This window comes from Camelus dromedarius, chromosome 5, assembly GCF_036321535.1.
Source record: "Camelus dromedarius isolate mCamDro1 chromosome 5, mCamDro1.pat, whole genome shotgun sequence".
In the NCBI taxonomy this organism is placed as follows: Eukaryota; Metazoa; Chordata; class Mammalia; order Artiodactyla; family Camelidae; genus Camelus; species Camelus dromedarius.
The window spans coordinates 2,835,402-2,904,020 of NC_087440.1; the positions used below are offsets into that span (position 1 = coordinate 2,835,402).

The 68,619-nt window shown below is 48.6% G+C and overlaps 1 non-coding gene across 1 annotated transcript; it reads left to right on the forward strand.

Annotated features, from left to right (window-relative positions):
* Window positions 1-23,812: 23,812 nt before the first annotated feature.
* On the forward strand, window positions 23,813-23,885 carry TRNAA-AGC (transfer RNA alanine (anticodon AGC)). Its single transcript has one exon. It is a non-coding gene; the product is annotated as a tRNA-Ala (tRNA).
* Window positions 23,886-68,619: the final 44,734 nt, after the last annotated feature.

A 68,619-nucleotide genomic window follows, 5' to 3' on the forward strand; every position in this document is an offset into this window, starting at 1 on the left:
AACTCCGGGGGCTCCAAGTCCAGCCCTGCCTCCAGCTAAGTGACCTTGGGGAAGTTACTTAAGGTCTCTGAGCCTCCGTTTCCTCTCTTTAGACTGGATACCTCCTAGGATGGTTAGACGATGAAATTAAATGGGCTTATATTTGTGAAGCAGTTACAATCGGGCCTGAGCATAGTAACATTGAGCCTGTGTTGAATTTTTAAAATACTATGTTTATTGCCAGCTTTTTGGGGTCAGCTTTGTTTGAACCAGCAAATTAATTAGAAACGTTTCTTTGTAATAGTTTCGCTTTCTATTTCTCTTCTTTGAGCAATGAACAAAATGGAGTTTCAGGAATGCCTAGAAAAACACACACATAAACACCACTGCCTACAAGTGTGCTGTCCGAGATGTGCTTTCCTTAACGTTTTAATGGAAACACGTCAGTTCACGAGTTCTTGTAGGGGAGGGGACAGACATCTCCTCCATAGGCCATAAAATGTTAGCCAAGTTCCTTAAATTGTCTAAAATGGGCAGCCTTTTGGTGCTCTCTAAGCATGTGTGTTGGAAGCAGACCCTTTAGAAATGGTGACCCCACCCCTAGCCCTGCCTCCTCTTCCCTTTCCTTGTCCACCCAGGGAGTGAGGATGGTTGCCGTTTCTGGCCCTGACGACAACTATTTTGACACTTGAAGAATCCCCTGCTTTGTGCTGCCCAAAATATAATGTCAATAACCGTCGAAAACCACATCAGATCCCCAGAAAACCGAGTGGCGCCTTGGTGACAGGCCTTGGCTGGCTCCTGGGCTCTCTTCACTCTGGGGCTCCAGGGGGCTGAGGTCTGACCCTTGGGGCCCCTTGGCCCCATCCAGGCCCACAGCCAGGGGGGGCTGCCAGGCCTGGCTCTGCTGAGGGGTGTCCCTGCCCCAGCTCGCAGGGAAGAGGAACCAGCTCAAGCCACACAAGTTTCTAAAATTGAGCAATTGTCAGTCTGCATATTTGGATCCCGTTCTGTCTGAGTCTGAGGCTGGAGATCCCCAGGGGTGCTCCGCGAGGGGAGGGCGCCGGCTGGGCCTGGCCCCAGCCCAAGCAGGCGAAGTCATCAGAATCTTATGCGACAGTTTCTGGACTTCGAGGGTGGCCTCCCAAGTGACCAGGAGAAGCCAAAGGCCTTTGAGGTGAGTCTGTTCTTGAATTTGCCATGGCTGGGGAGAGAAGAGCCACGGAGCCGCTGAAAACCGTGTCTGAACAGAGATTTCGCCACCCTCTCCATCCAGCCTTACGCCTGAGTTGCTGCTGCTGAAGACGGAGGGGCCGGCTTTGGAGAGAAGTGAAAGTCTGTGGATGTAGGTTTGAACCCTGGCTCCACCATTGTCCGATCTCTGTGAACTTGGACTTTTCTCATGTTCCCTCCGGGCCATGGTTTTCTCATATGTAAAATGAGGCTGATGTCCTCTTCCACAAAGGGCCAAGTGAGAAAGCTTGTAGTCTTGGGAGATAATCCTCCATGGGTTGCTCTGAAAGCCTTGGAAGCGAAGGCACAGACGTCCTCTGCTCTAGACTCTCTTCAAGGATATACAACAGCCAGCAGCCTTGGAAGGCAGAGATCGGGTCTCCCTCTGGTGCAAGGGGCAGGCATGTTTACTGCCCGTCATAGAAGCTTTGGGTTCCCCAAGCTCAGGATTCCTCTCCTATAACGCACCCTACTGAGTGTGCAGGAGTCCCTTGCCTCTCTTTGCACCAAAAGAAGACCAAAGCAGACCTGATGCTCATGCCGCCAGCTGGGCCATGAGTCGTAGAAGTCTGTTGTCTCTGACCCAGAAGTCTTGTGTCTTCTGCCTGCATCCAGGAAACGGGGCAACCTAACTTCTTGTCTTACAAATAGGGTGAAATCTCAGATCCTTCCGAGTTCCTGACAGTGATGAGAATGAGATACTGGCAGAGACATGGTTTTCTCGAAGAAGAAAGAGGAGGGCCTCCCAAGGCAATGAATATTGATTTTGAGGGAAGTTCATGGAAATCAGTAGCGAATATATTGACCAAATTGTATGGCCATGTGGGCAATAAATGGCCCTCTACTTTATTGCCTTTTAAGGAGGAAGAATTGGGGAGGTGGTGGTTGCAGGCTGAGTACTAGGAAGTACATTCAAAGACAGCTGTCAAAATGGTGCCCTGGTTGTGGGTAACTCTCCTGCGGGTGGTGAGATGTCCTCATCATTCAGCCTCATTTCCTCCCCGCTGAAACCAACCACCTCTAGGATTGCTCCTGCGTGGGCTGAGGTGCTGCTGCCTTTCAGATAGCAGTTAGGGAAATGGGCACTTACACTGAGAAACAGAGGCAGTTCATGCTGCTGTGGGCAGATGCCGGAGGAATCCTCAGACCTTAGAGCTGGTCCAAGGAGACAAGAGGGTGGGACACATGATACTCGCTAGGGACCAGTGATGACTCAGCCCCTCACGCAGTCTGTCGTACCAACTTTAGATCCATGCAGACACGACAATCAGAGGTCTTTAAGTGGGTCCTGGCTGCTGTGACGGAATTTTGACCTTTGTCTGGGAAATCTCCCCAAGCCAGACAAACTCAAAGAGGAAACCATAGGTGAAGATCAGACTAGTATTAGAGCTCTTATGGCTGCAGGTTGGGTTTGTTCAAGGTGTCCACCAGACAGCTGCAACTACTCTACCTCAATGCCAGCTCTGCAGACCAAAAACAGGCACGTAACTCTGCTCAGTGGGCAGAACTCATGCCTCTCTCGCAGCCACAGCCAACACTCCCCTTGATGGAACTTGTTATGTTTTTACTGTCTCTTGGACGTAGCCGATGACCTGGCTGTTTCATCTGCTGCTTGGAAAGCTGCAGATTAAGGACATCCCTCTATGGGGGTCACAAACTGTGGGGACAAGTTGAGGCTGCTGATTGAACTCTGTGGGTCACAACTGCAGATGCAGACCCACGGGAAGGGTCTGTTCTCTGATGGGACTGACTGGCGTGCCTGCCCTGGCCAGCCTGTCCCCATTGCTGCCTGGACCTGCCATCCTAGCAGACGTGGCTACGCTCAGAGACCTGTGAAAGCAAAGGATGCCGTGTTTCTACACTTCACACCATGCTGCGACTTTTGCCCAAAGCTGACCTGGCTGTCTCGCAGCGGGCATGGTCCCTGCCTGCTTATGGTGGAATGACTGCCTCGGCCCTTTGACCCAGTCTTGGGGCTCTGGGTGGGTGCCTTCCTGCTGTCGACACGTTTATGGGTTATGCCAGTCTGATCAGCCGATTCCAGCCATGACGTCATGGCCCCTGAAACTGACCAGGGTCATGTTTTCTGATTTCGGGACCATTTGCAGTCCACAGTGAAGGCACTCCACAGTGGGCTGGTGGTCAAGGTGTTTGTGACCTTCCCTGATCCCTGCCGTCCACAGGGATGGTCTTGTCCAGTCAACGTTCCCAACCCTGACTCCTCTTGGTCCATACACCTGAGTAGGGCAGTTTGGTCATTGACTGTGGCCGTCCCCTGAAAGGGGTCCTCCACTCTGGGCCACCTCCTGGGTAATGACCAGGATGAAAAGGCTGAAAACAGCGAGTCCGCCCTAACCATGCCTGTGAGCGTACTTCTTAATTTCCCTAAACGGCCAGCCTAGTTACTGCAACCTGTGTTTGGTAGTCTGACCAAAAGGGGGTTCAAATGGTTAAATTTTATTAAAATGCCCTGTCACTTGTGTACCTGGCCCTTCGGGGAGAAAGGTCTGGGTACCAGTAGCGGATGACTGGGAAAAAGATGAAATTACAGGCACTGGGAGAGAACACACAGCTTCCGTGATGGTGGAGGTAGAGAAACAACCGGGCCCCTGGGAAGGGAAAGCCTGAGACATGAGCATCTTCCTCACAGTGGACAGTGCCCCAGGCACCCCTCTCACACTGGCACGTGTGCCTTACATTCACTGACTGCGTGGTTAGCCACCCCTTGCCAGACACCTCTGACCATGATCTGATCGCCATTTCCCTTAACCTTCCACCTACACCGGAAAGGTATGAGAAACACGTGAGATAGCCCCACCTCCCCCACCTCCCACGCAGAACACCTGCCAGCACCGCTGGATGGCTGCCCCACCTCACTCCCGTTGCTCAGGCATCTGGCGAGGCTGATTGACGCCATCTAACTGGTGGTGTTGACAAACAGGGCAGGTTGGACTGCCCAGTATGGGGAGGCAGTCTCTCTAAAAACAAGGTAGTGTGTTACTCAGAAAGAATAATACACCTGCTCTCTCGTTTCATGCTCAGAGCGATGCTTCACATCTGTGGGATGATACCTGATTTGTGGATGAGAAGCAAAAGCTCTGAGAGGTCAAGTGATTGCCTAAAGGTCACACAGCCAAGTGGTGGTGCTGGGTTGGAAGCAGGTCTCTCTGACTCCCGTTCCTGTGCTCACGAGCTTTCCCTCATCCAAGGTGCTGGGATTCTTTCTTGTGCCTCACAGACCCTGGCCAGAGCATCTCATGTCTCTCAGCCTGTGCCCTGGCTCTGGACACTGTAGCTGGGATGCTAAGGAGGCCGAGAAGGGGAACATGGAGCAGCCAGTGGGCTCCCTACCCCCTCTTCCCTATATTGGGAGGGTCTCCATTTCTTCATCTGTGAAATGGGTCTAAGACCTGTTTCAACAGAGTTGACTGCAAGGAACAAATGAACCCAAGAGCAGGAAAGTGCTTTGGTACCTATGGGAACGTTGATGTCGTCTGAGACGTGACCTTGGAGAGAATAAAGACTGGAGAGAAGGCCTGGGATGGAAAGAAAGCAGAGGGGACAGGGCCGGTCAGACACAGAGCCCGGGCCAGCGTCCTTTTATAAGCTGTTGTTTGTCGGCTGCAATGCCGCCTGCCTTCCTGTGCCTGAAATCCTGGACATTCCTTTGGGTTAAGCAGGGCCTTTTCTGGACTCTTCTTTTAAAACACACCCTTTTTCAGGCAGTGGTATCAAACGGACATACACTGAGCCCCTGCCACGTGCAGGGAACATACATACATTATCTAATGGACAACTCACGCCGGACTCTCACACGAACGCATGTTACAGATGTGGCTGTCCCATTTTACAGATACGGCAGAATGAGATGCTCAGTAATTTGCTTAAGGTCTCAGCGGTGGTAAGGGCTGGACTGAGATCGTTCTTGCTTCAGAATCTGGTGACCTTTGGGCTCCTTGGTTTTTATACCCTTGACTTTCACCTCGAGAGAAGCCAAGCACGCTGAGGCTGGGGCCTGGGCAGAGGGGGCCCCGAATCCTCCCTTTTGGGTAGCATCCTGAGTGACGGGAGGCCAGGTGTGCACAGGCTGAGCTTCTTCAAGGACAGCCTTCCAGGCAGGAAGGGGCAGCCCCAAACCACCGTGGCTCTGGGCACATTGTGATCTTTCTGGGACATCTCACAGCTGCCTTGTGATGGGTCCCTCCCCAGGCCTCCAGGAGTTCCTTGTGGTCTCGCTACACAGCGGCCAGATGGAGCATTCTAAAAACGCAGCCTTGGCAAGTCATGCTCCTGCATAAAGTCATCTGCTGGCTGCGCATCAAAGTCCAGGCCCCTTATGGGGCATATAAGGCCGTCCTTGGTCTGCAGCCCTCACCCTCCCGAGGCTGAACCAACAATGTTCCCGCAATAGGCCAAACTGATTTGTGACTCTAAGCCTTCGCTTATGCTGTTCCCTCTTCCTCGATGCCCTTCCCTCACTCCAGTGCTTCATTGTTAAACTTTCCTTTCATTTAAAGTAGTAACCTTATGAATATTCAAAGTATGTGTTCGGAGATACATGGGCGTGGTGCTAATGGCATGGTGAGAATTGTCTTCATCCACCCAGGTCCCTGGGGTCCTCTGTTTGTTGGCTGCCTTTGTGTCCTTTAACATGTTCACTCCTCAACGCCTCAGCTCAGCTGCCTGTTCCTTGGGGTCCCCATCCCTTAACGACCATCCCTTCACCTGGCCCAGGTAAACCCTGTCCACTGAGACCCACAGAGCACCCAGACGCCCTTCCTTCTCTGTTGATCGGTCTACTTTCTTTCTAGCTTGGAAGCTGCTTGAGGGTGGCAACAGTGCTATGTTGGTTTCTGTGTCCCCAGCGCGGGGACAGAGGGCCCTGGTGCCTGGTGTGTGTAAGTGAAAGGTATTGCTGGAGGACCTGGGGTGTCATCAGGTGGTGACGGCACAGTGCCCGGGGCTGCTGCACTTCACAAAGTCCCCTGGAATGGAAGGTTTGCTTAATGAGAGGTGCTGGGGAAACCCGGGAGCTGGAGGAGGGCAGTGGGGAGGAGAGAGAATGGCTACATCTCCACCTCATACTATAGAGCAGAATAAATTCCAGATGGATGAGGCTGCAAAATGTGAAAACAATGAAACCATGAAATAACTAGAATAAAATGTTCATGATTTTGATCTCTGGTTGGGAAGGGCCTCTCTAAGCACAGCAGTAATGGAAGAAATTATAAAGAAAAAGATGTATATGTTTGTATGCTTAAAATTGGAAACTTCTGTACATCCAGCCAGCCCATAGCTAGAATTAAAATAATAACAAATATGTAAAGAGCACTTGCAAATTAAAAAGAAAAAAAAATCTAAGAACCCTGAAAGAAAAACTGGGCAGCGGACGTGAAAAGAAAATTAACGAAAGGACAAAACGTGATTGTTTATGTTTACGAGGAAGTGACTAAGGGTATGTTCAACCTCGTTAGAAAACAAAATCTCAGTTAAAGCAGCTAGGTATTATTTCGCACTTACCTCTGGCCAGACTGGATTAAAAAAAAAAAAATGTAGTGCTCAATGGGGCTGAGGGGACGTGAAATAAATAAGATAGAAAGAGAGATGTTATTGCCTTCTATGCTGATGGGCCTTCAGACCCAGGCGGCTTTCAGGAAATCAGTTTCTTAGTAAGGATCAAAGGCCTTAACAATGTTTATGCCCTCTGTTCTGGTAGTTCTGCCTCTGGGGATCGTTCCTGAGAAAGTCGCTTTTTATGACAGCAAAAGTTCTAAAACAGCCTAAATGTCCAATAATAAGGAATTGCAGAAATGGTGGCACGGCTAGGTGGCAGAATATTATGCAGCCTTCAAAAAGTGTGTTTAATTGATGGCAATTACGCCTGGGAGAAGGGGAGGAAGGGGAGGTCATGGGGTGATTTTTCTTTCCACTTTCTGTTTTTCCAAACTATTTACCTGGTGTTATTTTTATAAAGAAAAATGTCATGTTTTAGAATATTTTCAATTATTTGGAAAAGTTATGATATAAGGCCAAATGGAATAAAGGCATATATGTAAAATACTTCATTTTATATGTAAAATACTTCATTTACATATACACACAGATAATGCAGTAAGCACCGAACTCAGTCCCTGGTACATACGAAGTGCTGACTACACACATACTTACCAGTATTGGAATATTAATGCATATACATGTATGCAAAATGTAACCAGTGAATATTTCTGGACTGTGGAGTTAGAGGTGGTTTTGGCATTCTTTTTTAATACTTTCCCACAGTTGTCAAATTTTCTACAGTGAGCATTCGTTATCATTATTCTATTATATTAAATTTTATTATAAATTATAATTATAAAAATGACTCTCTACAATAAACATTGAACCAAAAGGGATTTGGTGTTCAGTCTTAGTTAAATATTTGTATCTGCCAGTGTTCTGCTTAATTGGAGTTTGACTGTATTAAATGATAATAAATGAACCTCACATTTGTGGAGAGCATGTCCAGGCTTAACTGCCCATCTTGACCCCAGCAGCACCCCTGCAAGGGAACTCAACAAGACATAATGGGGAATGTGTGTACACACACACACAAACAGACACACACATGGTGGGACCTTGGGTGAGTCACAGTGTCCAGGGCTCCGATCTCATTTAAGCCCCACGTTGTGGCTTTAGATGACCAGGCCATAGCATGGCTTTCTAATGGGGCTTCCTGGCCCCTCAGGGGTCTGGCAGGCACAGGGGGGAGTTGCAGGGCAGGAGAGGAGGAGAGGAGGATGCCCACAGTCCCCGAGAAGTGACGGGGTGAATCTCCCCTCTCTTTTTGCTTTCAAGAAGACCCCCCAGATGCTGTCCCTGGAAGACCCCACCCTGACAAAGGAGGTTCCATCCCCCCCACCCTTCTCTGCCCAACAGTGAGTTTGGCAAAGAGGGGATGTTTCCTTGGAAGAGCGGAAGACCACGTCCTGCAGATGCTTCCCGGGTAACTGCTTCCAATTCTTCCAGTCACTGGGTTCCTATATGATGTGTTTCTGGGGTGCTCGGAGCCTCCGTGCAGAAATCCCATGTCATAAATACACTAAGAAATCTTCGGGGGAGAGGGGACACAGCACAAGCACGATTACGGGGCTTTACCACACTAAACATGTGGGTCCACATGCTGGAGGCCACGCCACAAAAGAGAGTTTAGAAAGAGAATAATGATGACGGTGATGATGATAATGATGATGGAATAACAACTATCATTTACTGAGCACCTATTATGTGCTGTCATCTCGTTTAATTATCCCATCATCCCTCTGAAATAATCAATGTTATGTCCAATGGATGTTGAAACTGAGACTCAGGGAGGTGGAATAATCTGCCCAGATACTCAGTAAGCAAATGCCAGAGTTGGAATTCAAATCTAGGTAGTTCTCCTCCTAAACTAATGTCCAGCACTTACCTGGCTCATGGTATTCTCAGTGGGAGTTGTTTGAAACAGACGAATTTAAGGCATGCCTCCTGAATGCCAAGCCCTGGCTGAGGTGGTTTTTACATGGTATCTCATTGAATCTCCAGAACAGCCTTTGTGGGGCATGTGTTATTATTCTCAGCTTACAAATGAGAAAACTGAGGCTCAGAGGTTCGTCCAAGGTCACAAGTAAAGGCCTTTTTAGGGAAGCACCCCTAGGGAGAAGGAATCAGGAGCAAGTTGGACCAAGGGTCAGAGCCCAGGAGCCAGAAAGCACTAGGGAAGGGGTAGGGCTCCTCGTTGGATACTGTCTCCACCCACAGGAGGCACCAGAGGGTCCAGGGGTAACTATGATTTTGGACAAGCCACCCCAGCCTCAATTTCCTCATCTGAAAAATGGGCCACCAATACCTACTGTACAGGGTTGTCGAGAGGATTAAATGAGATAAAGCCCATGACATGCCTGGAGCAATACAAGCTCACAGGGAACGCCTGACAAATGTGACACCCTCTACTCCTCCCCACTTTCCCTTCTCTACCCTTCTCTGTCAGCTGGTCAGCATTCCTGGCATCTGTAAGACCAGCCCGACAACCCACCCGACCTGTCCCTGGCACTGGCCCAGCACCAGTGTGTCATGAGGGTTTATGGGACAAGAGCCATCTGAGCTGCTCTCTGGCTGTTTGACCTTATATAGCTCAATTACCCTCTCTGGGTCTCAGTCTGGGCTGCCTGGGGAGGTTGGGGGCAGGGGGTGCTGAGTGGACCATCTCTGGGACTCATGACCTCACCATCCCTGAGTGAGCCCCTCACCCCCGGCTCTGTCCCCCCGAGCCTGCACTGCCTTCATGTTGAGCCTGCACGTGAAGGCTCTGAGGCCCGAGGACCGTCCCCAAAGGCATTTCCAGAGGTTCCTTCCTTACACATTCCAGGTGACAGACCCATCCATCTTTCTCCCACAGTCCCTAGTGGGGGCCCTCCCACTTCAGCAGGGGACAGGAAAATGACTCAGCCCCCACAACCCCCTCCTCAGACTCATACACTCACAGCAGCCTTGCTTTGGAAAAAGGGTGGTTTTCATTTCTTTCCTTTTTTTTTTTCCTTCAAGCACTCTTACTCATCTGCCCCTGGGCTGTCTCTCCCATGGGCCTCCGTGGTCTGGGCCAGGAGTCTGTGGCCAGCCCTTCTCCATCCTCTCCTGGTGGAGGGTCCCGCCATCCGGGCGGGCTGTGTGGCCCTACTGTGCGTGGTGGGAAAGAGGCTGGCCTCTGGAGGCCCCAGCTGGCCCCCTATTATATTGGCTTCTATTAAATTGAAACACATAGCACATCTATTACACAATAAACCACAGCTATTTCATGGATCAAATTAAGTTTTATTTGGGCAAATTACAACCTTTCCTACAGTCGTGCCTTTGTGAGGCCATTCCTTTTTAATAAAAGCAAGCATTTCTGGGACTGGCCCTCCTGGACCAAAGCTCCATGGTGGGTTGGGGGCTCAGGCCGGGGCTGGCAAGAGTATGAGTGTGTGTGTGAGAGCGAGATGGGGATCCTTGAGACCCCACTTGGGAATGGATTTGTCCACCTTCTTCCCCTGCCTCCCCATCCTGAGGTTGCCATGGAAGTCTGCAGAGAACTTCTCATTAAGAGGAGAAAAAAGCAGCGGCAGCAGCAACAGGAGGAAAGCATTTCCCGGAATCCGGGAGGAAGTGTGAGTCACCGGGCCTGCTCAGTGGGCCCTGCGTGGCCACTGCAGCTCCTGCCCAGGAGGCCAGGATCGCGCCAGGCCTGCCCGCATAGACATGCCCGCTGCCCAGGCTGACGCAATCTCCAGGAATGCAAACAAAAGCTGGGTGGAGGGGCCTTCCGAGGGCCGGGGCGCCGGGCCAGGCAGGAGGGACTGAGCCTGGAGGAGAGAGGCCTGCGGAGGGGCCTCGCGCCTCAGACGAGCCCCTCTCTGATGTCTTTGGAGCCCAGGCTGCTGGGAAGGCTCCTAACTCCTGGTGTCACCTGCCTTGGCGCTGCCACCTCTAGCCTGGCCTCTAGATTCCTCCTCGTGGGGCGGGGCAGGAGATCCCCCGGATCAGAGGTTCTAGAACTGGTCTCTGGATCAGTAGTATCAGCATTACCTGGGATTGGTCAGAAATGCCCAGCCCCTGCCCCAGCCCTAGCAAATCAGAAACGTGGAGGGGGCCGTGGTGGGCGGAGTCCCGAGATCTGCCCCAGCCCTAGCAAATCAGAAACGTGGAGGGGGCCGTGGTGGGCGGAGTCCAAAGATCTGTGTTTTAACAAGCCTGCCAGGTGATTCTGATGCACGCTCAAGTTTGATGACCACTGCGCTTCTCTTTAGCCATTAAGCCGACTTCAAACCCACACTTGCGGGTTATTTATTTAGAAAATTAAGAGGTGGTGCGTAAGTCGTACTTACCGTGTGCCAGCTACCAGGCTAACCGCTTTCCGCGTGCTTACTCCTTTAATCCCCACATCCACCCTGTGAGGTCAGGTTCTGTGATCATTTTGCCATTTTACAGGTGACATAAGTGCGGCTTTTCAGCCAGAAGCCAGCGTTCTGGGACCTTGGAGGTGATGGGAGATGCTGGGCCCAATTCAGATGTGGCCCGTGCTGGTTAATTGGTTTTGGGGGCTGACCTTTGCCTGGGTAGCTTTTCTTAAATGCCCTTCAGAAGCTGCGCTGCCTCCTAAGAGGTGGCAGTGGGGAGAACCTCCCTCCAGAACAGGGGAAGACGGGAAATCAGGCAGGCAGACGGAGAGAAACGAGTGAGGAAAGAAGCCGGGCCTGAGATGTAGGGTCCTATAGAATCTGGTTTCTCCAAGTGTGGTCCCTGGACTAGCAGCATCAACATTACCCAGGAGACTGTTAGAAATTCAGAATCTAGGGCCCTGCCCCAGACCTGCTGAATCCAAATCTACATTTTAATACAATCCCTCAGGGTTCGTGTACACATTCAGGTTGGAGAAGCATGAGGTGGTGCACTCAGGTACATCCCCCGGCCTCTTCCTACCGCAGAGGGGGACCGGATAACAGGATCTGGGATCTGCATCAGCCTCAGCCCAGCTCCACTGGGGCTCCGGCTCTCAGGTTAGCACAAGCACCCCCTCAGGGCCCTGGAGGGAGCCTCCAGCCCTTAAAACCCACAGCCAAACGAATCCTAGACTCCCCTTCTGCCGAGTCCTCTCTTCCCAAGGTCAAGGATCTTCACTCCTTTACCCTCTCTTCCTAGAATGTGCGCTCTGGGTTAAAACCCAGGCTGTGCCACTTACTGTGAGTACTGTAAACTTCTCTGTGCCTTGATTTTCCTTTTCTGTAAAATAGGGTAACAATAGTTCCTAGATCATACTTTTTTTGTGTGCAGATTAAATCTGTGAATACACATAAAGTACTAGAACGGTGCCTGGCATGTAACTCCCCCCATTAACATTAGCTACTTGCTTTCAACCCACGTTCTTTACCTCCTCTGGCTGGCCCTTGGGCTGGGGTGGGATGGAGGAAAGGCGGTGCTGACCTGTGAGGCATCAGTGCCAAGGCTGGACTACTGGATTGGATTCCGGAGGTGACAGGGGCTCCTGTTGCGGGGAGAAGGAAATAGATTTGCATGATGCCTGTGATATGCCAGGCTCAGTGTCAGGCATTTCCTTCCTCGCCACAATTGTACTAGGAAAGTACTGTCATGCTCTGAGCTTATAGAAAGGACTGAGGCCCCAGAAGTGCAGTGACCAACCCAAGGTCACAGTTAGTGAAGGACAGAGGAAGTACTTGGTGGGTCTGCGTGGCCAGCCTGACCTCAGTCCCACGCTCACTTCACATGACCCCATTCTTCTGCCTCCACTACAGCTCAGTGTGGTCCCTCGGGGAGACAGAGGAATCCAGCAGGTCAGAGCTGGCCAAGGAATGGGGAGGCTGATGGGTCCCGGGGATGAGGTTCATGGCTGTTTCCCTGGAACTTCAGTTTCCTTTGGTGATGCCTCACTCTTGCAAGGAGCAGGGAAGGTCTTCCAAGTGGACCTATCGTGAGGTTAGCTGCTCCTGGCGTTGCTTCCCCAGCACAGTTTGCCCATCCCTCTGTCCCATGACTGGAAGGCAGGACTTTGGCAGATGTGTTAAAACCCCAGAAGGGGGAACTTCTGGTTTCAGCACTGTTGCATAAAAAGCTTGGAAGTTGTCTCTCCATCCTCACAAAAAGGAAAGCTGACCAAACGGAAAGCCAACAACTTTTAGATCCATCAGAGAATTAAGGTCACAGGGCAAACTGCCACTCTGAAATCTGGAGAGATGGGTGAATACAGAGAATCACAGCCAAGATCAGCTTACCTACAGCAGAAGCCACCAAAGCCACTGACTGTGAGGGACACTTAAACAGTCAGGTAAAAACTGCTGTCTTGAGGTAGGATTGACATACAAAAAGTTGTGTATATTTAATGTTCACAACTTGATGAGTCTGCACATATGTATACATCCATGAAACAGCACCACAGTCTATAAATATATCCACCCCTCCAAATCTTTCCTCCCTCCCTCTTTTATTATTATTATTGTTGTTGTTGTTGTTATTAAATGGTAATTTTTATGAACTGCTGGAAGCTGAGCGTGAACTGATTTGAAAGTTAAAAACTAATGGGAAAAAAAAAGAATATTAAAAAAAAAAAAAAAAAGGCAAAGAACCTAATGGGGGCCCAATCTTAGGCTTAGCATTCATTCGTGGGTTTTACCCCCAGGACCCCTACCAGGTTCACATGGTAAAGATCAGAGAACAACCCTCTCTGTTTGCGGCAGAAGAAATAAGCACTTTGAAATACGCCCAGAGTCTTTTCCGTAACAAAGGCTACTCCTCAGGAGAAACTACCAGAGCCTTGCCTGACTTAGGGGCAGGGCAATCAAACAATGCCAGCCCCCTGGAGCCTTACTGTCTCATTTAAGGGGAGAAAAAAAAATTAGGGCTAAGCTATGCTTCTAAAGGTCACAGCCCAGGGACTCAGGCCACCTACAAATCTGAGATTGAACGATAAGAACATAGAATTCTTCCCCTCCCCAGCATTGAATCACTATTACAGCAGGTCTGATGGGGGGTTACAACAGAAAAAACTGCAAGACACAGGCTCTTTTTAGAAAGGAAAACCTGAAGTTAACAAGGGAAGAAACAAACAAGGAAATTCTAGAAAACTGAAGCCTACAGCTACGGCAAACCTTAAACACAGACCAGGTCCTAGCCAAATTAACATAAAGTTTCACACTAAAAGCCTAATCACTTCTGTTCCTAAAACCTGACATATGTCTCCCTTTCAACAAAAAATTAAATGGCATGCTAAAAGACAAGAAAAGGTGTGAGAAGCCAAAGTAAGTGTTAGAACCAGGCTCAGCTATCACAGAGATGTATGGAATTAAACATATAGAAGATGCAAAATAACTATGGTAAATATTCCAATGGAAAAAGTAAATAACATGCAAGAACACATGAGTAATGTAAACAGAGAGATAGAAACTGTAAGGAAAAAAATCAAAAGGAAATGCGAGAAATCAAAGACATTCTATCAAATGAAGAATGTCTTTAATGGGCTTATCCGTAAACTAGACTTGACCAAGGCAAGAACCACTGAGCATGGAGATATGCCATTAAAAACTTCCCGAACTGAAATGCAAAGAGAAAAAAGTGGAAAAAAAAAAAAAAAAAAAAAAAGAACTGTGAGACAATTACAAAAGGTGTAACATATGTGTAATGAGAATACCAGAAGAAGAAAGAGAAGAAAAAGCAGAAGAAATATTTGAAGTAATAATGGTGGGGAATTTTCCAAAATTAATGACAGACACTAAACCGCAGATCTAAGGAGCTAAGGGAATACCGAGTAGGCAAAATACAAAAGTATCTATACCAAAGCATTGCAGAAAACCAAAGATAAAGATAAAATCCCAAAACAAGCCAGAGGAAAAATACACTTTGCCCGCAGAAGAATAAGGATAAGAATTCCACCAGGCTTCTCATCAGAAACCATGTAAAGAAGAAGAGAGTGGAGTGAAAATTTTAAAGTATTGAAGGAAAAAATAAAAACCTCATAAACCTGAATTCTGTATCCAGCAAAATTATACTTCAGGAGTGAAAGAGAAATAATGACTTTCTCAGACAAACAAAAGCTGAGGGAGTTTGTCACCAGAGGTCCTGCTTTCCAAGGGATGTGAAAAGAAGTTCTTCAAGAGAGGAAAATTATGCAGGTCAGAACTCGGATCTACACAAGGAAAGGCAGAATTTCAGAGACGGAGTATGAAAAGAACATAAAATCTTTTCTGTTTCTTATTCTTGACTGATCTAGTAGATAACTATTCAAAGTAAAAATAGTAAAATTGATAGCAAAAAAAAAAAACAAACCAAAAAACCGGAAGTCTCTATGGTGATTATAGCATGTGGATAAGTGAAGCAAATACCAACAATGTTGTAAGGGATGGGAAGGAAAATTGGGAATACTTTGCTATAAGATACCATGAATGAATATAGAGTTATTGAAAGTGGACTTAGATTCGTTGTAAATGTGTATTATAAAACTCTAGGGCAAAAACTAAAAAAGGGGGAAGGGTATAGCTCAGTGGTAGAGCACATACTTAGCATGTACAGGGTCCTGGGTTCAATCCCCAGTACCTCCTCTAAAATAAATAAAGAAAGAAAGAAACCTAATTAACCCCCCTGCCCCCCAAAAAACACTTAAAATTTTTTAAAAGAAATTTAACTGATGTTGGAGGGGGAGGTATAGCTCAAGTGGTAGAGTGCATGCTTAGCATGCACGAGGTCCTGGGTTCAATTCCTGGTACCGCCTCTAAAAATAAATAAATCTAATTACCTCCTGCCTACCACCAAAAAAAAAAAAAAAGAAAAAAATTTATATTAAAAAAAAGGAAATTTAACTGATGTACTAAGAGAAGGGATAAAACAGAATCATGTAAAACCAGATTAAGGCAGGAGAAAGAAAACTTAAAAAAAGAAAAAAGTGCAACAAATAGAAAACAATTATAAACATGGTAAATATTAATCCAGCTATATTTGTAATTACCTTCAATGTGAATACACCAATCAAAAGGCGGAGACAAGCAGAGGCATAACAAAACAGGACTCAACTGTCTGTTGTCTACAAGGAGCCCACTTTAAAAATAAAGACACAGAGAGATTAGAAGTAAAGGGCTAGAGAAAGATCTACCACGCTAACTCTAATCAGAGAAAGGTGGAGTGCCGACATTAAGGTCAGATGCAGCGGACTTCAAAACAAGAAAAGTGATTGTGGATAAAGTGGGGCATTACCTGATAATAAAGGGATGGGTTCTCCACGAAGTGTAACAATCCTTCATGTCTATACATCTAACAAAAGAACATCAAAGTATGTGAGCCTAAATACTGATAGAGCTGCCAGGAGAAAGAGACAAACCCATGATCGTATTTGGAGACTTCGACACCCCTCTTTCAGGAATGGACAGATCCAGTAGGCAGAAAATCAGGAAGGATGTAGTTGATCAACCAACTTGATCTAATTTATAGGCACATCATCCAACAACAGCAGAGTACATGGTCAGCTCAAGTTCACTTGGAGCATTCATCAAGACAGACCACCCACCGGGACATACAACCCACCTGAACGAATCAAAAAGAACAGCATCTGGATGGGCCTTTGGTTGTTTCCCAAGAGACCAAGATGTTGTTTAGGGAACTGGGCCCCTGCAGCCTGGCAGACCCGGGGTACAGTGCGAGGCCCACCGCTCACCTGCTGTGTGACCTTGGACCAGTCATTTCATCTCTTCGTCTGCAGAGTGAGGGCAGTAACAGGAACAACTTCACGGGTAGATGCTCTGAGGATGAAATAAAACATCTCATGGAAAGTGATTTAAACCCTCCCTGGCTCCAGGCTAAGACCTCAGTAAACATGCCTGCTCGCTCATGGAGCTAGTAAGAGAGAAGGAACAGTCTGTGTCCCTGCTGGTCATAGCAGACTCAAACTCGGGTTCCCTTTTAGTCCTGGAGATGTGTCACACCCTCGGGGAGCAGGTGCCACTGGCTCCTGGCAGGTGGGATTATAATGTATGGCCAGTCTCCTCGTTTTGTCAAGGAGGAAACCAAGGCTCAGAGGGCTAAAGCCACATGCCCAGAGCTGGGGTTTTAATTCAAGTCTGTTGGTCTGTTTCCCTTTAGCAAAGGGAAAAAAAGATATAGACTGAATTGTATATATATGATTGTGTGTGGGAGCGTGTGCGTGTGTTTCATTGCCCTATGACGGTAGGAATATTGGCAATTGATTTTTCCAGTTTTCTCAATATTTCTAATTTTGTTTCAGAAGCATAATGGGGAAACATTCAAAATATAGAGCCAAAGGTTTAGGGAATTAATGTTGGGCTGGACTAGGTGCCCTGAGGACTTCACTTTCTTAAAGATTCTGTGGAGGAACAGGGAACCCCATTGCTCTGCACTCCCGAGATGCGATCTGAACCGTGCGGATCAAGATTTTCTGAGCCCCTATTCACTGACCTGCGCTCTCATGAGTTTGGAAAAGTTTTCATTTGTTTTTTTTCCCTCCCTCTCTTCCTTTCTCTTCTTTCCTTGCTTTCATTCTCTCTCTCTCTCTTTTTTTTTTTTTTGGCCAGAAAGCGAAGATAAAGCATAAGCATCGTTGATATTTTTCTAGCACGCCTTAAATGTTTGGTACTTAGAAAAGATGAGATCATTAGGTTGTTGGGATGTGGAGGGGGAGGTAAGAGAAAACTCAGCTCTAAAAATACACCTCCTTTCTTTCTTATTTGTATGAAACTTTGTTTTGAAGGCTTCTCAGGGGCCAAAGAACAAGCACACAAACAAAATCAGGTCACGACCGCTCTGCTCTCTGCCCCTTGCCCAGCTGGACCCTGGGTGGAGCCGCAGGATAAAGGTCTGGGGAACTCCAGGGAGCAGAGCCAGCACGCCCTGAAGTTGGGAGAGCCCCTCATGCCCTGGCTGGGGCTCAGGAGTAGAGAGAAGCAATTGGAGCCGGTAGCCAGGCTCCCCTCAACCCAGCAGAGGGTCGGTGCTCAGGGGGCGGGGGCGGGGCCCCGCACCCTCCTCTCTGAAGTGGCGCTGTTGCGAGAGCCCAGTGGGATGACACATGGGCCCGCAGAAGAGAGGACCAGGCTGGGCCAGGAGCTCAGGCAGCGTGGGCTGGACCTGATCTGCGCAGATGGCCTGGGGCAGGAAAGGGGCTTCTGCAGGTCAGAAAGCATGTGTTTTGAGAACCCCTCATTCTGCACCAGGCTTGGGACTCTCATGCCTCTGTGAATCACCCCGTCTTGCAGCTCTGGTGCTTTCCTCACCTCGTGTCCAAGTCATGTGAATCCTTAACGCCATGTCCTGCTCCTCCCCTCCCCAGGGCTCCAGCAGCCACCTGCCTGTGCCATCTTGAGGCAGCGTGAGGGAGAGACCAGGAGGCTGGGGGCTGGTCTCCCTCTCCTGGGAGAAGGCCTTGTCCTGGACTTGCCAGGTTTTAAGCATCTGGCGTAGGGCAGTGGAAAGGACTCTTGATTCATCTCAGACGCCCCAAATGCCTCATGGTCCTGCCCCCAAACTGCCTCGGCCACCTCAGACCTCAGGTTCCGCCCCAGGAAATGGGCCATCTGGGCTACACATTGGGAAGGGACTTCTCAGCACTGTGGTCTGAAGGGAAGGGAAAGGATGGCTGGAGGGAAGCTGGCAGGGAGCTAAGCCCTCTCCCAAGGGTCCCCACCCGCTCCGGTCCGGTTCCCCAGCAGGGTTTGAGGCAGTGGCAGCTACTGGGTAACGCAGGCCAGATGCAGCCCTCTCCCAGGCCACGCTCGGCGGCCTTCCTCCTCCGAGGCCTTGGGGATATTTGAAACTCCACGGAGTTTGGCTTCAGAGCCCGGAGTGGAAACCACAGCTCCATGACGCGAGCGCATATGATCTCCCTGGGAGAAGGGAGACGACTGGCCTCGGAAAGCGAGAGACAAGCTGGAGGTCGCTGGCTCCGGGGATCACTTAGGATGGTGTCTGGGAGCTGCAGGGAGGGCAAGCCCCGCGCGCTGGGCTGGGATGGAGGCAGGACCCCGGAGGCGGCGGGCTCTCTGATACCAGAAGATGGAGCAAAGGCCGGGGCCCCTTAGAGGGGACACTTGCACCCAGAATGGGAGCTGGACATCCACCAAGGAACCATCCTATATCTCCCACCCACCCCAATGTGAGCACATGTTTTGAAAGCTTTGTTTGCCAGACAAATCATTGAAGAAGAAAAATTCCATTGAGAAAGAATGAACTCCCCCCCCCCCAACTTCCTCGGGGATGGACCGAGCAACTGAGTTTGCAGAAATGAGTGGGAAATGGTTCCAAAGTCACTGCCAGCTAAGATACCCCAGCTTCTACCACTGCCTAGTAGGGTAACTTTGGGCCAATAATTTAATATTTCCAGACTCAGATTCCCATTTGGCCAGTGGACACACTAAGCCTCATCTTTGGGTGGGGGGTGGGGGGGCTGTAAGATGTGCATGAAAGGGACCAGCAGAGGTCCACAGAGGCGGGGTGCCGTTACTTCTAAATGACATGAATTAAATCCTCATTTTCCAATTCTAAGTTATTGGGACCATCATAACTGCCCATCAGCACTGTGATGGGCAAAAATATCTGAGACGCCTTCCCCCGCGGGGTTGGGGTGGTCCAGGCTGTGAGCGTAGCACCTCCTGGCCAAAGTTATGGTCGGGGGCGGGCTCTTTGAATGCTGCTGGTGCTCAGCCATCAGGCGTCCCAAGGGCAGGACCCAGGGCTGAGACCATCTCTGCCCGTCCTTCCGGCCTGAGGGTCTTTCCCTCCAGGGGTGAGGGCTCAGGCAGGGCACTGGGTCCCCAGGCTTTGCTTCTGCTCACCCTACTCACCTGGGGTGCTCTGGGCTGGCTACTTGGCCCTTTCTGTGCAGTGGAGATGACTTGCTTGGTCACTTAGCAACCTCAGCTTCCTCCTCTATGAAATGGGACCAGCAGGCACGTTGGGGTGCCGTGGAGGGGTGCTGTGAGGGGTGGGGAGAGTGGTCAGTGCGTCTGGTTATGTGATCCTCCCAGCATTCAGGGGAGAGGCCTTGGGCTTCAGAGCATCAAGGAATGGAATGCAGAGCAGGCTGCTGCCCTTGGGGATCAAGTCCCAGGAGAAGGGGATACCCACTGGCATGGGCTGTGGGTGTGGGTGGGGCAGGTTCTCCTTAAGCCTAAGACTTGTTGAAGGAAAGAGATTGGACTTGGTAACGGAATAGGCCCCCCGGGCCCGATAGTGAAGGTTTTCCAGCCCTGCCAAATCCTGCCCTCCCTTATATCCATCGCTTCATTCCCTGCGGCTACTCATTCCACAGGCACCCCTCAAGCAGGCTCTCTGCCTCCTGCGCTGGGGTACAGCGCTGAGCGTGGTGCCTGCCCTCGTGGAGTCCCCACTCCACATGGGGGAGGAAGACCTGAAACAAACAGCCAAATACATCAGGACCAAGTTACAACACTTAACAGGAGCCAGGAAGGAAGAGACAGGATATTACAAGTGCGTAACAAGGCCAACTCGTCCTGAAGGCCAGAATGTGCTCCATACCTGGCAGGGCCCTACGCCTTGGACTCGTTGGCTCCCCCGGACGGTCCTGTGGGGTGGGAGCCATCATTACCTCCATCTGACAGATGAGGAAACTGGGCAGAGCCCAGACTTCAACTGTTCCCCTAACTCTGTGCCCAAGGAGGGCAGGCTTCCTTCTTCCTTTCCCCACAAATGAGGAAACTGAGACTTTGAGAGGAGATCAAATGTTTTTCTCATGGTCACCGATAGGAATGGCTGAGTTCCCTGACCCTTCTCCTCCGACCAAACTCCAACCAACCCAGGACAGAATTTTTAGCCTCGTGAAGAGAAATCAGCAAGCTAGGGGAGACGGTGGACATTGTGGAAGATCAGTTGTATATTCATGACCCAGGGCGATCTTGTCTGTCCTGCGCCAGTCTGTCCAGGTGCCACGTCCTCCTGGGACTCCTGAGACTGAAATCCGGTGAGGTAGGATGGTGCACCTTCTTCAAAGGTGGTTGCCAAGAATTTCTCCCACCTGACCACATAGGATGCTCCTTCCAGAAAGAGCACCCGTCCTTCCCCCGCCCCCTTGAGTCCTGACTGGCCCTGTGACTTTCTTGGACAAAGAGAATATGGCTGAAATGACTCTGCCAGTTCCAGACCTCGCCTTAAACGGCCTCGGGGCTCCTGCTTTCTCTCTCTCGGAGGCCAGCTGCCATGCACAGCAGCTTGGGCAGACACGAGCGGGATGGAAACCGTGTGGGAAGAAAGGCCACGTGGCGGGGAGCTAAGGCGCCCCACCGGCACAGGATGGGAGGGAGACCTTGTGGGCATTTCAGCGCAGCTGAGATGGACACCGCCGTGCTGACCCACGTGGAGCAGGGGATCCACCCGGCTGACCCACAGAACTGTGAGAAGTAGTAAATCACTGTTATTTCAAGCCACTAAATCACTGGGTGGTTTGTTACACAGCACAGGTAACTGAAACGGGTGGCCTGGTGGATGTCTGAGTTCTGTGAGACCCTGAGACCTCTCACCCCCTCCAGAGCCCTGAGCCCTGGTTGCCAGGGTTCCCAGGCCGATGGCAGCGGCCTTCCTCTTGTTTCACTCTTTCTAAGGAAAGTGAGGGCAGTTGTGCGGTTCCCCTACATCGCATTTGAAGGCGTTCCTATGACAAGCTACCGGAGCTCCTATGACGAGAATGACAAGCTAAGAACTTGGACTTTGTGCTCAAATTCCTGGGATTCAAGTCCCATCCCTGCCAATTTCTGGCTGTGTGACCTTGGACAATTTACTTAACCTTTCTGTGCCTTGGTTTTCTCATCTGTAAAATGAAGTTAATGCTGGTGCCTATCTCATAGAACTCCCATGAGGATTAAATGAGGTAATATGTACAAACTCCTAAAATAGTGCCTGTTCATTGTAAGCACTCAATAAATATTATCTGTTGTTTTACACTAGTATTACTGGTGCCAGGGATTCCGAGTTGATATTTCAGGGTTCTTGAGAAGTACAGCTGACGCCTGAACACGTAAATTGCAATACAGAGAGAGAAAAATAAAAATAGGAGCATGGTCGAGTCTGGGAGTGGTTTATTCCATCTGAGAATTAGGAAGTCTTCCTGAGGGAAGTGACAATTGAGCTGGGTTTGAAAGACTGATAAGGAGTTTACTGGCTTTATCAGTTAGGTTTACACTTGGCTCTGAGTAAAAGCAGCAATCATTGCCGCCACAAAACAACAACAACAAAATAAACATAAATACAAAAATAATAGTGGCTTAAACAGGGTAGTAGCTTCTGTCTGACTCAAGTAGAAATCTGGTGGTGGAGGCCCAGGGTTCAGAGGATGCTCCACAGTGCTAGGCACCCAGATTCCTCCTGTTTTCCCATTCTACCTGCTTGGCCTCTAGCCCACGCTCTCGTCCCAGTGCAAGGTGGCTGCCAGAGCTCCAGCAATCATGTCTCTTTAAGGACACTCTTAGGAGTTTTACACTGCACTTAGAAGCCATTGTCCAGGCTCCATCCCATGGCCAATGTAACTACAAGGGAGACTGAGAAACATATTCTTTATTCTGGGTGGTCGTGTGTCCAGCTTGCTAAGACTTGGGGGTCCCATTACCCAGGAGGATTTGGGGAACAGATAATAGAGGTCATAACTGGCCAAGTTGGCCACATAGAGGACATGATAGGAAAGCTGTTCCCGAAAGAAGGAACAGCATGTGCAAAGGCCTGTGTACGTGAAGCACACGGCTGGTTGTCTCTACGAGGTCTTCAGGGCTCTTCCCCCTTCTCTCCTGAGGCATTCACCACTTCCACGTGGCTACCTCCATGGACTTGCCTTTAGACCAGCTTTCTTGCCAGGCAGACACATCCTATTCCCTGCTCTCCTGTTGCTCTGGAGGCTCCCTCCTACCCAGCGCATCCACGGGGGAAACCGATATGCGAGATGCACTGATGAGCTTGTGGTCACTGAGGAGATGGAGGTGCTGAGTGGAGGGGCCCCAGGGAGCAGGGCCGGGGCTCTCCTTGTGCTTCTGACCTAGGCCTGGACAGCTGGAGGGGGCGGCTGAGAGGGCCCCCAGGTCACGGAATGTTGTAAACGAAGGCCAGGAGGTGGCTCTCAAGGCACTTAGGGAGCCCTGGGGGAGCGCTACCCTGCTAGTCATGGGGCCTGAGGCCAGATGCTTGAGGGATGAGAGCCTGAGTACCTGCAGATCACATCACACGGATGTGCCGGCAGTGGAGGTCTGGGGCAGAGGAGTCAGTGCTGTTGGAGGAGAATGGGGACCGGGATCTGGGAGCCGACAGTGGGAAGCACAGGCCCCGCCCTGAGCCCCCTCTGGGCTTGGAGGCAAAGAGTGAGAGATCCACCCGGCACGGGGTCTTGGCGTGGGACCCCAGTCCTGCCTTGGACATGCTGGGCATCTTCAAGCCTCAGTTTTCCCATCTGCAAGAGTTCTGGGGCTGTGAGCTCATGGCCGGTACTCTGGACACTTCTGAAAGAAGGGCCCCCCACGGGCCTGGGCTTTCAACGAGGTGGGACTGCCTGGCCTGCAGGGCCCAGCTGGGGCCTTAGCTTCTCGGGGAGCCGCCCTTGACCACCTGCGCACCCCACCCTCCCTCCCCTCCCAGCCCCTCATAGCCTCTGGTTCCAGGAGGCCCAGGTCTTGGGTCAGAACTCCGAATGCAGACTCCGGCTGGCAGCCCAGCCCCTATTCCCAAGCCATATTCCCTGAGCCTGGAGACTCAGACAGAGGTGGCTGGGTGGCCAAAAAGCCAAATGCTAGAGTGAATGCTCACCCAGCCAGGCCTCACTGCTCACAGGTCCACAGGGACGAGGCAGGCGGCCCATGTGGAAGTGGCTCAGGGGCTGGCCTGCAGCCTGTTTCAAACTGAAGAGTGTGTGCCCACCCGGTTCAAACAAAGTGTTTTTATACACTAGACTCTAAGCACCCACACCTAAAGGCAGGGCTGCTGATGGCAGGCCTTGTGATCTGCATTCCCAGTCACAGATGTTTGCTGTGTATATATTAAGGGGCAGGGAGGGCAATTTTTTTCTTTTTTCTTTTTTTTGCAAACCAATAATATCAGCCAGCTTTGGGGAGGGTATAGCTCAGTGGTAGAGCGTGTGCTTAGCATGCACGAGGTCCTGGGTTCAATCCCCAGTACCTCCATTATAAACAAACAAACAAACCAACCTAATCCCCCCACCCTAAAATAAATAAATAAAATAAAAATTAAAAAAAAAATTTTAAATCAGCCAGCCTAGAAGAAAGCAGTGCCCATCTGCTTTGCTTCTGCGATGGAGGTGGGATGGGGGTCGTGGGTCTGAGTTGGAGGGGCTGGACCCAGCGCATGCAAGAGATACCTATTGTTTTCTTTGCCTAGTGTTGTTCCTTTAAAAAAAGCTGCTCCCCGTTAACACTGGCTGCAGGTTTCCAGTGGGATTTGCCTTACAGATTCTCCCCAGGTGGTGAGCACCTGACCTGCACTGAATCTATGTCTTCTGCGGAGAATTTGGAATCAGAACCAAAAGACTTCAGCTAATACTGGCTTGTCTTCACATCTAGAAGCCAGGGAGCTGTTGACAGCCCTGCTTTCTACTGTTAACTGGAGGCGGGGATGGAGGATGTGAGAGCAGGATGAAGGGACGGCAGGGAACGGCACTCGAAAAGGAGGGGAGCCCTGCTGGGCACCCACAGGGCTCTCAGCCCTGAGTGCACCCTGTCCTGAGGCCAACTGGGTCCCAGCCTGGGATTCCAGGAGGTACCCTGGGCTCCTTTCAATAACTTCCATGCCCCTCCCAGACATATATTCTTTTTCTTGCTGAAGCTAATTTAGGTGAGTTTGTGCTGCCACTAAGATAATCCCACCTGATGAAAAGAAAAGCACAGTGAGCTCTCTTTTTCTATGACCGCCACTCACTGGGCCAGCTGCTTCACTTGCGTCATTTCATTAAACCCTTATGATGACTCTGCGAAGTACGTTTTGTCATTATTTCCACTTGATAGATGAGAACACTGAGACCCAGAGAGGCTAAGCAGCATGCCCAGAGTCACACAGCTGCCAGGAAGGAGTGGAGGCTAGTTGATTCTAGAAGCCAAATAGGAGTCTTTGTTCCCTCCCGGAGGGGGTTGCATTTGAAAGGCACTGGCCTGGGGGTGCTGTGGTGCCCCGTGCAGAGTGCATTCTCTGCGCTTATCTGACTATGTTTTATTAAATGGGTTTGCACATCTTGAGAAAGAGCCAAGCTGGTTGGGCTTGAAGTTTTCAGCACTGGGCTGGAGGTAGCCTCCTTGGGGAGCCCAGCCAGGGCCTGGCCAAGCCCCCGGAACAGGCTGGCCGAGGATGCTGACATGAAGTCCTGCCACAGCTCTGAGTCCTGCCTGTGATTCGCGGGCCCAGCCAGCCTGGGGAAGAAAAACGGTGCTCCCCTAGACCCCAAACCTAAGCCACCCACTCGGAGGACTTTCAGGGTCCAGGTGGCTGTGACCTTCTTTCCTCTGTTCTCCCTGACACTCATGTTGTCCTGGTCCCATCTCAGGACTCTGGAGCCCTTGGCTGGGTTCTCCTGCTGAAGAGTCATGCAGGACAAAGCTGACACCTGGGATAAGCTTGGCCCCTGTCCCTCCACCCCAGGGCTGCGTGGGTGGTTGTCCTTAGAGACAGAGAGAGAAGACCCAGCACTGGCTGGGCTGTGGGAAGCCACAGCATCCTGGAGGAAATAGCTGGGGACCTGGCAGCTCCTGGAGGCTCAGGGAAGGCTCTCAGGGATGGGCACGGCTGTGTGCAGACAGGTGGACTCTCCACGGCTGGAGACCAGCTGGCCCCACTCTTTAAAAACCTTTAAAATTTGCTCATTTGAATTCTATGAATGTATAGTTTTCAAAATAAATGGGATCACGTTATCTGTTTTATATCTATGTCTGTCTATAGATAATGGACATTCTTCCAAATGAACAGAGATCAATGTCATTCTTGTTAATAGATGCCTAATAGTTTATGGAATGGATAGCTCAAAGGAAACTTGGGACTGGTTTCACTGTGAATGTAAAGAGAAGAATTCTAACTAAAATGTTAGCGCTACAGTAAATCAAAGAGTAAGACTTCACGGCCCCTTAGGAGTTTATCTGGGGGATACCATGATGGTCGCTATTGGGACTCCACCAGCAGTGCTCACTGCACTGATGGATAGTGGAGGGAAACCGTGTAATCCTCTCAGTGGACAGTCTGCATGCTGATTGGCAGCCCTTCCTAATAAAGCAGTAAGAAAGAATCCTAAACATGGCCAGAAGTATTTCCCAAACCCCAGCAGCAAACAGAGGAGTGGATGTCTTAAAGGCATCCTTGTTTAGGTGCAGAGCAGGCAAGGATCCAGGGTCCAGTGCCACGATTTTTGTGAATGAAGGAAGAAAGCAGAGGAATGTGGCTTGTCCAAGGTCACTCTGTGGTCAGTGGCAGAGCTGAGACCAGGGCCCGGGTCTCTACCCACCCTGTGTGGGGCCCTGCTCACCTCACCCGGTGACATCTTGGCCTGGGTTTTGCTCTCATGACATCTAGGAGGTGCTGGAAGCATAGAGAGGGTTGAGTTGTGACCTTGGGTCAATGGAGAGAGACCCAGCTAAGAAGGGGTACTCCAGGGCTGGCACCTGTGCTCCTGACCATCCACCTGCTGTCCTCTTAGGGTCCCTGTAGCCACGTGGCCTGGGAGCCACCCTCAGTCCTTCAGGCCACTTCTGACACTTCTGGGTCAGCCTTGAAGGAGTGACAGGGAGAACAGATGCTAAATGTGGCCCTGTGCCTTCCCCACTCAGGCTGTATCATCTTAAATGAAAAGAACAGCTTTTCATTTATAAGACAACAAAACGATCCTAGTTTTGTGAAGATAAATATGTATTTAGATGTGTGTCTTCACATGGGGAGAAATTTAGAAAGATATACAACAAAAAAGTTAACAGAAGTGATATTCAGGCAATGGAATCCCAGAGGATTTCTTCTTTTTTCTTTCAGCTTTTCTGTGTTTTCTAATTTGTCTATCATCATTGTGTGTTACTTGTGGAGAGGCAGCATAGTGAAGTGTTTAAGAGTAAGAATGGAGTTCACATCCTAGCCTCCCTCATCCTAGCTCTGTGTGTGTGTGTCTGTGTGTGTGTGTGTGTGAGACAGGACACTTGACCCCTCTGAGATTCAAAATGAAAAGGAGGTGAACATTACGAGCCTAACTTACTACAATGGAAAACCCTGGTGGGTCCCACGCGGGGATCAAATGGAATCCCACTAGTCCCGGGGCAGACCCACCCGGGAAAGCACACAGCACCAAGCTGCCTGCTGGAAACCCTGACGGTAGATCTGGTCTTGAGGAAACATCAGATAAATCAAATAGCGTGAGGAGGCGGGTACAGCTCAGTGGTGGAGAGCCTGCCTAGAGGTCCTGGGTTCAACCCCCAGTGGCTCCATCAAAACTAAATAAATAAAAACCTAATTACCTCCCACTTAAAAAAAAAAATCAAATAGCATGATGTGCTCCAAGTACACCTGGCTTGGACTTTCAAAAGACGCCAATGGCATAGAAGGAATAAAAAAAGAAAAAGTCTGGAGAACTATTGCAGATTAAGGGAGATGCAAAAGATGATCCTTGTTGGATCCTGAGAAGGATAGGGGAGCCACAAAGGGCACCACTGAGGCAACCAGGCAGATCTGCATACAGAGGGTGCATTAGAAACCAGTATGACAACATCAGATTTCCTGAGTGTCATCGCTGTTTAGGGACGGTGTAGGGAAATGTCCTCGTTCTGTAGAGATAGTTGCTGAAATACTTAGGGGAGAATGCCATGATGTCGGCAGCTAACTCTCGGATGGTTCAGAAATAATGTGGCAAAACTGAATTAAATTAAGGAAAAGGTCTGGCACAGGGCAGATCTCCATCCTGGCGAGCCACTGCTCCCTCTGGCCTAGAGCTGCCTCTGGCCTGTCTCCTCTTGAGAGGTGCTTTTTCCTTCCACCCCCTCCCCGGAGCCCTCTTTCCCAGAGGAGGTGACCGCAGGGAAAGTTCTGGAAGAACAGCAGGAATCAGGCCACAGCCATCTCCCTGAGAGTCAAGGCTTCCTCAGACGCATCTCCAAACAGCCTCATTCCACTTCCATGCCACATGCCCTGGATCCTCATTCATTACACAGACACTCATAGGCCGTCCCCTCTCCTCCAGTTTGCTCACATGGTTCTCCCTAGCCTAGAAAGCCATCCTCCCCTTTCCCTGTCAGTAAAAATCCAATGTACCTACCTCTCCCCCAGCCCAAGGAAGAAGCATGCTTTCCTGGAATGGCCCTTGGCTGCTAACGCTACTCGGTGATGCCCTCTCAGTCTGCCGCCCGAGACTGGAAGCTCCAATTTGCATGGACCAGGTTGCCACCTCCCCTGTATCTCTAGGATGTACCAGGTGCCTGAGCCCTAGCAGACATCCTACCTGTGTTTGTGGCCCAAAGCTTAGGTGCCCGTACGAATCTGCTGTCATTTTAGAGACCAGTTAAATACACATTGGTATATTCATATAATAGAAAACTATGCAAGAGAATGATTCAGACTGCTCTGGAATAATCAAAGATACACAGTAAGTGAGTGCAGGGGGCTACTGACTCTTTGTGTAAGAAAAAAGCACATCTATTTGTTCTAGCAAAGATTGCTTCAGGAGAGGGGAACTGGGGGTCAGGGAGATAGGGAGGGAGTGAGTTTTTGAGTTTGTGCCTTTTACATATAAACCTATTTAACAAGTTACATGATTTAGATTTGTAACAGAGTGCCCACTCTCTGGGGGAAGGTTAAGGGAATCCCAGGAGTGGGGTGCTGAGAAAAGAGGGGAGAAGCAGGTGAGCATTGCCCCTGGGTGCAGGAAGAGCCTGGGCTGCCTGCCTGCGGCTCTTGCTGGAGGACCCTGACCTTGAGCCCGTGGCTGCAGAAGGGTGCGGCAGCCTCCCAGAATCCTCAGCGCCACAGGCATCTCTCACTAACGTGATGTCCCATCCTCTGGGCCCTGCAGCTCCTCACGCCACCCACGTCACTGGAAAGACCCTGCCTCCATTTTCACGTGCGGAGTCGTCCTCCTCGGCCGTCAGGGCCCCACCCAGTGCTCCCCTGACCCCCTGTCAGAGGCCTCTCGCTCCCCATCTTGCTCCCTCAGCCCTCAGTGTTTGCTCCGAAGGCCTCCGGGCTGAGAGGGCCCAAGGATGAGAGCAGGAGAAGGCGGGAAGGGTGTCTAGAGAACTCTGGCCCCGCTGGCCTTTCTCAGACTCTGCTGCCCTAGCCCTTTGCTGGTTCCTGTGTTGGGACAAAAAATGGCCCACCCCGAGCCGAGCCCGCAGTCCCCTTTCACTACCCTAGGAGCAGCAGGAATGTCGTGCCTCCTGGGACCCCCTGCACGGGGAAGGGGCTAGACTGTATATATTGTAGTAAACGGGTAAAACAGTAAGTCAGGATGGCTTTTCTCGGGACTATTGCGATAGACGTCCCAGCCATCGACAGCAGGGAGAAATTAGGCTCAATTCTGGATTCAGCAAAGACAGCCGGGGATTTACAGATGACAAGCAGTACGAGGGGCAGGTGGATGCAAAATTGCCATGAGGGGACATCACGGGTAAGGGTGATTCTTACTAAACCAACTTAACAGGATTCTTGCTGAAGGCAGACCAACCAGGCCGATCAGGTATGAAGGTGAGGGGTTCTCACTGAAATGATTTAGCAGGATTCTTCTTAAAACAGGCTGAGGCCCAAGGACAAGGCCTAGTGGAAAAGAGGGCTCAGAGGAGCCAGTCTCAAGTCTGGTCAAGGAGTCTTGGTCACATGTTAAAGGATCTTGGGAAAAGTCCCCTTATTTTTTCAGGTAAGGAAATGAAGGCTCAGAGAAACAGTCACTTGCCTGAGGTCTGCTTTAGTCCACCCCGCCCCCAAGGACGCTCAGCCCCAAGACTCCTGCTGCATCTTCCTCTGGCCTACAACCTGTGGGTAAAAAAGGCCCGTTGTTGCTGCTGACTCATTGCTGTGTGACCCTGGTTAAGTCTGGCCCATCTCTGGGCCTCTCTCAATGTAACCCAAGAACAAAACCACCAGAGTCCTCTGGCCACGCCATGGGAGCTCAGGGGAGCCGGGTGGTCCAGGGCTGGGACCAGCAAGGCAATAATTAGCTGACAGCTCCTCTGGAATGTTAAGTACCCAGCCCTGGAATGCAGCTCCTGCTGGCTGCAAATATCCCCCAACATCACACAGGCCCTGCAGTGAAGATAAGAATCAGGGTGGGCAGGCACTCGGGACCTTGTGTCGGGAACCCCCCTTTACCAGGCACATTTCTCTGGCCTCTCGCAGGATCTCCTCCATGTGGAGTTCCCTCACCTCAGGATTTGCTTGGAACAAGACATTGCAGATGTGGGAGGGGCTTCTAAGATGGCCCCTGCCTCCTGGCATCCATGTGAGCCCCTCTCCTTCAGTGCGGGCTAGACCCAGCGACTGTTTCTGACAAACACTACAGCGAAGCAATGGAATGTCACTTCTGATATTAGGTTACAGAAAGCCCATGCCTTTCATCTGGGGCACGCTTTTGCTCCCTCTGAGTGAAGCCAGCTGCCATGTTGTGAGCTGCCCATGCAGTAGGGCCCCAGCCAGCAGCCAGTGGGACCAGCGAGGCACTGAGGTCTGCAGTCCAGCCACCCATGAGGCACCGAGTCCTGACAGCAAGCACACGTGAGTGAGCCTGGACACAGAGCCATCCGCCGTTGAGCGCAGATGACTGCAGCCTGTGAGAGACCACAGGGCAGAGGGCCAGCTAGGCTCTGCCCAGCTCCTGACCCACAGAAACCGACATGCACAAGGTCACAGAGCCTGGGACTGCTGTGTCCATGACCAGAACCATGGTTTTCCAACTCTTAGCCCTAGACCAGTGGTTCCCAAACTTCAGTTTGCATCAGAGTCATCTGGAGGGCTTGTGAAAGCAGATAGCTGGGCCCTACCTGCCGGGGTTCTGATTCTGTACGCCTGAGAACCTGCCTTTCTAACAGGTTCCAGGTGGTACTGATGCGGCTGGTGGAGGACCACATTTTGAGAACAAGGGCTCTCAACTACCTATCTCCGAAATCACTCTCTCAATGTTCCCCCAAAGCACAGACTAAGGGCAGTTTGCCGAGTCCCCGAATGCCTATCTAGGTACCATCTCCTTTGAGGGAGTGGGATGTGGTTGAAAGAACCACAGAGGGCAGTGCCCTGTCTTGTTCATCTTTACAATTATTTGCTGACCCAGAAAACCCACAGATACGTATGATATTCCACAATTTTATATGGTAACACTTTTGAAAAAAATTAATTTCTTTTACTCATAACCATATCAAAAATATTTTACTTTCTTCAGGTAAATCAAGTATTATATGCAGAAATATTTTTGTTAAGGAAACCACCAACAGGAGGCCAGTAGGAAGTACAATAATTCTCTCTGCTGGAATGTTTTCTGTTTCTATGTTTTGCCACTAGGGGCTGGCTTTATCCATCATTGTATTTTACCTTTTCGGCACTAAAGCTTCTATCTTTAAAGCTGATGCTTTGGATACTGGGTAACTGGTGTATCTATACATACACATATAGATTTATTAAGTGGCTGTGGATTTGAATACAGATACAGCTGCAGATACAGGTACAGATGAAGATGTAGCAGTGATGTTCCCTAAGGAGACAGAACGTGCCCCCTCCCTCCTCTTCCCTCTGCGCAGAATGTGGATGTGGAGGGGAGCCAACTTGGACATATCAAGATGGCAGAGCAACAAGGTGGAAGGGGCCCGGGGGGCCGGACAAGCTCATGGAGTAGGCGTGCCGTTCCATCCCTGGACAATCTACCCCTGGGTTATCACAGGAGAGAGAAATAAACTCCATTCCATCATGGCTCTGACTAATACATCCCATGCACGTGTCCCCCAGCAGACAACAGGCTCCTTGTGTTGTGGGTGAGAGGTTCTTGTGTTGTTGCAGAAAGAGTTCAGAGACAAGACATGGAGGTCAAGAAAGCAAAGCAAGGATTTAGTAAGGGACAGACAGTACGCTCTCAAGGAAAGAGCGGGCAGACCCTGGTGGGTGGTGGTCCGAGTGTCCTTGGCAAGCTTGTTACATGGGTGTAAAAGTGAACGGGCAGAATATTCATTGGCAGGGAGGGGCTTGGGGTTGTCTTTCCTAATCTCCATCCCAGCTCCACCTTCCCAGGTAGGGAGGAGGGATTTTTCCTCCTTATTTAGTCTTGATCGGGAAGTTGGATGAGGTCATGATGAACAAAAGGTTACATTCGGATGGGGGTATCATAAGCAAAAGGTTACATTTGGACAGAGGTCATCATGATTGAAAGGTTACATTCGGATGGTGGGGATTCCTGTCCTGTCCCACCCTTCTGCCTGCAGGACACTTACAGCCCAGAAGGTATGGCTTATCAGTCCAGAGGATCCTGTTTTTCTTGGTCTGTCAAGGACCCCTCTTGTTCACAAAATGTATGGTTTTCTGCCATTTGCCCCTGTCGCCCTTTCTCTGCTCACATCTAGCTACCTGCCTGCTCTAACACTTGAGAGTAGGGCCAGAATCTCCGTCTTTCTTCCTACAGCTCTCAGAAGAGGACCTAGCATGTTTCAGTTCTGGTTTTGTCCCTTCTTAGCAGGTGACCTGGGGCAAATGACCTCCCTAGCCTGTTTCCTCTTCTATAAAATGGGGCTAAAGAACACTCTCGTAAGTTTCATATCAAGCTTAGTGAGATGACGTGTGTAAAACACTTAGCCATGTACACATAACAGGAGTTAAATAACAGGTGGGTGTTACCAGCTGTAAGTTTTCAGAAATCTGATCCTGTCCCCTCCCACCGTGCTTTAAACCATCGCTCTCTATTTCCCTTGAGATAAAATCTAAAATCCCTACCCTGGTACTTAAGACCCTTTTTGCTCCAGTCCTGTCCACCTCCCTTGTCTTATCACTCATGCTTTGAACTACACAGCCAGAGAGAGTTGCTCTGGCCTCCTGTCTTTCCCAAGGACTTGACCTAAGGTCGGAGTAAGAGATGAGAAATGTGTTAAGCCCAAATGGCCCTTGAAAATCCCTTGAAATGCCCACAGATACAGTATCCAGACCTCGTACCTCTCAGTGAGCTAAGTCCAAGACAGTTTTCCTCCAGCATAGAAACAGGTGGCTCTATCTTCAGATGAGCACCAGAGAAAGTAGCTGGCTTGTATTTAGGGGATTTACGGGACCAAAAATGGGTGTCTTTTTTTTTTTTTTTATCAGTATCGTATTCAAAATTAAAACTTCATTGACACTTCTCAAGTGTACTTTTAATGCCTCTTACCTCCAAGTGTTTGCACACGCTGTTCCTTCCACCCACCCCCCACCCCCCTTTCCTGCCTCCCTCTTCTCTTGGCCTGGCCAGTCCTCATTCAGGCCTCTGAGCTAGTGCCACTTCTCCAAGGAAGCCTTCCCTAACTACCACCCCCTTCTTCTGTCCTGTGCAGTGGTCTTCCCACTATACAGCCAGCCCTCCCTCTATCCATGGCATCTTCATCTGGGATTCAACCAACCCAGGATAGAAAATATTTGTGGAGAAGGGGAAAAAAAATCCAGAAAGTTCTAAGAAGCAAAACTTGAATTTGCTGCTCACTTAGTAATGATTTACATTGTATTTACAACTGTTTACCTGGCATTTACATGGTTTTGTAGTAGGTATTATAAGTCATCTGGCTAGAGATGATTTAATTATACTGGAGGATGTGCATGTGTCATATGTAAATACTACCCCATTTTATATAAGGGACTCGAGCACCCCTGGATTTGGGTATGGGGTGGGGGTCCTGGAGCCAATCCCCCCCAGCCCCGCCACGGGAGGGATGACTTTATTTTTTCGTGGCTGCTTATGGGTCTTTTCTACCAAGTCCAACTCTTTTGTCTTTTCTACCAAGTTCCTTCTCTTTTGTCCAACGCTCTGTCCCCAGAGCGTAGCACAGAATTTGGCGCACAAAGAGGTGCCCAGAAAATGCTCATGGAACGAATGGGTCCGTGAGGGAACGGTGGCGATGGTCAGGGATGTTTTGCCTCCATCAGCCAGCATCCTGGGGAGGGCAGGAAGGAGGCAGGAGCACTGCGGGGGCCTCTCCGTCCCCATCGTCCTCCCAGACCCTTTCCCGGCCCAACAGGGCGCCACTGGCCTGTCCCACACCCTCTCTGCCGCCTGCCCAGTGACCTAATTATTGTTTTTTCTTCCAGCCCCGCGGAGGGGAAAACAGAAATTCCTGGTGGATGACACAGGCCCGGCGGCCGCCTGAGAGCCGAGCACGGGACCGGCTGGGCCGGCTTCGCCCGCCCTGAACCCGCCGCCCGCCCCGCCACCGGGGCCGCGGGAACCCGTCATCAGCCTAAGTACAGAGCGGGCGGCGGGGCGGGCGGCCGGGAAATTGCCGGTTCCCGCTGACCCGCGGGGCCTGCGGGCGCCCCGAGTCTGGGGGCCCGGGGGAGCCTGGGGGGCACGAGCGCCCCGGCCGGGCTGGATCGTCCCCGCCACCCGCTGCCCGGCGGGGGGGGGGGGGGGGAGCGGGAGGGAAGGGGCGGTGGGCGGCGCCGGCGGGGGGTGGGGGTGGGTGGGGGGTGGGCGTGCTGCGCTGGGGTGGCGGGGGCGGCGGGAGGCGCCGGGCGCGGGGGCGGGCGGGGAGGAATTCGGGCGGCTCGGCCCAGGGTGCGGCCCCGGCGCGAGGCCAGGGCCCTGCGGCCACACAGCACCGCCCAGAGCGCGCAGCGAGCGCCGGGGGGGGGGGCTTTGGCACCCCTTCCCCTTTCTGGGCCCCGCCCCTCGCTTGCAAGGGGCACTGGGCTTGGAGCCAGGCCGGTGGGGTCGCGCGTCCCCACCCTGATGGACTGCTTCATCTGCCACGCGCCGTCCACCCATGGGCCCCTTGATGCTGGAGGGAGCCTCAGTTCCCCCAACCGTGAAATGGGCTAACAGCTAGGGATGACTGAGATGTGCACAGGTCCATCCTCTCCTCTGTGCCTAGCAGATAACAGATGCTCGCTCCATTTTCCTTCTCTTATTAAGGCGAAGGGCACTCTGTCTCTCCTGCCTTCTCTCGGCCTATATGGTTTGAACACCTACTTTATGCCAGGTGCTGTGATGGGCTTTGGGATTACAGTCATGAATAAAACGGACAAAATCTTACATTCTCAGGGGCCACAAACAACAAGCAAACAAACAACTATTCACATCAGATAAGGTAGTGCGTCAGATGGTGAGAGCTGTTATGGAGAAAAATAAAGGGGTAAGGAGAGGGGGAGCAGTTGTCCTCCTTAGACTCAGTGGTCCTAGAAGGAAGGTCTTTGTGGTAAAGTGCCCTTTGAGCTGAGGGCTGAGTGCAGTGTGGGAGTGAGCGAGACAGATATCTAGGGGGAGGCTTTTTGGATAAAGCAAACAGCAGGTGTAAGGGCCCTGGTGCCCCCTGCCCACCTCTTGCTCTCTCAGGCTCCTGGGCTCCCGAAGCACAAAATCACTCCTTTTCCTCCCTCAGTCCTCAGCAAGGAAGTCAGACAGACCTGGTTTTAAATCCTGGCCCTGCTACTCACTAGCTGTGTGACCTCACACAAGTCACTTAACCTCTCTGAGTGGTAGTTCATCCATCTGTCAAGTAGGGAGAATAACGGCATGTTCCTTACAGGCTTGTGTGGGAGGTCGGTGAGGTAACACTGACATGGAACAGACCCAGACTTGGGCAGACGTATGTGCTCAGATGGATGATCTGTGGGATCCTTGGGAAGACCTCAGTTTTCTTCATCTGAAAAACTGGGTCTCTCTCTGACTTGGAGTGAAAAGTGGGCTAACCTGTTCCCTGTCTTGGTGGTGATGGGGAGACAAGTGGTAGAGTTGTGAGCCGCTTGGGCAAGCTCTCGGAGACAGTTCCTAGCTGTGGTCTTGTGCTGGTCACCCTCTGGCACTCAGAGCCCTGTTTACAGAGAGAAGCAGAAGAACACAGCTCTCCCAGCCACCTGCCCAGACTGTCCAGGGCCCATCCAGGCATTCAGTGGGATTCAGAGAGGACATCTCCGGGACACCCAGGGCAGGGCGAAGCTATGACACTGGCCAAGTTCACATTTTATGTCATCACCCTCTTGCCTCGGCTCCCTCTCCCTGTATCCCTGGATAAACTTGTCCTTCCTTGGGAAAAAACCTAAGGGAGGATTTCAGTCTTTGGAGATAGTTCTGCCAGTCTCCCTCATTGGAAACATGGGAATCTGAAGCCCAGAGAGAGCAGGACTTTGCCAGAGAACACACAGCAGTCCTGGAGTGTGAAAATTCATGCCAGCAAACCTTTGATCTCAGGCTGTTTCTTCATTGTACTTCATGGGGCCAGATTCTACCCATTTTACAGAAGGAAGAAACTGAGGCCCAGGGTTATAAGGTGGATCAGCAAAAGCTTCCTAGACCAGCAAGTTGTACCGGGGAATGAAGAATTCCAGGCAGGGGTGAAGGGAGGTGGGAACCTTCCTGGACCCCTCAGATCATTCCTAGACCCATCTGTTTGGATGATAATCTCTAAGATCTTTCAAGGCAAGAGTCATTTGGGGAGATCTGTGTCTATTGGCTCCCTCTCCTTACCCAGGAATCCTAAAATTCCCCCTGTCCTGAAGGGCCAGCCCAGCAGGTACCCGGATGCCCACCGGAGCCCTTGTCCATTTGGCTCCATCGAAGTCTGGCTGGGATGACTGAGTTGCAGCAGTGCCTGGAGGCCACCATGGTCAGCTGGGCACCACCTCACCCCGCCCAATGGCAGATGCCGTCCCTGGCCCGCGGGAGCTTTATCTCAGAACTTGGACATAGCAGCCAGGTCTGGCACCAAAAGCTCCTCCTGCCCTGCAACTTCTGCCACCTGCTGCTCCAAGGGGTTGCTTTTCATTCATTCATTCATTCAACAAGTATTTCTGGAGGGCCTGTCCTATCAGGTACCAGGCACTGTTTCATGTGTTGAAGGTGAAGCCGCACAAGACTATGTGGCCTGGCCCGCTGAGGGTCACGTTCTAGGGTGGGGGACAGGCAATAAACAAATGTGCACAAAATATTAGGTCACACGGAGGTAAAAAGGCGCGGGGACAGCGGGTGGTGGTGGGTGTTCGTTTCCATTGGGAAATTAAGCAGAGGCTTCACTGATGAGGGGGGTGGGGGGTAGGAGGTGGGGCACGTGGGTGTTGAGGCCCGAGCAGTCCTGAAAGTGGGAGATGAAGATGGAAAGGCTGGCAGGTGGGAACCTGGCAGGCATTGTCAGGGTTAGCAGGGAAGGCAATGTGGCTGCACTGAGTTGGGGGGAGAGAGAGGAGATGAGACCGGAGAATTAAGGGGCCAGACTGTGCGTCTTCCTTACGGCACTGAGTTGCCACACTTCTTCTGTGTCTGCCTGGGAGGGGCGCTGTGCTCTCTCAAGGTGGCCTGGTCATCCCAGAAGCCGATCGCGGAGCTGCCCCTCTCTTTTGGCTCCCTCCACCTTAACGCCCACTTCACCCGTTCTAGAAAGTGAGATTAAAACGAATCTAGATTCCAGACCAGGCTCCACTACCTAGGAACCGTGTGAGCCTGGTGAGCTATTCAAACTCTCTGGGCCTTGGCCTCTATGTCTGTAAAATGGGGCTAAACATACCTCCTGGAAATAGCTGTGAAAGGTAAGCGTGCGCCCACCCTCTGTCGCAGCGCCTGCGCTCTTTGGCGATGTAACTGAGAGAGATGAATGCACATGTCCGGAAGGCAGGTGCGGGGTGATCCTGGGGGTGGTCACAATTGCCCCGAACGAAATCAGGTCTGAGGTCCATCAGCAGAATAGTTAAATGAATTATGGTATCGCCGTGCAATGGAATAATACACAACAACGTCAACAGAGAATGGCTGGTAGATGGATGATTGTGGCAGGTTGTTAAGTTAAAGAAGCCTGGGACACGATTAGTAACCAGGCGTTCAAGAACAGGTAAAGTTAATCTATGGAATTAGATAGAGGCTAATCTCTAACTCTGAGAGAGGCTGAGATAGTGGTAATCCACGGGGGATGTTGACTGGGAGGGGGCTTGAGGGAAACTTCTGGTATGCTGGAACCATTTTATGTCTTGATCTGGTTGTCACACAGGTTTATACACGTGTAAAAGTGCATGGACCTTGAGCTCCATGAACAATCTGAGATGCGTGTGCGCCGTGCTATGTATATTTCAATAAAAATCAAAAGAAAAAGGGTACTTCCTAGAGAGCTGGCGAAGAGTCAGTGAGATGGAGAACACGGTCGTTCCTGTCTCAGAATCGGCACTTGGGCACATTTCCTGCTTCCCCAGTGCCACTCCGAGGGACATGGAGTGCCCTCCAGCACCCACGTCCTGCCATGGACCAAGATCAGCTAGGATCAGATGACGTTGTGCTATTGGAATGGAGGGATGGACAGGGACTGGGTCTTTTTCTTCCCTTTTGCTTTGCTTTATGAGGGGAAGATGATCGTCTTTATCATTAAATATGATAACTTTCTGGGACTCAGGTCCCCAGACCTGGTGTGCAGTGGAGACCCTGGAGTGGGAAGCACTCGGCTTTCTGGCCTGGGGCTTGTAAAATGGCATTGAGAGCATCCCCACTCTGCAGATAGCAAGATTCTCCAGAGAAAGCCTTGAAGCCCCCAGGTTCACCCAGCAATGGAGTGGCAGAGCCCCACCCCCACCTCTCATTGGCCCACATCCAAAATGCCCCCAGGATCAACTGGCTGGGGGCAGCTGTACCTCCTCCACTCTTCCACCGTGTCCCTAAGTCACTGTCCCAATCCCAGAGAGGGGAGTGACATCCCCGAGGCCCCACAGGAAGTCTGCCGCAGAGCCAGGCAAGGTCATGGATGGACGGGAGAGTGAGAGGCTGAAGGCTTGGGGGGGCCAGCCAGACTTTTCCCTTACACCCATGGGGCAGGGCCCTGGCTGCACAGAGGCTGGGGAGATGTGTTCCTCCTGCTCTGAAGAGGCAGTGCATTTATAATATTAATGGGGGAAGTCCTCAGGTACTGTGCAGGGTGAACCCCAGCCCCTCAGACCTTCCTACCTTGGGGTCACAATCTAGGATTCTCCCCTACCCCCACCCCATTTGAGCCACTCCTTCCCTGTCTTCCAGTGGAAATATCACAGTCTGGTCCTGTTTTCAACCGGCGTGAATTTGGTTTGAATCCACTGGCCCTGTTCTGGGTGTGAGGTGGGGGAAGCCAGAGGGAGATTCCACAGGTGAATGTGACCCAGCCCAGGACGAGTGCGGGAACCGTCTCTCCCCTCTCACCTGCCTCCAGGTGTCAGCTTCAATGCCACTTCCTCAGAACGGCCTCCCCTCCCGGACCTCATGTCCCCTCCACGTCCTCTCTCACAGCCGGTTCTGTTTTCTCACCACCCTTGTCACTCCCCTCCAGTGCGCTCTGTCAGTCTAGCCCCACAGGACTGTAAGTTCCTCCAGGGCGGGAACCGGGCTGGGACTATCTCATTCCTCTCTGGGGCCCCGGTGCCAGGCACAGATGGGCAACAGTAAATGTTTGAGGGAAGAATAAATGAATGTAATGAGAAAGAATTGCTCTGGCAGGGATGTGGACACCAGGGGAGGGAGTGCCAAGGGAGGAGGTACAGCTGTGCCCAGCCAGTTGATCCTGGGGGCATTTTGGATCTGGGCCAATGTGAGGTGGGGGTGGGGCTCTGCCACTCCGTTGTTGGGTGAACCTGGGGTCTTCAAGGCTTTCTCTGGAGAATCTTGCTCATCTGCTTACATTTGTGAGTGTGTGTGTGTGTGTGGTGGAGGAGGGGGCGGGCCATGAAGGGCTGCTGCAGGCTGGAGAGGGCAGGAGGCCACACTTGAAGCCCCGCCACCCAGAACCCAGGTCCTTCCTTTATAAGTCAGACACCCTCGTGAAGCTGTGGGGTGGGGGTGGGGGTCCCTGCATCGGGGAAAGGCAGCTCCTGGGCCCTCAGATGCAGGTCCCCACCCTCCACGACACTCCAAGCAGAGCCAGAGAGAGATTCCTCTCCCCGGGGGAGGGGAGGCAGCCCTGACCTTCTCCCACTGGACACACTGGCCCTTGGAAGGGGACTGTCCCTTGGGGCTCTTCTCCCTGGGAGGCCCTAGAGGGCCTCTAGCCCAATCTCCAGAGGAGGCAGAGGCCTGCCCTGGTTCACACGATGAGGAGAAGCAGAGCTGGGACTCACTTGAGGCCCGGGGTCTCCAGTTCCCACCGTCTAATGTGCATAAGGGCCTCATTCAAGTTGGTCAGCACAGAACGGGCAGCCCCAACCCCAGATCCTACCTACTCCCTGTGCTGTTAAACTGGGAGCCCAGTGTCCCCACGCATTCTCGGGGGGCAGGGCCACTGCCACGGGGGGACAATTTCCCTGGCAGTGCCTGCAGCCCATACCTGCTCACCTGAACCATGCCTAGGACGCTGTGAGGGCTGACTTCAGAAATGCTTCAGAACACTCTTGGGCTTGGCAAAGGTTTCTTCTGACTTCCCAGGGTACAGTATCTTCCCCAGGGCGGGGCCTGTGCCTCCTTCATCAGGTTGGAGACTCCTGGTCTCAGGTCTCCAGCCCTTTGGCACTGAGTCTCAACCCAGGACCCCCGAGGCTGGCTAGGGACCCCCTCACACACCTCCTACTCCAGGCCAGTCCCCGCTGAGGTCCTGGGGTGGAGGCCTGGGTCAGGTCAGGGTGGGGTAGATCTTTCTGGAAGCTTCTGTGGTTGTGGACCATGTCCTATTTGTTCCTATGTCCCCTGTACCCATCCTAGAGCCCGGCATGGAGTGGGCTCTTGTGACGTGAAAGAGGTGACTCGGGACGTCATTGATGTCCTTTGAGGAGCTCTAGGAAGAGATTCCAGCCACCACCCCCCCCCCTCAACTCCTCAGGAGCCACAGTGTGGAACTCGACTGAGAGACACCCGTGCCTTGATGGTCTCTTCATGGGAATAAATCAGGCAATTAGTTTCTTCTGCTCTGGGGCCCAGAGGCCTCGGAACTTCTGAGATCAGACTGAAGGTATGGGTGGGGAGAGCTGCTGGAAGAGAGAGGGACTGAGACCCCAGGGAGGGGCTGACCTCTGGACACAGGCTTTGGCGACGGGAACAGCCAGGCCTGTCTGGGAGGGAGCCTCTGACAGACGCTTTATCAGGCCCTGTCGCCGGCGTTATCTGTGGCTTCTCAGCAAAGAAGGAGCCACAGTCCTCAGCCACCCTCAGACCACTCCAGGCCTGGAACAAAGCAGCCGAGTCAGCTGGCAGCCCCATGGCTCCACTGTTAGGCCGTGGGCTCTGCACCCCGGGGCCCACGTGGGGTGTTCAGGGAGGGTGGCCGTCCCCGCCTGGCGACGGCCCGTCTGCTGGGACTCCCCCCACCCTGCCCAGTGCCTGCTTCCACCTCCCTGGAGCCTGTCTGCAGAATGGGGAAGGGGCACCGGGTCGCCCCCGCCCCTGCAGGGCCCGGCTGAAATGTCAACCACAAAGGACGGGACACAGAGGGGCCTGTCCAGGAACAAGGGCCAAGTGTTGGCGTGGGATGGTGGCCGGGGCTGAGCTGGTCAAATGTTTACTTGGAACCGTTCAAGTGGGCACCTTCCAGCCACGGGGTCAGCTGGTGTCTGGCACGGGGCCCCCTACCCACCACCATGGTGCACTGCAAGAGTTCAGACCTACCCCAGATGGGCTGGAATCCAAAAGCACACCGAGGGGGCTGCCATTCTAGGCCTTGACATTGTCACTCCCTCCCAGTCCCTACCCACTGCTGGGGACAGAAAGAGCTCAGAGTATCTGTTCATCCTCTCTCGTTCTGGAAGCACCTGCTTCCCTGGTCTCCTGCAGAGCTGCCATGAATGGTTGCGCAGGTTGTGCACTGCAAAAGGACACCTCACCACTGAAGCAAGTTGACTGAGATCCTTGCAAGGGTGAGGAGCTGCATCAGCACAGAGGGTGCTTTTTTGCAACGGTCTTCTAGGAGGGGGCACCTCTGTGTGCTGAGCACTGGGGACATTAAGATGACAACATGGTTCTATTGGTAGGACTAGCTTATAGTCTGTTAGGGGTAGGGTTGCCTGATATAATACAGGATGCCTAGTCAGATAAACAACAAATATTTTTTTAAAAGTGTAATTGTGTCCCATGCAATATTGTAATGTCTGAGCATCATGGGTGAATGAAGTCTGGTCAGATCAGACCTCCCCCCAAATCCTCCCCAGCACATAGGGCCCTAAGGGTCTTGAAGGTGACTGTGAGAGGCAGAAAAGAGGCTACTGTGGCCGGAGGGCAGTCCTAGAGGAAACAGGGGTGAGATGGAGTGTGGACTTGGAGGCCGAGGTTCTCTGAGTGAGATGGGGCCACCGGAGGGTTTGAGCAGGGAACTCACGTTGTAACAGGCTCCCTCTGGCGGCGGTGTTGAGAATAGGCGGGAGGGGCCTGGACGAAGCCGGCGGACCTGGGAGGTGATTGCCCCGAGTCAGGCCAGAGGACCAGGGCAGTGGGCAAGGAGCTGGAGAGACACGGCTGATTCTGGACTTTCGGTTATGGCAAACGTCAAACATGTACAGAAGTAGAGAGAATCAAACAAAGAACTCCCATGTCCCCATCACTCACTTTAATCTTCATTAGCTCCCAGCCAGTTCTGTTTCATGGAAACCTTTCACCCCTCTTGACAGCTGGATTATTTTGATACAAACCCCAGATACCATATTATTTCATCCATAAATATGTCAGTACGTATCACTGGAAGATAAGGCCTGGGTATATTTTGAAGCGGAGCCACCAGGAATTTGCCCCAAGACCTCAAACAGTCTGTTACAGAGAGAGGAAGCCCCTGACCTCATGAAACACATCGCTGAGCAGTTAGTTTCCCAGTCTTAGGACCACCTCTCCTAAAGCTTTCTAGTGTTTTCCACCTTGGGCCTCCTCTCTGGCACCTGCCTGTCTGTGCGCTCTTCTACCGTGATGCTCCACTGGCCGGGGTCTTGGGACACTGGCATGACTCCCCGTTGGAGCTCCTGCCTTCTCCCCAGACCTCACAGCAGCCTGAAGCCTGTCCTCTTTCTGGTCTCTTGATAATTGGACTGTACAGTGTCCGGGACTGAGGCTCCCTGGGCCCTCTTGGACGATCACTCTCTGTGACCTCAGGGAAAAGCAGGCACCCTGGGTGAACGCAAGGGAAGCTTTGGAAAGTCACAGAGTAAGGGACAGGGGCACAGATTCAGACCTCAAAACCCTAGTAAGTGCAGGGAGGTGCTTTGCTTTCAAAAGGCCACCCCCTCCGGGAAGCAGCCTGGCTCTACCCGTCACTTACTGGGGACCTTGCCTGGGTTTCTTCCCCTCCCTGGGCCTGGTTGTGCAGGACTGCTGCCTTCTCCCCTCCTCTCAGATTCTGCTCCCCCGAAGTCCCTGGGGTGGGAGGAGTGGAGGGGCTTGGGGAGAGGCTGCTGGGAGCATGTACTTCTGACCCATCCACACACACGTGGAGCCCCGGGCTGCAGGCACAGGAGCCCCACTTTACAGAAGAGGAAGGTGAGGTGCAGAGAAGTGAAGACACTTGACTAAGGTCACCTAGTTTGTAGGCAGCACGACCAGGACTTGAATCCGAGGCCAAGTGCTCAGCATTGGTGCCAAGGTGTCTTCACGGTTCTTGAGTTCCACCCTGGGGCAGAGCCCTCCTCAGCAGGCAGGCCCAGTCCTGCCAGTGCGGTCCACATCCCAGCCACCCTGTCACTTCAGAGCATCCAGAAGCATGGCGCTCCTCCCCACCTCCTCACGGTGACACTGGAGGCCACTCACCTTCCTCTCGGTTCATTTTCACTCACCGAGCCCTCCTGAGGGCTGGACTCCGTGGGCACCAGATGCACCCACATGTAATCCTCATAGCAACTGAGTGAGGTGTTGCGCCCATTTTATAGATGTGGAAACTGATGCCCAGAGAGGAGCAGTGACCTGCTCAAAGCTACACAGCGCCTCCCCACCGTGGTGGAGGCAGGATGGAAACCAGGGTTCTCCGACACCAGGTGGTCTCGCCACTGCACGGCAGGGACTGGCTCAGAACAGCACCACATCCAGTGACCCAGTGCCATTTGGCTGTCCCGGCTTCAGGCATCCTCTTCTTCCCCCTCCTCCCCCGTAACTCCTCTGTCATAGTTTCACCTACGTAATCACACTTGATCTTCTAATAATGGTGGGAGGCAGGTATGGTGACTGTTTGGCTTTTGTAGGTGAAGTGCCACACATGCCTCCAGGGAGAGTGTGTTTGGAAACTTCCTGAAACTCCCCCAAGGCTTGAGTCGCTCTCTGAGCTGCCCACGGATGCTTACGTTCTTCTAGCGCCCCCTACAGCCTCCCATCGACATTGACTCACCCTGCTGGGTCATTTAGAAAGCCTTTTCTGAAAAGTTTTCTTTCTTTCCCCTTTGAGGTCAATATCTCTCATGGTTGCCACGTGTGGACTCTCCCCTGGCGAGTTGGGACCCACCTCGTCCCTTCTTGCGCCCCATATTCAGCAATAGTTAAAACAAGTTTGCCTTCTGTAACTCCATCTTCAGGAAACTAGGCTACAATAAAGGCTTAACAAACTAGGGAGGTGGAGGCCCTGCAGGACAATGACTCTGGCAGTGAGTGGGGAGAGGTGGCTCTGGGCTCTGCCCACCAGCAAGCCCGTGGGTGGCTCTCTGCCCGGAGCAGGATGGAGCCCTGTGTTTCCTGGCGCTCAGGCAGGACATAGGAAGGGGCAAGAGAGACCAGGTGGGGAGCCAGCTTAGGGCTCTCTCTGCGCACACAGGCCTGTCTCAGAGCCCAGAGGAACTTGAACTTGGGCAGCAATGAGACTGAGTCCTTCCAAGAGTGAGCACATTTGGGCAGAAGCTAACTGTTCCAGGAGGTAGTAGCCCCGGGCTCATTGTAGGAGAGGGTCAGGGTCAGGAGAAGGGGGTAAGAAGGCCCCGTGGTCTCCAGGACTCCGCCCTGAATGTCCTGCTGCCCCGGTCACGCCCACTCCGGGTCCCATTGGTCCCCAACCTCCATCTCAGACAGGCATGTTCCTGTTCTCACCTCCTTCTCTTTCTGGGTTGTTCCTTTTTGTTCACTCATTCATCTTGTTGTATTTAATCAACATTTAATTGATCATCTACCAAGTGCCAGGTTCTTGTTTGTTTGGGGGAGAGTTTATGGAGGTGTAATTTACATATTGTAAATGTCACCCCTTTTTTGTGTATAAGGTTTGGCAAATGTATAACAATTGTGTAAACACCACCATAATTAAGATAGTGAAGATTTTCCTCAGTAGTTCCTTCTGCTCCTTTGTCATCAGCACCTCCTCTCACTCCTGGCCCCTGGCAGCCTCTGATCTGTTTTCTGTCGCTGCGGTTTTGCCTTTTCCAGAATGCCCTGTGAATGGAATCGTACAGCGGGCAGCCTTTCGAATCTGGCTTCTTTTACTCAACATCAGTGCTTTTGAGAGTCATTTGTGTTCCATGTGTTCGTAGTCCTTTCCTTATTGCTGAGTTTTCCTTCCATTGTAAGATACACGCAATTTATTTATCTCTTCACTAGTTGACGAACATTTGGATTGTTTCCAGTGTTTGGCAGTTATGAATAATGCCTCTGTAAATTTTTGTAGGTTTTTGTGCAAACAGATTTTCACGTGTAGGTTTTTGTGCAAATATAAATTTTTATTTTTCTGGGCTAGAGCCCTAAAAGTGGGATTGCTGAGTCATACGTAAGTGTATGTTTCACTTCGTGGGAACCTGCCAAGCTGTTATCCGGAATGGCTCTACTATTTTCAAAGTAATAATAACCTTTTAAAGTCTAAATACTCATTTGAGTGTCTTGACAAACGCGAGGAGGAATCCTAGTCCTAACTGGAAGGATCAGTTTGGGGGCAATGTTAAGTTTTTGTTTCTCTAGGTAAAGATTTGGGGGCAGGGCTGCTGGGGTTGTATGTTAAGCGTATTTTAAGAAACTACCAGACTGCTTTCCAAGATCACTGCACCACCCAGCATTACCACCCAGTAGCCTATGAGTCTCAGTGTTCCACATCCTTACCCGGTGCCAGCGGTTTTTCCTTGAAGTTTTATTATGAAAATTTCAAACATCTACAAAATTAGAAAGAATAGTACTATGAACAAACCCAAACCCCCGTGCACTCATCAGCTGGCTTCAGCAGCTCCCATCTCATCAACCTTAGATCTTGTTTCATGCCCCGGTCCCCAGCAACGACCAGATTAGTTTTGGAGCAAATCCCGGATGTCATATCATTTTATTCATAAATATTCAATATTATCTCTAAGAGCTAAGGCTTCTTTCCATGATACCATTATCACCCAACCACGTGTGCCATTATCACAGTGAATACCCTCAAATATCCAGTCAGGGCTCCCATTTTCCGGATTGTTTCATGAATATCATAAATTTTTTTTGTAGCTTGGTTGTTTCCATCAGGACACCCCTAAGGTCCGCACATTGTGATTGGTTCATGTGTCTTTGAGTCACTTTGCTTGGAAGTCACTGGAATGGTTCCTCTCTTTGTGGTTGTATCACTAACTCAGTGCTTAGGTTGGTTTGTTTCATGTTGCTTTCAGTTCTTACGAATTTATTTCAATTTTTAAGTTGTGTTTATGATTCCAAAGTCTATCATCCAAAAATAAAGTACACTTGGAAAGGTCTGACTTTTATTTGTGTCCCCCTTATCCAATCCCTCCTCCCTAAAACTATTAATTTTTTTAAATTATGCTTTATCCTTATAGTTATTTATATATACACACGTGTGTGTTCCTTACATTGATTATATATAAATGTAAATTAAATATAAGTTAAATATATATATAATATATGTATATATAAATATATGTATTATACACACACACACACACACATTTGTGTCCCTCCCCTCCCTCCTTTTCTTGGATAAGTGTGACCACGCAACCACACTTTCCTCCACCTGGCTTCGTTCATGGCACCTCTCGTCCTGCGATCTCGCCCACAGAGGTCTGATCTCCCCTGTTCTTCACCGCCGGGGTCCTCCTTTGTGCTAATAACCGCAGCCTCCTGCTGGGGACATTTCCCTTGTTTCCAGTCCTTTGGTGTTCCAAACAGAGTTGCAATAAAAAGCCTTGTGCTTCCATCTTTGGGCGTACCTGCTGGAGTGGATTTCCAGCTGTGGGATTCCCGAGTCACAGCTGGAACACACAAGCGATTTTGTTAGCTTTTGCCCAGTCTGCTGCAAAGGGATCACACCATTTTGCGTTTAATCAGCTGCCCAGGCCAGTGCTAGTTTCTCCACAGCCTTCCCAGCAGAACGTGTTGCCAAACTGCTGGCATTTTGCCAAGCTACGGAGTAGTTTCAATTTGCATTTCTTTTACTTGATCGTGGTTGATCATCTTTTCATAGGGTTAAGGGCCATTTGCATTTCTTTTTCTGTGAACTGTCTCCTAATATTTTTTTAGCCCTTTTTTTTTTTTTTCTGGGAGGTTGTTGGGTTTTTCCTTTTCTCCTTTTAGAAGCTCTTTATAAATTGGAGACATTAATCCTTTGTCTATGGGAAAGGTTAGGTATTTTCCCCACTTGGTCATTTGTCTTGTTTGTTTTTTTCATTTGTTTGTTCATTCATTCATTCATCAGTCTCAAGCCACTGGATGCTAGGAGTACAGAAGCTGTGAACAGGGTGGCCCCGTGGGGCTCCACCGCCGTGTGATGCCCAAGCCAGAACCTTGGGCTGATCCTGGACAGTCCGTGACCCAACCCTTCCCCGTGCTGTCCTTTCTGCTCCCTGTCCCGTCTCCTGCTGTCCAGTACCCGCCTTGCTCAGGCCCTCAACATTTCCCAGTCTGCGCTCACTGGGGGCCAGAAATGGGCCTGAGTATCTCTCTGTGTCCCTCAGCGTGCCTGGAAGCTGATGAGTGAGGGAGTGAAGAAAGAGCAAGTCAGTGAATGTTTGAATCTCATGAGGATGAAACGGCCTCTCAGCCCAAGAAGGCAGGTCAGGCGGGAGCTTGGAAAAGTACCTTCAGGGTCAAGGTTTCTTAACCCCTCACATTCTCTTCAGTCCTAACCCGGGTTGGGATTCCTGTTCTCAAATTACTCTCAGATGATATATAATACTGCTTCATTTCATGATCGAAAAGAATGTCTGTCTGCTTATTGTAGAAAATGTGGAAAATACAGAGATATATATATATATAACAAAGAGACTAGAAATAATAACCCATTAACCAGAGCGAACCACTGTGGACATTTCGTTGTATTTCCATTCAAATTTCTTTTTTTTTTACATATTTTATTTTTACATATTCTATATTTACTTAGTATGTTTTTACATCTTTTATATTTACATATACATTCACACACACAGAACACCTCTTAACGTTATTAACATACATATTTCCTCGTGGTATTAACCTTCAGCACATCGTCATGACTTTGAATGATCATATAATCTGCCATGAAATGAATGTATCATATCCTAACCCCTCTACTTAACCACTCTGAGCCTCAGTTTCCTCATCTGTAAAATGGAGATGATATGTGCTTCCTAGTAAGTTCCTTGTGAGAAGTGATCATGACAATATTCATGGTATGCACTCAGAATGTTTTAGACATTGTCCTTGTGATTATGATTATGATTATTTCCTAAATTGTGGACATTTAAATTCTATTTTTATTCTATTGCAAATAACATTGTAACGAACGTCTCTGCTCGTGGGAGTTCTGTTGGGGCATCTGAGAGGGTGCTCCACTCCCACCCCCAAACTCCGCACCACGGTGTCAGAGAGTGAGCAAGGCTTGCTGGGGAGACCCCTGGCTGAAAGTCAGGATGGCAGGCGTTGGCTGGTAGCCTGGGCAGAGGCCAGTCCACCCAGGGGAACAGCATCTGTAAAGGCTCAGAAGCTTGAAAGGGCATGGGTTCCGATGTGCTTGGTACGGCCATGATTCTTGCCCCCATTTTAGTCCTTTCTGGAGCAGTGGTGATGTGAAAACCATGTGTGCTCGCCCAGGGGGTACCTCTTTGCTGTAATCCTGTTGACTTTCGGAGTTAAAAGTTTAAGAACCATCTGCTCACATCCAGCTGTTGAGATGGCCTCTCCTGCTGCCCTCACCTTGACCAAATCAACCTGCTGTCTGAGCCTCGGTTCCCCCATGTGTAGAAATGAGGCAGGTCGCCTTGTTGTCTTCTCTGTCCCTTCTGCCTGGGGTGGGTGCTTAAGCCCAGTCTGGTCTCTCTTTGCTGGGATGCTGGAGGCGCCCTCTTGTGGCCAGCACTGGCCATGCAACCTGGGAATGGGCTTGGCAACAGACGTGGCCTTTGGAATTTTAGTGTGCCTGTGTGAGCATGCCTGTGTACTGGAACGGTACACAGGGGATGTGTGACAGGCTCATGATACACAGAACACAGAGCTTTCCTAACTCTCTGATGAAAATACAGACAGAGGGTTGGGACCATTGAAAGCAAACGCAAAAGCTGGCAAAATCTTTCTGGGTCCTCTGGGTCACCCAGGGTTGCAGAATTCCCTGGGCCACCCATCTCATTAATACACATGAAAGCATTACTCCTCTGCTCAAAATCCCATCCTTTTGCCCCTCTGCTGAACAGGGCAAATATCAAACTCCAGGCCAGGGCATTTAGGGCCCTTCAGAAGCTAATCCCTGCTTGCTACCAATGGCCCCTGTGGCCCCATTTTTAATTTGTGTCTGTCTTTCCAATCCAGGCAACTACTTGATCCTTTCCCATATCCTATCCCATATCCTCTGCTTTTGCTGGTTCTTTTTCCCAGAGTGTTCTACCCTCTCCTTTAGTCCTCACAGCAACTTTAAAGACTTAAATGTCACCTCCTCGAGGAAGGCCTCCAGGATTTTCCCATTTGGGTCCAAGCTCTCCTTCCTCTGAACTTCCCAGTAACTACATCTGTCTTCTGGTATGTAGAGAATTAGAGTTTACCCAGATAACTCGGGTTAAAGATGTTCAGTTCAGTAGCCCCTCCTTGAGGACTGGCCCCATGTCTGCTCCCTATCTGTGCCCTTCCAAACACAGAGCCCTCCCCGTTGGTATCCGGGCTGCCCTCTACAGAACCCTGACTCCCATCCTCTCCTCCACCTCCTCTGAACCCTTGCCTTTAGCCGGAAGGGGCTGCTCTCATGGAAGGAGGTCTAGTGGTAGAAGAGAAAGACGTGAGCCTTATGTCAGACTCCTGTTGGACCCTGCCCTTCAGAAGGCAAATGGCTGCCCACAGGCTCCAGCTGCTGAGCTGTGTGTGGGAGGCTGGTCTCTGGGTGTCCACAAGGAAGGGTCAGGTCCTGGTCACTGCCCAGCTCTTTCCTTCAGGGACAGAAGTCGTAACTGCAGCCCTAGCAACAATACTTCTGGCTGTTTGTAGAAGTCTGCTATTGTCAGTTTGTTGTGCTCTCTAATGTGAAATTCTCTTACAGCCCATTTCTAGATGAGGAAACAGGGGATCAGAGAGGCTAAGCAACTTGCTCAAGGTCACACAGCTTGGAGAGTGAATGCTCAAACTCAGTCCCTGCTTTCCAAGTATCTCCAAATCCTGTACAGTTCCTGGAATACTCTGCTGTCACTGTGTCTTGCACAATGTATATACTTGATGAATTCTTGGATAATAAAACACAGGCATAATGAACATATAACTCTCCTTTCTGCTAGTCATCTAGTCAGCCTCAGGCCCACATGTTTACCTCTGTATACGGGAAGAATCCCAGAACTAGGGTTGCCCTAGAGGGGCACGGCTCCAGGGGCTGAATGAGTGGTGGCGTCTGGATCCCAGGGGGGATGAATTCCCTGAGTCTGGGTTTTAGGGGTAATAGGTCCCAGGCATGGTGAAGACTGGCACCTGCTGGCCCACTGTCCCAGCTGGTGTGTGGCCCATAGGTGTCCTATAACTTTAGGAACCACAGTGTGGTCCCACAGCCAGGACTGGCCTGTAGGGTAAGGACCGCAAATTAATCCAGATTCTCTGAGGAGCAGACACCAAGACAGGATGAGATATGTAAGAGGTTTATGAGGGGACATACCTGAGAGGGGAAATGGAGAGGAGCCAGAAGAGGCTGGGAGAGCAGCAGACCTTGATGGGGATCTGACCTGCGTGAAGGAGACAGGGAAGGAGACAGGCAGCCTGAGCGGAAGCATTTTTGACGGTAGAGCAGTTCTAAGAAAGTTCGGAAGTCCGGTGGGGAGTCTTCCAGCCAAGGTGCCTGTCAGAGGGATCCTGTCTTTCCCAGGAATGGGTCTCTTTTATATTCTTGCTGTGCTCAGTCACTGGCTGGTGGGGCGACAGCCCCTGGAGGCACACGACTTGTGGTGTGCCTAATGGTGGAAAGGCACGCATCGTGACCATGGTGAGAAAACCCTTTTTGGAGTGGTGGTGGTGGTGTGAATGCTTTGTGGACTGGCCTGGGGCTGACTCTCTCTCTCAGTCTTAATACTACTGACTTTCAAATTGAAGCTTAAGAGCCGTCTGCTCATGTCCACCTTTGAGGTGGTCCTCCCTCCCCTTGACCACATCATCCTCTTCTCTAAGCCTTGGTTTCTCCATGTGGAAAATGGTCCTTAAGGCCCAGACCGCAGCTGCTAAAGCTACTGGTCAGCTAAGCTCCACAGTCAGAGATCTGAGAGGGAGGGGCCTTCTCACGGCCACCACACTGGCCTCACAGGTCCTCCTGTCACCAGCCTGGCCTGGAGGACAGCCATAGATGCCCACGGCCAAGGGAAGGAGAATCCGGAACCCTGTAAGCCCAGGAGAGAAGCTGATTGGCCCAGCCTGGGTCAGGTGTCCAGCTCTGGTCCAATCACGACAGCCAGGGGGTGGAGCCACTTGACCGGTCCCCCATTCAGCGGGTCCTTCGAACCGTCTGTCGGAAGTGAAGGTGCCCATCGCGGGGCGTGCGCACCGGTGGGGAGGTGAGGGAGCATAAGGTGTTGGTGGCATTCTGTTGCTAGATGTGTCCGCTCAGCGTGACACACCCGGTGGCTCCACGAGGCCAGGAGCTGGACTTTTATTCATCTCGGTGCTGGGTCGTGCACGCTGCCTCCGCTGAGGAGCGTTTGTGGGCCCGCCTGCTCTGCTGTTGCCCACGCTGAACGGCTGACCTCTGCTGGCCCAGACAGGCGCTATGCCTACCTGGTGGCCGCCACCCCAGGGCAGGAGCATCCAGATCTAGCTTCCTATTAGCCTGGAAGCCTCTGGGAGGTAGGGACCACTGAGGTTCAACAGCCCAGGCTCTAGCCTTGAGTTTGGGTCTGGCTCTTCTACGAACTTGAGCAAGTTCCTTCCCTCCTGTGGCCTCAGTTCCCTCATCTGTCAAGTGGGTTTCATCACACTGAGCTGGTGGGGAAGAAGCTATGTGGTGTGGAGGTTTGGGGCTCCATGGTCAAGTTGATTTGGATCCAGCTTCCCAGTTACTTGCTGTGTGATCTTGAGCAAGTTATTCAGTCTCTTGAAGCCTCCATTTCCCCATCTATAAATGGGAACGAAGAAGAATCTCGCTTTCATTCCCCGAAAGGTAGTGTGCTGGGGGCACAGTCACTCATCTCTTATCCCTCTCCTCCTTCCCAGCCCCACCCGTCGCAGCTTCCTGACTAATGAGTCAAGCAGGGATTGGTGTCTGGCCCGCAGTGGGGCTCAACTACGCAGGGATAGTGGGAAAGTACTGCAGACCTCTTTCCTGAGCCTCGTCTACTCAGCGTTTAGGGAGTACTTCCTGCCTGGCAGGTAAGTCCAAGCCTTGAGGGGCACTTCTGCACAGGGCAGGATGCGTCCTTCTGTGAGAATACTCTCTGCAGGCCTGAGAGGAGCCTGTCTTGGAGGTCTGGACATCCGGATTTCAATGCAGTCCTCATTACTTACTCCCTGTGAGGCTGCCCTAAACTAAATAAAGCTGGGGAGGGAGGAGACTCTTAGGGGAGGTGAGAGAAGGGGATGGATTTCCCAGTTAGGTCTGGGGATCCAAACATGGAGAGGCCTTGGCCCCTAGGGTAGCCAAGGAGGTGGGAGAAGCCTGGACCGCCTTGTGCTGTGACAGGTACTACGTGGATGCAGAAGTCATGCAGCGGGCACGTCCAGGCAGGTGGGCCTGAAGTGGCCTCACAGAGCTCCCAGGAGCAGCAGGAGGCTCCTGTGTGTCCAAGAGGGCTTCCCACAGCCTGGAGAGGTGTGGCCTCAGGAGTGCGTGTCTGATGTGCCCAAGAGTGTGGCACAGACAAGGCACAAAGGGCAGGAGGACCCGGAGCGGCTGAGGTGGAGCCCAGAGGGAGGCTATGTGTGGTCGATGGGGACCGATGTCTGATTGCCAGACATCTTGGGGGAGGACAGCAAGGCAGATGCCCGAGAACTGGGTCTTCCTTGTGTTCACCCTCCTCTGCGTCAGCACCACATAATCATCATACCAATCCAAGAACTGGGGTGTAGCTCTGACTGAGATGAGGTGTCCTCCATCCGGGTGAAACAAGGCTCAAAATAGAAATGCAATTCAATTAGGTAGGGACAGTTCTATTTCTCATGTACCTCAGTCTGCAGTCTGAGATTTGTACTTGCTACCCAAGGATAAAGGGGACATGATACAGGTTCATACAGGTGAGAAGAGGTGGCTTTCAAAGATAATCAAACTAACGTTAATTTTTACATCTGCAACACTGGACAACAGAACATCCATGGACTATTAGGGAAAAGATTTGCGATCCAAGTCTTTGTGTCAGTCAAGATACTTCTGTCAGGGCATTTTGGGGCACATGAAGACTGAACAAAAGAATCAAAGAAATACTCAAATCAAGTGAAACTGGGTTAGAAGAGAGATTTCAAGATATGGGATGAAAAAGTGTACAGGAAATCACAGGAAGGAATGGCTACGTATAGTTAAATCTCAATAGTGATGTGATTAATAATTTATAATTTTAAGGTAGGGATTCTTTTTTTTTTTTTTAGTTGAAGTATAGTCACCAAGTAGGGATTCTTGCAACAAAGAAAGCCATGACTGTAAGGAAAACCTTATTAAGAGTCAGAAATGAAATAATCGAAGTCAGCAGTGTCCAATGCGGCAGCCACTACTCACACGTGGCTCTTCACATTTAAATTAATTAAAATTAAATAAAATCAGAGATTCAGCTCTTCAGTTGCACTAGCCACTTTTCCCATGTTTAATGGCCACACATGGGTAGTGGCTACTCTGTTGGGCATTGAATATACAACATTTCTATTATTGAAGAAAATTCTTTTGGGCATCGCTGGTCTAAATTGTCAGCAAATCCACGGAAGGGAAAGGATGTTTTGGAGACAGAGAAAAAATAGTATTCTAAAGATCTTCTAAAAGGATAGGGGAGATGGAAACAGGGAAATCCAGCAGCAAAATTGAAAAGCAGAGCAGAAGCTTCTAAATAAGCAAGTGGTGATGGGATTTGACTTAGGAATAAAAAGAAAATTGATTAACCCAGAAAAGGCAAAGGAGAAAGAGGAGAATGGTATAATCAGTAGTAAATATGAAATTAGGTGGGAGAAATAAAACGAAGTTCATTAGTTATTATAGTAACTGTGATCTGGGTGAATTCCCCTATCAGAAGTCAAAAATACCATTTCCAGTAGGTATAAAGAGAAAAATCCCTTGGGACAGAACACCTAAAATGCTGGATACATTTTTTAAATATATTTTTTAAACATAGTTTGGATGACAGAAAAATAAGGGAGATGTCAGGGCTCAGAAGCATCAAGAAATCTTGAGTTCACAGAAGTAGATACGTTTGCCCAAATGGTATCTGCCTATCCCTGGTGACCCAAAGTCTGGATTTAACAGGCTACGCAGCTGATGGAACAGAAGATAACTCCTGGGGCTCAACCAAGGTGAGAAATAGGGATCCTGCATACAGCTAGGGGCCCAAAATAGGAAAAGAGGTGTCTACAGAGATTTGTCTGCCTCTGTCTTCACTGGGGTTGGAGCAGAGTAAAGAAGGGTCTTCCCTGAGAGTCTCTCAGACAAGCCCAGTTTCAAGTGTGTATGGCGCCAGAATCACATTGCCTAAACTGCTCCCAGTGCTCCCCTCCTCCAAAAATGCTAACTGAAAATGCAATTTAAAGTGATCCCCAGATGCCTGATGAAACAATTGCAAATGCTCCCAGGAGGAACACACTTTTCATCTAGGCTGCAAAGAATTCTCACAGATAAACTTCCAGGGAACAGAAGGTCACACTGGAAAAAAAAAAAAGGAAGGAAAATCATTAAACAGACACTACATGAAATGAGAATCAGCAGAAACAACATTGCTGAATCAGACCAACAATGACTGAAGATACTGGAATGATCTGTTATAAAATATAAAATAGTTATGTGTGGTTTGTGTGAAGAAATTAAAGAGGGAATTGAATGTACAGCAAAGGGATGATATAGATCAGATGAATCTGAAAAAGAACCAAATAGAATGTCTAGAAATGGCAAATATAATTGAAATAAAAACCCCATGGATGAAGGATTGATTCTGGGAAAGGTGGAGTAAACACACTTTACCTGTCTCTTACTGAATGCAGTGATAAACCCTGGATAAAATGTATGGACCAGCTATCTGAGGACTTGAAAAGTAAATGTTATCCAATAGATGGGAGAAGTAAACAAGAATTGGAAGTACAAGTGAACTGGGCGAGTATCTCATTTTTTTTCCCCTCCAGTATTGCTTGGCCTGGACTCAAAGGCAGCCTGAAATCTGGAAGGGTGTACCAGGTACGGGGAGAAAGGACTTCAATATAGAGCTCTCTCTCTCTCTCTCTCTTTTAAAAAGTTTATTGAAGTATAGTCAGCTTACAGTAATGTGTTAATTTCTGGTGTACAGCATAATGTTTCATTCCTATATATACATACATATATTCGTTTTCATATTCTTTTTCATTATAAGTTGCTATAAGATATTGAATTAGAGCTCTCTTTGATCTGAAGAGTAGGAAGGGGGCTCCTAAGGATCAGAGGGAGAGGGTTTTCCTGTTTATTTTTTCATTTCCCCCCAGAATCTCCCATCCCAGCCTCCAGGCAGAGCTGGAAAACTGAAGCCCGGGATTTCTGGCTGGGGGACTGGGAAGGGAGACCCCAGGAATCCAGAAAATGTTGAAGTGATTGTGGAGAGGAGAGAGTGCGAGAGAGTGATCCCATAACCTCACGTATGAACTTCCGGGATCACCTCCAAACTGCGGCTGTGTGGATCTGACCCTAAACAGAATAAGAAAGGTTTTGAGAACTGAACTATAGGGCAGACCACTGCCCAGGTCCTAGACTGGCCACTGATGCTGAATGTGTAGGACACATTTGAGCAGCACTGCCAAAGTCTTTGAAAACTTAACTGATATTGGAACCAGAGTCCACAGAAAGTGGGTTGAAACTTATGGCCTGAACTGAGCCTAGGTCAATTGTCTGTGTATATATATGTGTGTGTGTGTGTGTGTGTGTATGTATAAATCAACATTCTCCTTAGTAAACAAGATGCAGAGTCACATAACATGATACACAAAATATCCAGGATACAATCTAAAGTGACTTGGGATATAAAGAACTAGAAAAAATCTCAACTCTGAGTAGAAACACAATCAATAGATGTCAACCCTGAGAAAATACAGATGTTGAAATATCACACAAAGACTTTGACACATCTGTTCTAACTATGAGAAGTAATGGTGAATACGCTTGAATGAAAAGATAGAAAGTCTCAAGAAAGAAATAGAAGATATAAAGAAGAACCAAATGGAAATGACAGGACTGCAAAATACCATGACCAAAAATGTAAAATAAATGGATGTCAGACTAGAAATGACAGAAGAAAGAGTCAATGATCTTGAACATGTAACAATAGAAATTATTCAGTCTGAATAATGGAAAGAAAAAGATTGAAAAATTAAACAAGAGTCTCGGGGACCTGTGGGATGATACGACAATATCAAACATTTATGTCAAACTGAATCCTAGAAGGCGTGGAGAAAAAGTACACCTCAGGAAGTAATAATTTAAAAATGATGGCTGAAAACTTTTCCACATTTATAGTTTCAAGAAACTCAGCAAATCTCAAACAGGATAAACTCAAAAAAATCACCTCCCAGACACATGATAATCAAACTTCTTTAAACTAAAGGCAAAGGAAAAATCTTGCAGATAGTCAGAGAAAAAAGTGCATTATCTATGGCAAAACATTTATTAGGATGACGGTATCTCATCAGAAACCATGGAGGCTGAAAGGAAGTGAAACATTTTTGAAGGGCTAAAAGGAATGAAACGCCTGCCCAGAGTTCTAAATCCAGTGGAAATATCCTTTAAGAAGAAAGGTGAAATAAAAATATCTTCAGCTGAAGGAAAATTAAGAGACTTTGTTACCAGCGCACCTGTTCTAAAATAAACTTATGGATGCTCTTCAGATGGGAAGGGAGATGATACCACAGGGAAACTTGGGACATTGGGAATGAAGGATGAACAACAGACATGGTAAATATCTGGGTAAATAGACTGTTCACCTTCTTTTGAGGTCTCTGAAATGTGATTGACAGTGAAAAGCAAAAGTTATGGCATTGGTAGATAAAGTTTCAAATGTATATCTAATATATGACAGCTATAATATGAAGGAAGGAGGGTAAAGGGACTTATCTGGTGGTGAGATTTCTACATTCCATTTAAGGTAGTAAAGTATTTCTTCTAAGGACATAGTGAAAGGTTAAGTATGTATATTTCAATCACAAAAAATTATCAAAGAATATAGTAAAAAATACAATAGATAAATTAAAACGGAACACTCAAAAATGTTTAACAAGCTCATACAACTCAATAACAGCAACAAAAACCCAATTAAAAAATGGGCAGAAGACCTCAATAGACGTTTCTTCAAAGAAGACATACAGATGGCCAATAGGCACACGAAAAAATGCTCAGCATCACTAATTATTAAACAAATGCAAATCAAAACTGCAATGAGGTGTCACTTCACATCAGTCAGGATGGCCATTGTTAAAAAGTCTACAAATAAATGTTGCAGAGGGTGTCGAGAAATGGGAACTCTCTTACAGTGTTGGTGGGAATGTAAATTGATGCAGCCACTGTGGCAAACAGTATGGAAGTTCCTTTAAAGACTAAAAATAGAGTTGCCATATGATCCAGCAACCCCACTCCTGGGCATATATCTGGAGAAAACCCTAATTCGAAAAGATACATACACCCCAATGTTCACAGCAGCACTATTTACAGCAGCCAAGACATGGAAGCAACCTAAATGTCCATCGACAGATGAATGGATAAAGATGTGGTGTACGTATATACTATGGAATGCTACTCAGCCACAAAAAAGAATGAAATGATACCATTTACAGCAACATGGTTGGACCTCGAGATTATCATACTAAGTGAAGGGAGTCAGAAAGAGAAAGACAAACACCATGATATCGCTTATATGTGGAACTAAAATATGATACAAGTGAACTTATTTACAAAATGGAAACGGACTTATAGACGTAGAAGACAAACTTACGGTTACCAAAGGGGAAAGGAGGTGAGGGAGGGATAAATTAGGAGTTTGGGATTAGCAGATACAAACTAGATAAACAGATAAACAACAAGGTCCTACTGTAGCACAGGGAACTATATTCAATATCCTGTAATAAACCATAACGGAAAAGAATTTGAAAAAGAATATATTTATATGTGTAACTGAATCACTTTGCTATACACCAGAAACTAACACAGCATTGTGAATCAACTATACTTCACTTTAAAAAAAGATAATAAAACTGACAAGAAAAATTAACCCAAAGAAAGAAGGAAAGGGGAAACGGGAACAAAAAACAGCAAACAGAAAATAAATAATGAAATGACAGAACTAGGTCCAAACATACCAATAATTACACTAAGTCTAAATGGACTAAACACACCAATTAAAAGATAGAAATGATCAAATTGGATTAAAAAACCCAAGATACCACTATATGCTGCCTATAATTATATTTATATAATTATGATATAGATAGGTTAAAAGGCTGAGATACATGTACTAAAAACCACTGAACAATATTCTTTATTTTTTAATTATTATTATTTTTAATTGAGTTATAGTCAGTTTACAACGGTGTGTCAATTTCTGGTGTACAGCACAGTTTTTCAGTCATACATGTACATACATGTGTTCATTTTCATATGAACAATGTTCTTTAAATGGGTGAATTTATGACATGTGAATTATATTTCAATAAAGCTGTTAAAAAAGATTAAGATGCACCATGCAAATACCAAGCAAAAGAAAGCTGGAGAGGCTATATTAACATCCGTCCAAGTAGACTGCAGAGCAAAGCAAATGACTAAGAATGAAGAGACACATCACATAACAATAAAAGGGCCAGTTCACCAAGAAGACGTAACAGTCCTACGTGTGTATGCATATAATAACAGGACTTCAAAATGCAGGAAGCAAAAACTGATCGAATTGAAAGGACACATGGAGAACTAACTCCACAATTAAAGTCGGAGACGTCATCATTCCTCTCCCAGGTTAATTAATAGAACAGGTGAATAGAAAGTAGGAAGGGTATGGAAGAGCTGAGTCATAAAACAGCTGGATCTAATTGAGATTTCTAGAACTTTCCATCAACCACCAGCAGAAAACAAGTTCTTTCCAAATGTGCAAAGAATCTTCACCAAGAAAGACCGAAACACAAGTCTTCACAAGTTTAAAATATTGAAATTATACAAAAGTATGTTATTTGATTAAAATGAAATCAAACTAGAAACTTATAGCAGAACAATAACGGACAATCTCTAAAACTTGGAACTTAACACACGTTTAAATCATTCATGGGTCAAAAAGAAAGTCTCATGGGAAATTAGAAAATGTTGTGAACCGAATGAAAATAAAATAGACCAAAATTAGTGTGATGCAGCTTAAGCAATGCTTACAGGGAAATTGATAGGATTAAATGGTTATATTTGAAAAGAAAAAATATCTCAAATCACCTTCACCGTCAGAAACTTTCACCTTCAGATACTAGAAAAAGAGAAATATAAGCCCAAAGCAAGCAGAGGGAAGGAAATAATAAAAGCAAGAGTGAAATTCAGTGAAATTGAAAATGAGGAAACAATAGAGGAAAAAAAAAACAATGAAACAAAAACTTGTTCTTTGAAAAGATCAATAAAATTGATAAACCTCTAGGTTCTGACTAGGGGGAAAAAAGAGAGCAAATAGTTACCAATATCAGGAATGAAAGATGAGTTCTCACAACTGACCTCACACAGATTGAAGTGCTAAGACAGGAACCATAATACAAACAGCAGAAAATGGCAGGCAACACACTATAAAACAGAAAAGGAGGATGAAAATATTTCAGCTGATAAAATTCTCTCTCCAAAACCATTGATGAAGCAGAGCAAAACTACCACAGAACCCCCCAACTTGAATTAAATCTCCTTATCCAAACATTGCAGATGTGGAAAATAAAGACCCACCTCAAATCAGAAATTCGAAAGCTCAGAAAAGAAACAGACGAACAACAGAAAGATGCAAAATGAGGGTTTGCCAAACTCAGGAAAGAATTAGCAGAAAAAGACAAATCATCTCAGAAATAAAGAAAAAAAGCTACAAGATGTTCAAAGGAGAATGGATTCGACAGATGACATAGTAGGGGACTGTAAACAGCTAAGACTACCAACATGAAATAAAGGAAGAGGTTTAAAAAGAGTCAGACCGATGGCTAGCGGAGGCAGGCAAGGGAAGATGATTCAACATTTATGTCATTAGAGTCCCTGGAAAAGAAAAAAGCCAAATTAAATAAAACTAAAAATTAAAACTATAATACAATAACACTCTCTGAAAATAGAGTAGGACCTGCATCTAGGTGTTCAGAGAGCTTACTCTGTGTATGGAAAAATAGACCTGGAGCAGTCAACTCCAAGACATTACATTTTAGGGATAAAGAAGTAAATCCACTGGCCTTGAATCAAAAACCAATTCTCTTTCAATGGGAAAAAAATCAGTTTGTCATCAGACTTAATAGCAACGTATGAAGAAAGAGAACAGTGGAATCTCATTTTCAAGAAACTCAAGGGAAGAAAGTGTAAGCTAAGGATTTTTAGATTCGGACAAACATAAATATAAAGGCTAGGTAACAGTTTAAACATGCAAGGACTCAGAATACCTCACTCACAAATCTTTCCTAAGGAATCCCCCTGAAGATCACTGTTCTTTTTTAAAAATGAGGGACTTTGGTTCTAGTCTTGCCTGGGCCATTCTTTTGTGTGACCCTAGCAGGTCACTTCCTCTCTCTGGACTGGATCTTTGAGGTCCCTTTTAGCTTTAACCATGTTAGTTTTACTTGGTCTTAATAAAGATCCTGGGACTGCAGACTTGGAGAAATAAGGTAGAATGAGCAAGGTCCTATGGTCAGATGGACTTGGATTGGAACACTCTGCCCCGTCCATCCAGCCCTCCATCTAGATATGCATCCATCTATCCAACCATCCTTCCATCCAACCATTCAACCATCAGTCCGTCCATCCATCCTGCCAGCCAGCCATCAATCCAGCAACCATCCATCTATCCAGCCAACTGTTCATCCATCCATCGATGCATCCACTCACCAATATTTGAAAACCCCCAGTGAGCTGGGTGCACTGCTAAGTTCTGTGGATACAGTGGTGAACCAAGCAAATCTAGGGAGCTTGCATTCTAGTGAGGGAGGTTGACATTTAACTAATAATCACACAAATGTATTATCACAAATTGTGGTAAAGGCTGGGAGGAAAGTGTGCGGGATTCTCTGAGCATGGATATAGGCTGGGAATGGGAGGGCCCAGGAAGGTTTCTCTAAGAAGATGCCATCTGGCCTTAGCCCAGAAGGACTGGGGGGAGTCTCCCAGGAAAGGAGGTGGGGTAGGGCTTCTGGGACAGCATGGACCAAGAGTTCTGGGGTAGGAGGAAGCACAAACCTTTGAGGGCAATTTGACAGAAGCAAGTGGCCAAGTGATGTGAGAGAGATAGGGGCCAGGTCCCAGGGTGAGGATGTAGTCTGTCTTTAATAGCAGTGGGAACACACTGAAGGGTTTGAAACCGAAAGGCATGATTGGAATCATGTATTAAAAAGATCATTCGGACTGCACTGGGGAGTGACTCAGTGGTGGGAGGGGCAAATCAGGTATTTGCTGTGTGGCTTTGGGTATGTCACTCAACTTCTCTGATCCTTAGTGGCTCACATGTAATATTGAAATAATACTAACCTTCAGGACTGCTGTGAGGATAGGATGAAATCAAGGGTGCAGAATGGCACAGGGGAGGAATTTCAATGACAGTGACTCTGCCTTACTATTTAAATCATCTTAGATGAGGTGAAGTCTCTAAAAACAATTTATGGTATCTTCTTTTCCTCTCCACTGCCTCCCTCTTTGGGTCTTGTGCATTTTATCCCACTTTATGATTGTCTGCAGTTAAGACTGTAGGTAACTTGAGTTTTAGTGCGGCACAGTCACGCTGTGCATCAGAAACACCTGTGTGGGGGTGTGAGGGCGCATGCATGGGACAGAAGCCTGACCCCTGAGATCCCTTCCTCCCTCCTCCATCCTTTTCCTGTTAATATTTTTGAGGCTGTAGCTCAGAGCTGTCCGGATCTCTTAGAACAAGAATCACAGCCTTCCTTGCAGGACTACCATTTGCAAAGGACCCACAAGAACTACTCTGTAAGAGGGGTCTTCTGTCTTGCTTCTCTCTCTCTCTCTCTCTCTTTTTTTTTTTTTTTTTTTTTACTACTTTCCATGTCACTTCAGGAATATAAACTCGTTTGAAGCTTCAGCTCATCGAGTCCCAAGACAGTTAGAACCCAGCTTTGAAAAAGCTCCCCCACCCCCTCCTACTGTGGGAGAGTGACAGCTGGAACATCCATCATTGCGCACATATGTCCTGTGAAGGCTGGACTCAGTATTTTAAGTGCCGACCTCTCTTTTTTTAAAATGAGGTTTATCATACACATGATAAAGCGTACCACATGCTGTAATCTTACGTGTACAGCTCAGTGGCATTTTACAGGCATAACTACCACCCTAATCAAAATCTAGACCATCTCTCCACTCAGGGAGGTTTCCTGTGTCCCCTTCCCAGAGAGTACCACGCCCACCCTGAGAGGTTACACAATTATTCTGACTTCTGCCACCATCGATCAGTTTTGCCTGTTCTTAAATTTCACAAAAAGGATATCTGTGTGCAACCCCCCCTTTTTTTTTTGGAAGGAGGAGGTAATTAGGTTTATTTATTTATTTACTTATTTAATGGAGGTACTGGGGATTGAACCCAGGACCTCCTGCATGCTAAGCACACACTCTACCACTGAGCAGTGCCCTCCCCCCTGTATGTACCCTTTCACTCAGGCTAATGATGGGGAGATTCAATCACATGGTTGCATGAACTTGCAGATTGTTTATTCTCATTACTTTATAGCATTCCTTTGTATGAATATACCACAGCTTATTTATCCCATTATCCTGTGGAGTGTCTGGGTTGTTTCCAGTTTGAGGCTGTTAGGACTAGTGCTTCTGCGATTGTCGCCAGCATACGTGTTCACGTGTACACAAGCGCTCAGTTCTGCTGGGCGTGTGCCCGGAGCGGAATTGCTGAGTCATAGGTTATGCGTATGTTCAGCTTTCCAAAGTGGTTGAACCGTATCACATTCCCACCAGGGTCTAAGTGACAGAAAGCCGATTCAAACTAGCTCAGTCGAAAAGGATTGGCTCACATAACCAAACCACGGGACGGGGGAGGAGGAGATCCTGCCAGGCTCTCGCTGCTTCTCTCTGCACATCAACACCACTGAGTAAGGACTGGCTTCTTGCATGTGTCAGCCTGGCCTCACATTTTGCGGCTCCACTGGTTGGCCACACCTGGATTCTGCACCAACCCTTGAGGGTCTGCAGTTGGCAGCCCCCATTAGAACCACAGGGTTGGGGGAGGGGATGAGCAATTCTCCAAGAGGGTAGGCAGAGCTGCCCCCACACTGCACGGTTACTGCAGGGCAGGGCAGTGGAGAGACCAGAGCAGTGGCATCGGATGTCTGGACTCTGTTCCCATCTCCGCAGCACTCCCCTTCCACCACGTGACCCTGGGCAGCTGCTGTAGACAGAAGTCTTTGCGTCCTCTCAAAAGTCTTCTGCTGAAGTCTCATTCCCAGTGTGATAGTATTAGGAGGTGGGGCCTTTGGGACATGATTAGGTCACAAGAGTGGAGCCCTCATGAGTGGGGTTAGGATGCTTATAAAAGGGACCCAGAAGATCCCTTGCCCTCTTCTGTCATGTGAGGACACAGTGAGCAGACTGTCTCTGAACCAGGGAGCGGGCTGGGCACTGAACACCAAACTCGCCTGTGCCTTGATCTCAGACTTCCCGGCCTCCAGAGCTGTGAGAAAAAAATTTCAGTTGTTCATAAGCCACCCAATCGATGGCATTTTTTCCCCCAGCAGCCAAACAAACTAAGACCGCAGCTCTTTTAGCCTCTCTGAGCCTCAGTTTCCTAATGGATGAAAAGGAACAATCACCTAGTTACAAGGTTCTTCTGAGTATTAAATTAGATCATAACAGCTGAAGCATCTTGCTTAGAATGGATGCATAATAATGTTAATATTATAACATTACAAACTATATATTTTAATATGATAACATAATAAATGTCCCTTCCCTCCCTGTCCCATCTGAGTAGGAGTTCCTGCTGAGTTGGGATGGGGGTCCCCTCTCCTCATGATCCTTAGAGCTGTGTCCTGTCTCTCAGGGCTTTTCCTTGCTCCTGATTGAGAAAACAGTGCCCGGGGACGAGTGGCGTGTCACCACCTTGGACTGTGTGTGTGCTTCCTAATGGCTCCATCCAATTACCCTGCATTGGATTCCGTGCAAAAGGAGATATTTGGATGCTCAATCAGTTAGGAATGATGTTCTGGGAGAGTCCCTGAACACTTAAAAAAGTTAGTTTCACCTCCTTCCCTTGAGTAAAAGAAATATGGAGGCAGGCAACCCAATGTTGGTACAGTGGCTCCTTGATGCCAGCAGAGGGCCTGAATCTTTCCTGTCACTCAGGGTCCAAGTTGGCTGCTCCACCTCGAGCTAAGCACCCACAGTCCTGGATAGGGGAGGGTCCAAAGGTACACAGTGGCCGAGACTCCCCCCTTTTAAGGGGGTTCCTGGAAGTCTCACGCAGTAATCTGCCCTCATGTCTCATTGACAGTGTCACATGGGCACCCGTGGGAAGGGGGCAAGGGAGGCTGGGAAACTCTGCAAGGGCTTCACAAATGTTTATTGTTATGGTCCTGAGGTGGTTCCAAGACCCCATAGGCAGAGGCTGGTAGCTTTCTCTGGGTAATTTTGGGAATATCATCTCAGGGTAGACAAGGACAATCACTATGGAGGACACTTTCTCCTTTCCAGGCTGTCTGTCTAAAGGGACATGGAGAGCAGGTTCCAGTGGTAGAGCTGAGGGCATCAATATCAGATGGGCAATCAGGAGCAAGAAGAGCTGCCTGGAGGAGGAGTCACTGAGGCTTGGCAGCAGCTATGTGCTGACTGGACCAGGGCCACCAGTCAGTGCCCACTGAGGCCATAGCCACAGCCCCTCCTAAGGAAAATACCAAGTGCTCCAGGTGGCCTTGTTCCGCCCCAGGTGACCCTATGCCACCCTTTACCCCTTGGTCTCAGCTGATGGGACGAAAGCCTGGCACCTAACTGATGAGCAGCCAGCCGATCCACAGATGGGCCAGCCACCCACGTCCTCACTCAAAGAATTATCCAGCCATTCAGGTTGCCTGGTCCGGGAACTTGACCTGACTGTTGGGAAAGAACTTGCAGAGGGGAACAGAACAAAAGGAAGTAGACCCTGGGGAAATGTTCTGCCGCTGTGTGCCTGGTCTTGTCCTGGATTCTGTGTAGTCTGCCATCAGCCTGGCCCACGGCGGCACCAGGTCAGGTCTCCATCAGTTTCCCTCCCTGCTCCCGTGGTGGAGCCCTCCCCACCACCAACTCTCTCCATCTGAGCTGGAGGGCCTCTGTTGCTTGCAACCAAACACACAAGCCCTCGGCAGTTGTAAACCAAGGTCCTCAAGTGCTTCATACAGAGATTCAGTTGATTTCAAGAATGGAGTCAAAATCAAGCTTTTGGGACTTCATTCTGGGGAGGGTGAGACATCTGACAGTGTTGCCAATAGTCCTGCAAATTCATTGAAAAAGTTCAGCATCGAAGATAGAATTCTCTGTGCTTACGAGTGTGAATTTGAATGAATGTAAATTCATGAATATAAATTTTAGTAGAACACAGCAGCATGGTAAAAACGATATTCATATCCAATTAGGAAATTCATGGAGCAGAAATGAACTTGGAATTGGCGTGGTGCAAATATAATTGAAAATTGGGATAAACCAAGCTGTGTTGGTCTATCAATTGAAAAAGAAACTGTAGTCATTTGTATGTACAGACACACACATACATAAAGAGTAATTACACTATGATATTTTTGTGGCAAAGATGTTTAATGTAAGACATATTTCAATATGGCAGCAGGGCCAGGACTAGGGAGAGGCGAATAAGACACCAGCTTCAGGCGCCAAGTTTAAGGGGCAGCAAAAAGACAAAATAGTCAAGACAAATGGTATTTAGGGGGAGGGTACCAAGCATGCACATGGTAGAGTGCATGCTTAGCATGCATGAGGTCCTGGGTTTGATCCCCAGTGCCTCCATTAAAGAAAAGATAAATAATATTTTAATGCTATGTGTATTTTAAAAATCAAAATTAATTCAAAAGCCCCAATGAACAAAACATCCACATTTTAAATACAGACAGGGTTAGTATTATCAATTTTCTTTCTGTCTTAGGCTGAATTTTGACTATGTGTGACTTGGCATAGCCCTGCATAGCAGTATGTCTCCTCTTTTGGCTGTCATCAGTCGAATTTTTTAAGTGTTTGAGCCTTTGAAGAATTACTTTGTGAATCATTTTAAGTGTCTACAGTGGCATTGAACATGTTGTCAATGAATCCTCTCAATTTTGTTCAAAAGCAATTGAAAATCAGAGTGTTCAACAAGTATGCCAGAATAAACTTTAACTTTTACCAAATTTAAGGTACTGTAAACAAAGGTCTCAGCAAATTTCAGTTATTTCACGTGAGAAAACATTTTTATTTATCCTTCAGAAGCAAAGGAGTTGCTGAAGAAATTAAGTAATGACAGTACATATGGTGGCCAAGATTTAATTTAGAGATTCTCTAGCTTTTCTTTGGAATGCCTCGATTGGGAAAGAATTTTTTGATGGAGTGCCTATCTTAAATTGGAAACATTTATGTTTTGTACTTGGATTGAAGGGAAGACAGAGTCTTCTGACCTTGCAGCATTTACAACTGGCAAAATGTTAAAAAGAATTATAAAGTCAATTTATTTGAGAGTTTTATCTTCTTATTTGTTAAAGAAAGGAATTCTAAATGAAAGTAAAAATACAGTACCTTCTAAGTGGAAGTTAAGAAATACAGCACCTGTGAAAAATATTGGGGCTGAAATAGTGAACCATTCCTATCCAAAGAAATTAGAATTGAGAATATTCTCCAGTCAGCAGCATTTGCTCTGAGCTTATCAGGTACCTCTGCAGAAAAACTAAATTCTTATTAAGAATATTATGGTCTATAGAGAAAAGTCCATGAAGGGTGTCAACAATTTCCATTTTATTAATCATAAAATGTAACTTTGAAGACGATTACATGCAACTCTTTGAGGGGAAAAAAAGAGATCGTGTTTCTTAAAAACACATATTCTTTAGAAAAATACCAGTGACACGATATTAGAAACAGATATGACTAAGAAATTGAATGAATGTATACCAAAATTATTCTTCTTTTTATGTTACTTAAAATTTTTTTTCTTGTTATTTTATTTTATTTATTTTAATTGAAGTATAGTTGATTTACAATGTTGTGTTAGTTTCTGGTGTACAGCATAGTGATTCAATTATATATATATATGTGTATATATATATATTCTTTTTCATACTCTTTTTCATTATAAGTTATTACAAGCTATTGACTATAGTTCCCTGTTTTTCTGTTCTGTATATAGTAGTTTGTATCTGCTAATCCCAAACTCCTAATTTATCCCTCCTACTTTGGTAACCGTAAGTTTGCTTTCAATGTCTGTGAGTCTGCTTCTGTTTTGTAAGTAAATTCATCTGTGTTTTTATGTTTCTTTTAATACTCAGATAATACATACAAAAGGTTTTAGAAATTTAATGTACATATTAAATTACAATTTAATACATTGCTGTAAAAATAAACTGTTAATTTTATATTTACAGAGAAGATTCCATGTGTTCCACACCCAGCTTCCCCTATTACTAACAGCTTACGTTAGTACGGTATGCTTGTTATAGTGAATCAGCTGATACTGATACGTTGTCATTAACTGAAGTCCATACTTTATTGTTTACAGATTTCCTTAATTTTTACTGACTGTTTTTCTGTTCCAGGATCCCATCCAGGATATCTTACTACATTTAGTTGTCATGTCTCTTTAGACTCTTCTTGACTGTAACAACCTCTCAGAGTTTTCTTGTTTTTGGTGTCTGTGACAATTTTGAGGAGTACTGATCGGGGTACCTGTCTGTTGGACTTACTGTCTGCTGTTTTTCTTATGATTGGCCGTGGTTTATGAGTTTTAGGGAGGAAGACCTTGGAGGTAAAGTGCCATTCTCATCACACCAGAATAAAGGTCCGTACTATTTTTTAAAAAATATTTCTATTGAAGTATAGTCAGTTTACAGTGTTTTGTCAATTTCTGGTGTACAGCACAATGCTTCATTCATATAGGAACATACGTATATTCGTTTTCATATTCTTTTTCACAAATTACTAGAAGATATTGAATATAGTTCCCTGTGCTATA